This window comes from Aotus nancymaae, unplaced genomic scaffold, assembly GCF_030222135.1.
Source record: "Aotus nancymaae isolate 86718 unplaced genomic scaffold, 86718_ANA_hifiasm-v0.15.2.pri h1tg000161l, whole genome shotgun sequence".
Taxonomy (NCBI): domain Eukaryota; kingdom Metazoa; phylum Chordata; class Mammalia; order Primates; family Aotidae; genus Aotus; species Aotus nancymaae.
Window position 1 is genome coordinate 4,291,719 of NW_026988576.1, and position 72,089 is coordinate 4,363,807.

The window sequence follows — 72,089 nt, forward strand, 5'->3', positions numbered from 1 at the left end:
AATAATACAAATCTTGGACTGCAGCATTTCCTGCGGCTTAATAACCAGCTGGACCTCAAGCCATCACCTCCTCTCAGGCAACCATTAGTTCCCAGGAAACACTCTTTGCCTTGATCATTACTGCATAATTAAGACCATTTTGTGTTCCTTTAATGTAACATATCAATTATTGAGGAGAAATATAATACAGGGAAAAAAAGTAATGACATTGCTTTATATTTAAAAAGAAGACCAAAAAAAATGAGTAATCCTAGAAGCTTATTTCAATAACTGTTCCTCAAAAGGAAACCAACATTCAAAGTGAATTGCTAAAGACCTTATTATTGCGATATTTCTTCTTGCAGATAAATTGGCGAAATGGATAAATAACAAAGAATACAACAAACGGGACATTTCTCCTCAAGAAAATTTTACAAAATGTGCCCAAACCTTGGTGCATGTAAGCTGCGGTGTTGGGAATAATCTCCAAATTCAAGTAAGAAGGCAAGCTAAACAGCCAATGGAATATTCATATAAACTCCTGAGTTCTTTTGGCTTAAAAAATTCAAAATAGACCTCTTCCCCTCCGATTTCCCCTTCATTATAACCAATGTCTTTATTTTGCATAGAAAATATGAGTAGAGAAAAGGGACCCTATTGACCCACACATACTGTGCAACAGCTACTGATGATTCACCCCCTCCAAACCAGAGGAAGTCACAGAGCAAGTAGATACGACATAGGCAGTTAAATTACTCACATAATACTCATAAGCAAACAAGGGATATGAAAAAGTGCTTACAGTCTATTTTGTTGTCGTTGTTGTTTGTTGTTTGCATCTTTTTTTTTTTTTTTTTGAGACCGAATTTCGCTCTTTTCGTCCAGGCTGGAGTGCAGTAGGGGAATCTCGGCTCACTGCAACCTCCACCTCCTGGGTTCAAGTGATTCTCCTGCCTCTGACTCCCAAGTAGCCGGGATTACAGGTGCTCACCATCACACCTGGCTAATTTTTGTATTTTTAGTAGAGATGGAATTTCACCATGTTGGCTAGGCTGATCTCGAACTCCTGACTTCAGGTGATCCACCCTCCTCGGCCTCCAGATGTACTATGATGATGGGCATGAGCCACCGCACCCGGCCTTAATAGTCTGTTGCTGTAACAGGCTCTGCAGTAGTCACTATCTCCTTTCATAGTTCCCTGGAAATCCTCCTCTGCCAGATGTCTTCCTTCCCTCTATCTGAACAGGGAACAGGTTGGGGAATCGGAACTGTCCCTACAGCCCAGAAGAATGGGGAGCAGTTGTAGACTGAAATAAGAAAGGAAAAAAAGAGAGGAAGACAATCAAAATGATTCTTTCATTTATCAAAGTGGGCATAAACTTCAAATGAACAATCTTGTTAAACTATCATTTGGTGAGTCAATTCCAGCAAAATATAAAGTATACACTGTGTATGTTTATATTAAAAACTCACATTCATAAACGTAAAATTCTGGTATTTTTGCTTTGAGTCACTCTGGAAAACAAAAGGAATTATGGAATGGTGGTTTAGTGTGTTTCCACCAAACCATAGTGCTAGTGAAAGTTACATGAACTTTTTGCACTGGAATAACTTTCTCAGTATTGGCACAGGTAAGGTTACATCTTGGGGTCCTTGGGCCATTTCCAATTGCATACTTACTTTGTCTTGCAGCTTAAAATTATAAAAATATCTAGAGTTAGTTACTTCTTCAACAATGTTACACGTTTATCTAAGACAATCAAAAAATGTTTAAATGGGACTGCATTTTGAGTGAGGTCTGTTAGGTGAAACAGAGTTGCAGCTGCCAGAAAAGGGCTCCTTCCTTTTCTGTGGTCCATTCTGCATCCTGTTTTCTCTCTAGGGTCTTTCAGAAGGTCACATTTATCCATTTATATTAGAGCTTGGCCACTGTGCTTTTGTATTTAAAACTGTTGATATAGTGGTTAAAGCAGTTTTGTTAGAAATTAGTGCAGTAATACCCATTAAACAATGAATTCTTAGATGGATATTTACTTGTATTATTGTAGTACAACACATTACTTTGTGGATTATAGTCAATGTGTGTTAAGTAAAGACTATAATTAGTTTTTCAATATTTTTGTTGATAGCTCATCTAAAATTGCTTGGTGTTAATATATATGCTATGAAAAGTAGTAGATAGTTATGAATATTCTAATTCTTTACTTTCTAAACACACGTGTATCCCTCAAAACTTGTATGCTCAATGATTCAGCAAAACTGTCCACTGATTCAGCAAAACCCAGTTCCAGGAATGGTCGCCACACACCTTTCCTGCTGGATCTGATTCCATCAGATCAAATCAAGCCAGTCATAGATGATGATGCATTTTTACCTTTGCCTGTCAGTCTCTTTTAACCATGACTGTGAGTTCAGCAGGCAATTTACTTGGCCCTCTTAAACTCCAAAATCACAAGCTGAAGATCCACAGCCTATCTCTTAAGACAGCAGAATAATCTACAGCAATCACATGTCTCTCACGATATCTGATTGGATATACCATCTTGATAGCACTTACTATCTGACTGAAATGTAAATGCTTAAAATCACAGTATCTTCGTGCTTTCACATTTATCCAGAATAGATAATGTGAGATGTACCTTCCCAAAGGTCAATGCTATATTTTAAGCAAATGATATAAACAAATAAATATAAACAGATTAATATGGAGCTATCCATATTGATATGAATATAAATTATAGGCACCAAAATACATTGCCTATTATTAATGCTCCTCTTTTATTTCTTTCTTTTCTTTTTTATTTGTTTTTTTTGACCCGTTCTTGGAAACTTACTATGTCCTTCATCAGCGTCACAACTTATATCATGGTGTGCAATCTGGCTTGTCCTGTGAACATTTTTGGTACACTGTGTTGTCCTCTACTGGCGATTCCACTTTTTAAAGTCCAGCTCCTTCCTTGAATCTCAACCCAAACCAACCTCTTCCTTAGCTCATACACAAATCTCACCGCAGTTTTATACAGTCAGTTATGTTTAAGTAATAGAAAAATAGAATTATTGGGATCACTGCACGCTTCCAAAAGGGCAGCCTGCACATATCCTGACAAGCTCAACACGTCCAAATCATTTCATTATCATAATAGATGTGTTGGTCAAGATCCAAAACTTTTTAAGAACCAGTAAGCATCCAGGAAATAGTTTCCTTTGCTGTGCAGCTTTGTAGTCTAATATTGCCTCATCTGTCTATTTTTGTTTTTGTCCTCTTTGCATTTGAGGTCTTAGTCATAAAATGTTTGCTTAGAACAATGTCCTGATGTGTGATCCCTGTTCTCTTCTAGTGGTTTCATAGTTTTAGGTCTCACATTTAAGTCTGCAGTCCATCTTGAGTTGATTGTTGTATATGGTGAGAGGCATCTGTCATTCTACAGTCTACCTACATGAGATCAACATTTTTAGCTCCCACGTAAGAGTGAGAACACGTAGTGTTAGTCTTTCTGTGTCTGGCTTATTTCACTTAACATAGCAACCTCCAGTTCCATTTATGTTGCTGCAAATGACATAATTTCAATGTTTTAATGCCCAAATAGTATTTCATTTTGCATATATTTTATATTTTCCTTATCTGTTTGTTCATTGATGAACACATAGCTTGATTCTGTATCTTTGCAATGGTGAATTGTGCTACAGTAAACATGCAAATGCTAGTTTCTCTATGGAATCCTGATTTCTTTCCCTGTGGATAAATATCCAGTAGACAAATTTCTGGATCATATAATACCTCTATTTTTAGTTTTGTTCAGAAATACCCATATTATTTTTCATAATGGCTGTATTAATTTACATTTCCACTAACAGTGTATAAGAGTTCTCTTTTCCCCGTATCCTCGTATCTGTCATTTTTTTTTTTGTCTTTTTAGTAATAGCCATTCTACTTGAGTAAGGTGATATCACACAGTGGTTTTGATTCATGATTCCCTGATAATTAGTGACATTGAGCATTTTTTTGATATACCTGTTGGTCATGCCATTTGTATACCTTCTTTTGAGAAATGTCTACTCATGTCCTTCACCTACTTTTTAATAGGATTATTTGTGGTGTTTGGGAGAATTATTATTATTTTTTTTACTGTTGAGCTATTTGAGTTCTTTGGATATTCTGGATATTATTCACTTGTCAGATGAATAGTTTGCAAATATTTTCTCCCATTCAACAGGTTTTTGGAGATTCTATTTATGATGCTTACAAAAAACACCCTAGGAATAAATGTAACTAAAGAGGTAAAATATATCTACAAGGAACACTAAAATACACTGACAAAAGAAACTGAAGAGAGCACAAGCAAATGGAAAGATAGTCCACGCTCATGGATGAAAAGGCTTACTATTATTAAAATGGTCATACCACTCAAAGCAATCCACACATTCAATGTAATCCCTCTCAAAATAGCAACATAATTTTTTCAGAGAAAAAATATATTTAAAAAATCCTAAAGTTTGTATAGAACTAAAAAAGAGCCCAAATAGCCAAAACTATCCTGAGCAAAAAGAACAAAGCTTTAGGCATCACACTACCTAACTTCAAAATACAAGGCTATAGTAACAAAAATAGCATGGTGTTGGTGTAATAAGACACAGAGAGACTAATGGAATAAAATAGAGAATCTAGAAATAAACCCCCACATTCACAGCCAGCTGAGTTTTGACAAAAATTCCAAGAACCTACATTGCGGAAAGGATATCCTCTTCAAAAAATGTGTGCTGGGAAAATTGGATTTCCACATGCAGAAAAATGAAACTGGACTCATACCTTCCCGCCCGAGGCATGGTGGCTTACACCTGTAATCCCAGCACTTTGAGAGGCCGAGGTGGGAGGGTTATCTGAGGTCAGCAGTTGAAGACTAGTCTTGCCAACATGGTGAAATGTTTGTATTTGTAAAAACACAAAACTTAGCTTGGCGTGGTGGTGGGTGAGACTTAAAATTAACTCTTCAATTGCAGTCTTTAAAGACTTACTTGCAATATGCTTCCCAGTTGAATAACACAGAGAGTTTAAAACAAATTCCCACCAGTAAATGTTTTACTAATATAATAAATGTCATAGCATTTCTTAACTAAAACGTAAACAGATCCTATTTGAGCACAAAAGGAGAGAGCATATCATTCAGTATATTGATTAAATATTGCAGAGATTCTAGTAAAATTGAAGTGTATTAAAAATATATACAAAATATCAAGTTGAAATACATTTAAATGAGATGTACTTTCTCTTAGATAAAAATGATGTTTCATGCACCCCAAAGAGCATTTACTCTGTTTTCGTGGTTATTGATTTCATCCTTGGAGCTGGCCAGTTGCATTACAGCTGCCGCTGAGTTACGGTAACTCATAAAATAACCATAATTAGAGACAATGAACTTTCCAGATATTCAGTGAGATGTTTTCTCTTGGCAAAACAGACAATATTTTCTGGGTTTGGCTACGCTATTGACTTTCTGATAATCTTAACTTGGCCTTGCTTATTAACAAGGAAAAGGATCATTTGAGACTTTAATGTAATGGAGGTAGGGAGGAAAAGAAAACTACTATTAAAAGCAGACCTCCTCAAACTACAATAAAGTATAAACTACTGAAAGTCTGACTATCTGATGACCACTGGCATAAAATCATCTTTTAAGATTTTTACTTCGTTTACATAGATATGAAAGTGTGTTTTAAAAATCATACTAGCACGCAGAGCTGATGTTTATGCATGTACTGAGTATGTTCTGATTAGTCATCTCCCGTGATATTTAGTTGGTTCTTATTCCTGTTCCACTTGTTAAATGTTTGGAATAGTGTTCCTGCTTTGACATAGTTTTCAAAATGGAAGAAACAAAACAACAAATAGGGTGTTGTTACCCCACCTCTTCCCCCAACCCCCCCACACATGCACGCGCGCGCACACACACAGACACACACACACACACACAAACACACAGTTTATGCCCCATGCCACTCTCCTGGACTATGGAAAGTGCCTCGGACCTGCCTCCCCACCCCACTCTGGGCTCATCCTGTCATCCCCATGCTGTAACCTGAGAGAGAGAGAGTTGCAAGTTGCAAATCTGATCTTGTCACCACCACTCTCCACACGAAATCCCCATAACAGCTCCCCCATTCTTTTTGGATCAATTCCTTTTCTGCTTCCATAGCCACGTGCCTGGCTGCTTTAGCATGACATCACACTGTGGTCACCTGCTTCCTACTCACTGAGGAACTTCTCTCCATTGAACAAACGCTACTCCCTCTGGCTTCAGGGCTTTCCCACTGCTGTGGTATCTCCCCCATACCACGCCCAGGTGGTCATTTCATCACACAGATGACTGTCAGCTCAATCAACAGTTCTTTGGAAAGGCTTCCTTGATCCCCCAGTTTAAGCCAGTTCTCTTGATGTAGGTGTCTTTCCTTCAGAGTGATTATTTAAATCTGAATCAAGTATATATTAATTAATGTAATTACGTCACTAATATCATTTTCCCACTTAGGATTGTAAGCTCTATGTGAGCAGGGTTCTTGAAACCTGCAAATAGTTTTGATCATCACCAAAAACTCAAGCCTAGGATAGTGATTGCATGGGATAAATACTTAATAAATATGTTATATCAAATAACAAATACTTGCCCTTATAAATAAACAGAGTAACCTCTGCTTATAAGTTTTGTAACCTCTTAATGAATTACATTTTTCATTCTACGTGCTGACTTTTGTTACAAACACATTTCAAGTTGTGACACTGTTGGTTGATTTTAATTCTGAAATTTATTTAAAATCAGAAAAATGATGATAAGATTTATAAATAACCAATGAATCATAAAGAAAAACAGAGTGGTATCAAGGGAATATCCCTCCTTGCAAAACAAACAAACGAACAAATAAAACCACATTTATCAGGTTTTCTATAAAGAAGTTTTTATTTAAATCTAATTTTAAATTATGATAATAATGGATTCTGAAGTGTTAAACAGAAATCCAAATATAGGTGGTATTTTCAATGCTTTCCAATTACAAAATTTAATTTTAGAGATGGCTAACCATCTATGAAATGTTATTGGATTAGCGCAGTAACAATATTATGAAATAGGGTTTTTCTCATTCGAAATCCCAAAAGGAGTCCTGAACAAGTAATTTAAAAAAATTACTGAATAATATTTTACAAGAGTTAAATTAGGTATTAAGTATAAATGAAAATCTTCAAACATGTAATATATTAAAGTAACTTTTGTTATGCAAACACTACTAATAACATTTCATAATTATTCTTACTTTAGATTTCAGAAGAATTACGTAAAAGAAGTCAGTGAGGAATTCTGTGTAACTTTGTGTAAGTTAAATTTCATCTGTGGTTTCCATGTCCAAAATACAAATTCAAAAGATCCAATAGACCTGAAAACATGCATCCTTAAATGGAAAAACTGTTGTTATTTGTTTAATACTTGGTAAGATTTCAAAGTATTATTTTTTAATTATTTCTAAGTATGAAAGATTCCATCCAAACTTTGAAATGTCCTTTGCCCTCTACATGAAAATGTGTGCTTATGTGCATTCATGAAGGGAAGAGAAATGATAGATTCTCTAATAAGAGCTGGTACCAAACTCAGCCTACGCAGCTGCTGTGAACTGTCATTAAAATTTTGATGTGACGTAAGATTTGGGAATTGGTGGGAACATTAGAAGGCTGCCGCATCTAGGCCCCATCATGTTCAGCTCCAGACACTAGGCCCCATCATGCTCAGCTTCCCACCGAAAAAAATCACACAATACCACATAAAATTGTTCAGATATGTGCATTCTCTTCAATCACTTGATTACTCCATACAACCTCAATAGATTCTTCGGAGCCTCATCAATTTTGAGGCACTATTTGACAACATAGTGGTCAAGAACCTTCTGGCTACCACCCCTTGCTATTCAGTTACTTTTCTTATATCCAGACAATTTTTCCAAAGAACGAACTCTCTTCAAGTATTATATTTTATAAAAAGTCACTTGAAAGTGGAATAAAATTTCCTATATCAAAATGTTCCTCTGCAATTATAGGTAGCAAAACCTGCAGAGACACAGGTCTTTCTACTGACTTTGGACTCATTCTGTTTCCATAACTGTATCACAGTAGTATTAGATCAACGAAAGTTCCAATCATTTCTTCACTAACTTTCACCTTCCTGTCAAAATCCAATGCTCAGCTCTCAAAGACAGCAGGAGATTTCAGTGTAAGCCGAGCAATGATTTTTGTGCCTACAGGCTTTCTTTCCTAAGAGAAGAAAAAAATGGTACTGTTAATCAATAGAAAATCCAACACCAATGGAACAAATGCGTGCTTGCTAAAGCTGCATTTTCAGAACGCACATTGCATCTTCAGCATGGAAAGAAAGTGCCTGTGCCTAGAGGCTCCTCCAGACCTTTTGCATTCCTAGAATCTTATGGATCTATAATCTCTTTTCCATAAATCTCAATTCCAGAAGGTCTTTATTCCTGAAATTATGTTACAGTCTCTTTAAAACCAGATTTGGAGAGATGGTATGTGGAAATGTTTCAATGAATCCTTGGCTAGCTTTACATTTGTTATGAATGTTCCCTATCTTTGATATTTAATACACAAATAAAATTTATTTCCACACATTTGGCTGGCTGAATTCCGGGCAGAATTATTACAAGTGTGAGCTTAAGAGAACTATTGCGTTAAAAATGCTATTTATAACATTTTTGTGTAGACTCTTATGAAGAGGATGTGTAGTTTATTTGTGGATGTAGTTTATTTGCGGATCAGTAAGTAGGGAGATACAGAAATGGCTAGATGCTTACTAAGGCATTGTCCATTTTGGGGGGAAATAGCAACAAGTTAAATTACTAGTCACTTACCTGTGATTAATTTATACACTGAAATACTATATAGCCATTTAAAAGAATGAATGAATCTGTGTACACTGATATGAAACACATACATACAGGCACAGAGAGACACCTGCTCATCTGTTGCATAAGCATAGACCAGCATTTAACACACAATACACATCACTACTTAATTTCAAAGAGTAAGATAATATTAGAATTTATTAGTAATATTTGAATTTGTTTTTGAGAGTATATCATAACTATTTTAAAAAATGAAGGAAAAAAGAGGAACAGGCTATGTCAAGGACAGCTTGTATATTATACAGGGACAGGCCAGGAGAACAGGGTGTCTAAAACATAAAGGTGGCAGGTGGGAGGTAGAGTCCTAGGCACTAAGAAAAGAAAGAGACTCCTCCGCTGAAGCTTCACTTGATCTGGTCTTGCTGCATTTATAATGTACAATTGGACAATGTCAATAAAATATTCCCTTAAAATAAAAAGATAAAACCTTTATAATGAATAAAAGATCAAGTCTATTACCATGTGTTAGCTGATTGTCAAATAATGCTGCCAAAAGTAAAAATAAAAATAATGAATAATAATAGTAATAATAATAGTTTTCTTCTCACTTAAACTAGCTTCCAATCACTGAAAAATATTCTTCTTGGCTTTGGTGTCTGTAACTAAATACTAATATTTTCTGAATTATCACCTTTTTTGTAACATTTCATATGTTTTAACAGTTAATTTTTTTATTCTCTTCTTGAGGGAAAATGTCTATGGACTTTAGTCAAAAACTTCAGATAAATATATATATATATATATATATGTAAATCTGAATTTTAATCATATCTTTTCACAGGTTTTTTGACTGCTGGCATTTATATTTGCTTTTTGCCTGGAATAATTGCTTCTTATTTAAAACCCTCTGAATTTCTAAATTGAAATATTGGATTACTGCTCACCATGAAGGTTTGGAATTTTCTTCAAGATGCACATTTTTCTTTCTTTAACCTATAAGAAACTAGTTTAAGCATGTCATGGTATATATTTCTACAGCAACCACTTTGCTTCTGCAGTTTCAGACACTTTACACTGTCTTTCAAGAATAAATATCATTTGAGAAAGAGGGATGGGGGCAGCACGTCTCCCCAGCCTGGGATTATTTCTTCCTCGGGCAGGATTTCCCCATGACACTCTCTCATCATCATCACCTTCTTCTTGTCTCAACTCATCAACATGTCAGCCAAATTACTGTGCTGCAAAGTCACTGAGAAGATCGGGACCCCACACCAAGACGATCATCTTTGAAATGCACGCAACCCTAGAATGGGTAAAGAGAGATCGAATATTTCAGATCGAAAGTGGAATGTTTGTCTAGATAGGTGGCCTAAATGTCTACTCTGATTAGGAAAACTGTCTTAAGCAGAAGTTATAATTTATCTTAATAATGAATCAAAAAGTGAAGACCTAAGTATCTGCCTTTAGTCAAATTGAGTGTAGCAAATGAAATAGACTTAAAACAGAGTCAATCTTGAATACAAAATATCAGCTTTCTGAATACATACAAATGTTTCCATAAATATATAAAATGTATTTGTATTACATGGAAGACTAAGGTACAATTTAAACTACATTTGTTTTTGCAAACACCTGAATTTCATTATCTGCCATTCATTAAGAAAAGGTACAGTAAGGAAAAAAAAAAAACTTTAAACACAAATGTATAATTTCAATTTTGTTTTAGGCAACTGTGGAAATGGCATTTTTTTCATATTTGTATAACACAATAAATGTGTAGCCCACAGCCAAGGGGAATGCATAAATTTTCCCCTGGCATAGCTACTATTTCTAATCATGCTCAAGAGAATATTTTATCTGCTTTGTATATATATACATACACACACACATCTTCAACATTCATTAACATTAACATTTATTTTGTTTCCTGTTATGCATGTGTATATGTGTTTTTATTTAATAATGTTAGTTAACATTTCCTTTTTCTGTAAATAATGTTAGTATAATTTGAAAAGTCTGGCTCAATTCCCAGACTTAGGTCAAGCTAATATATGAATATATTTAGTCCAGTTTACTGTTTTATTGGACTTTGATGTTGAGTTACGTTTTTTCAAAGAGTATTTTTTACGTTGCAAGTTCCAAAAATGATCCTAAAAAAGACAAAGTCTTGTTTTCTTTTTATCTTTAACTGTAATAAGAAGTTGGATCTAATTTCAAAAATCCCACAATTTTGCAGCACATATATTTTGGATTATGTGGGAGGCTAAAATTATATTGGGCATGAAGAATTGTTCCTATCTTATTTTCTGGCATAGAATCCTGTTTTTCTTTATTGTTTTTGTGTGTCTCAGAACTTCAGAAAAAGGAAAAGCATGCATCCACAATTAAAGAAAAAGTAATTCTAAATTTACAACATCACAAATGAATCCAACCTATTTCTCCTAACATTTTCGGTTTGGATACCCGGCTAAATAGCATCATCATTCTCTTAGACATGAGACTAAAATGTCTGGGTTATTGTTGACTTCTTTCTTATCCCTATGTTTTAAGTCCTTTTGTTTATTTTTATTCTTTCTATTATCACAGATTCTACTCATTTTTGTCCTTCTGTAACTATTATCTAAATACATTTAAGAGTTTCCTAATTGTCTTTTATAATTTGCTTTCTTTTCTCTCCAATCTGTCATTCATTTTGAAGCCAAAACAACCTTGATCATAATATTTACTTCATTTTAATTATTTCTCCTTGTCTAGTGTGTTGAGTTTGGGATGAATTCAGGTGTCCTCTCTGTTCCAGTTACACCTTAAAATTACTTCAGTGATTTTTAAATACATCAGTCTCTGGACCATAACCTTGAGACTCTGATTCATCATGCAAGGAGTGGACATGGGTCTTTGAATTTCTAACAAATGTTGTTGTATTTTAATTGTGCTAATAAAACACTGCACTGGCAACCTAATAAAACAGCCCGCTAATAACAGGTGCTAAATAAATATTTGTGGAACAAATGAATGATTCTTTGTATGAATAGCTCATTCTCAAGTAAACACCTGAACATCAACCTCTCCCACCCCACACCCCTTTTGAAATATTCATAAAACTTACTACTGTGTGAAATTCCCTTCTGTGTTTGGATTTTTACTGTCTGCATCAGCACATGGAATGTGAGATCCATGAGAACAGAGACTTTATTTGATTTGTTCACCACAGTGTCTCAGTGCCTGCAACAGCACCTGGTAAAGCAAAGGGTCTTCTGAAATGTGTTCTGAATGGATAAATGAGTCCTAGGAAAAGCGTGAACATGGTAGAAAAATGAGAAGTCACCACTACAACACCAAGTTCCTGACACACAGTTTCAAGGTCCAGCAACATTGTTTCCATGAACTAGCTGCTTTTAAAGTCCTCTAAATCAACTATACAGATTAGCAAGCCTTTTAACTAAGCATTGAGCAGAGTACTGCTCTGAGATTTAGCACCTCAGTTTATTAGGTTCCCAAAGAACCTGGTTTGGTTGCAGAGATGGACTGTCAAATAGGACTTTATGCAGTAATGGAAATGGTCTATATCTGTGCTGTCCAATATGGTAGCCAAGTATGTGTGGTTATTGAGTACTTGATAATGGCTGGTGACACTGAGGAACTAAAGTTTTAATTTTAATTAATTTAAATAGCCTTAGGTTGCTAGGGATTACCATAGTGGACAGTGCAATTCTAGAGTTATTCTTCTCATATTCAAAATTATCTTATGATGCTATCATAAGCGAAAAATTAGCCAGGGTCCCTATAATGGGTATGGCAGTCATGTCCTGTGAAAAATTCCATTAATGACCTCCATGTTTTGTGATGTGTAGAGCAAAATCTTAGTCTCTGTGAGTAAGGCCTGCTTCATGTGGATACCTGGCTTTCCCCCTTGTCTGCCTCCCTTAGTGGAGAGTCTGTCCACTGACAGTGCTCTCCTTAGGTGTCAGTCTCTGACTGTGCCACGCCATCTGCACAGTCGTGCTTGAGCTCCACTGTGAGAAGTCTCTAGAGACGAGCTGAGCTTACCCCACATCAACTGAAGGAGTCTATCTGAGTCCTGAAGATCCCAAGTCATCCTCATAGCCCCATGAATGTGAGTGGAAGGTGGGCCTGTTCAGATAATCATCAGGGCTCTTTACTGTGGCCTGGAGCCAGCTGCCAATGAGTGCCTAGGAACGCACTTAGTAAGAGTGTTGCCATTGGGGCAGATGAGACTTGTACCCTGCAGAGAAATCCCCTAGATATGTCTGCAATTGCTTATTTGAGTGTTGTAAACTTGATGTTGTGAAAGCTATAGACTTACATCATCCAGTCTCTTCTGGCCAAACATGTAGGTTCAATCATTCCTGAATTTTCCTTAGTTCACATAGATTTATATCCTAAAAATTGGCATTGGTGGGTGTGTCAAGTTATCATTTTAAAAACATAGAAACCTGAACAAGATAAACCAGTCCAGTCTACAATGTCTATATGCAGAGTATCCACAAAAGAACCAAACTTCAACAGAGGAACCAAACTTCTTTAAATGAAAATGCCTAGCAATCATTTAATATTTTACCATTTACAAAGAGTTTAACTACAACAATATTGATCTTGAGTTAGTTTCCCCTGAATAACATTTTCATTTCTTAAAATTTGCTGGATGGAAAACCAGAAAGTAGAGTGAAGCAAGTACTGTGTGTGTGAGTAGTCATTGCGTGTACACATAACAGTGAGCAAATTTATCAACTCCTGCACGGGGTTGTATTCTAATTATCTTTTGCTGCATAAGAACTGCACCCCAAATTAGTGGCTTAAAGTAAAAACTTACTGTTGTACATGATGATCCTGTTGGTCCAGGATTTGGAAAGAGCATGGCAGGAGGTCTCATCTCTGCTTCACAATGTCTGTGATTTAGCTGGGAAAACCCAAAAGGCTGGAAATGCTGACGGGTGCTGATTATCTCCAGCCTCTCCAGGTATTCTTACAGCATGGCGGCCACAGTGCAATCAGACATTTGCATGGCAGCACAGAGCTCCCACACTGAATGCTCCTAAGGACAGGACATAGAACCTGTCAGAGTTGGAAGCCTGAGCCCAGTACTTGGTTTAGCCTTACTTCAGTCAAAGGAGAGTCAATCCAAGGATCACTCATGTTCATGAGGAGGAGACAGAGGCCCTCACCTCTCCCTGGGAGGAGAATCAGAGAGTTTGTATCTTTAACCCACAGAAGGCAGACAGCTTTCCATTGTTATAAACCACTCTCCTCACTCCATCTGCCTGTGCTAATGGTTTGCTCACAGGAATTCGTTCAGCACTTTGTAAATTGGGTTTAATTTGTGCTTATTTTGCAGTTAAAAGGGAGAGGCACTGAGTTGAAGATTTTTAAAAAGCAAAAGTTTGAGAGCCAGTAAAACCTGGAGTGAACTCTCCTGTCAGCCATTTACCAACTGTATGACCATGCCAGTTATAACAAAATGCAAACCTCAATTTCCTCATCTATACAAATAAAAAAAATTAATACTGATCTGGCTGAATTGTTAAGATTAAAAATATGTGACAAGTGCTAAACCAGATACATCTTATGTGCTCCATTGATGTTAATTATTCTTTCTCTTTTATGCAGGGTATAAAGGAATCTGAACATGAACTTTCTTTAGTTTTTGGATCCAGATATACACCGGGTAAAGCCTACTTCATAGGTTTTCAAAGGAAGAGTCTTCTGAGCAGATCTGAAAACTCTTTAAACACTATTGCTATGTTACTCCTTATCTTTATATGAATTTAAATTCTAGAAGTGAGATAAAACTGTGGTAAAGCTACATAATACTTCTGACATATTTTCAAGAGTAGACAAACTTCAATTAATTTGTAAGATATAGGAATGCAATTTTTCCAATTAAAATGTACCTCTTGGTTTCTGGAGTGTTAATAACCATTCACGCCTATAGTTCAAACAATGTAACCTTGTGAAACATACAGAAGGGTTTTCAAAATTCATATAGAGTTAGAGGTCTCTTTCTATAAAGCAAACAAGTAAATTATTTTCCTCAATCCCATGATCTATTTTTGTAAAGTGGGAATTTAAGGCAACATTTTGCTTTCAAGCGGAAACCTGAAATATACACCAACTTTTAGATGTCTGTAGGCACAAACTCAAGCCAGGTCTCACACAGCTTCTCACTTAATAATCTGTTAATGTTTGCTTCTTTTTTTTTTTCTTTTGAGACAGAGTCTCACTTTGTTGCCCAGGCTGGAGTGCAGTAGTGCCTCAGTCTCCCAAAGTGCTAGGTGTCAGCCACCGCACCCGGCCCCTTAATGTTTAATTCCCTAGAGGGTAATTTATAAAAAAGACAAATTGTAGCTCCTTCTCAGAGCTTTTCTAAACTACAGCAGATAACTTAAAATCTGACATGCCAAGATATAGCCAAGCCTTGTCTTAGTTTTCTATCACTGCCATAACAAATTAGCACAAATTTAGTGGTGAAAAAACACACACATTCATTATTTCATAGGTCTCACCAGGTGGACAGACATCTTACCTGGCTAAAAGCAAGGAATGGGCAGGGCTGCATATCTTCTGGAGGCTCCAGGACAGAGTCCATTCTCTTCCCTGTCCCAGCTTCTAGAGGTCACCTGCATACCTTGGTTCATGGCCTGTCCTCTGTCTTTAGAGCCAGCAATGTTGCTTCTCTGACCACTCTTCTTCCAGCACAGCCACTCTGAGCACAGCTGGGAGACCTCTGTTGATTATAAAGATGCCTGTGATTACCTCGGACCCACCAGGATAACATTGGTCACTCTCCACCTCCAGGTCCTTAACATCAATCACATCTATGAAGTCCTTTTGTTACATAAGATCACATATCCACAGATTTTCAGGATTAAGAACTGGACATCTCTGGAGACTAGAAAGAAAATTCTGCCTACCATAGCCCTTGATAGCATAGTTAACACATTGATTTTCATAAGGTTTCTCTAAAATGAATTTTATTTTGCCTCAAAGGTGCAGATGATCAATCTTTGAGTCCCAAGTTTCGATGCTCATCTTACTTTCCATTTCTGACCAAGACTGATGATTACTTGAATATGCTGGGTACCCAAGTAATTATATTTACTTTTATTAAATAGGATAATTGTATTTCAATTAATGGATTCTCCTTAACAACAATAAAAAATTACAAATGTTAGCTGAGAGTGACAGATATGAAATAAATTTTGAAAGTCTAATCAATCCCTGGTGGAATAATTTGAGAAGCAAAATAATTAGAAACAATTTTCACTGAAAGGCATGCAGTATGTTAATTTCTTCCACTTAGGCTTCAACAAAGCTAAGGATGTTGGAATGAAAACAAGCTTATTGTCTTCTAATGATGGCCATGACTTGGAACACTATTCCCTTCAGAGATTTGTCCCTGGTTTGTGGAATCACGTAAAATATTATCAAAATAATTGGATAAACAGAGAAGCCAGGCATGAAAAGGAAAGAGATCTTGGAGTACATATCTATTTGCGTGATAGTCTTGATAGCAGTAAATACACATGAACAAGAAATGTGGGAATAGAGGAATAACTTTTCTAAGTGCATATTTGTTTTTAATCAAATCAACCCTTACTTGAAAAATTAGTGTAAAATTAAGAAGGCAGCAGATATCAGTATGTTTCAGCATATATATATATATAAGCAGAAGTAGGCAAGTCGTCTACAATTTCTACAGGTAGGAGAGAGTTATCATCTCATTTAGAAAGTTAAATGCTGTACCATAAGGTTCAATCACATTAGTGCTAGTCAGAACACTAAATTCAAAGTAGCTGGAGGGCAGAATTTTCCTTATGTTCTCTTATTATCATCCACTCTTTCTTAACCACCTAGATGTGTACCTTTTTTTCCTGGCTGCATTTTCTCCTCTTCAACTTACAATTTTTTCCTGTATAAAAACTAATTCTGCTCTGTCATATTTTATTAGGGCCTTATTTTCTAATAGTGACAATGAGTGTAAAAGAAATTCACATTATCCAGTCTTATTTTATTTCTGTCAAGTATTCATTGAATCCACAAATATGTAAGGGCCACAAATAATGTACCAATGGTGAAAACTTTAAACATTTCTGACACATAGATGAAGGGGATATATATTTTATGAAGTAATGAGCTTACTATAGCGGACCGAGTTTGATACTTTCTCTGCCTTCACATCATTGTGAGAGTTTACAGATTTTACAAACTCAAGGTTATAAATTACTTTCCAATTACGGTTTCCCTATTCAGGAGTAATTAAAGTAGATTCAAATGGTCTTTTTGGTGGCATTCCTTCTTTCTGTCATAGCACTAATAAAAGACCTAAATTTGTTAAGAAGAAAAAAAATGGAGTATCAAGCTGAATTTTGTGATGTGCAGGTCAACCAACTGAAGAATATTTTTCTAGCAATTATCTAATTGACTTTCATCACATTTCTAAACATTCCCAAGCAGTATTTAATCTTCTGACAGTTGTGTTTTCTCAGTCTCTATTGAATGCAAAGAAAATGACTCTATGTCTTTTTTGATTCCATATTGACAGCTATTTTTAGTTTTTTATTTCTTGAATAATTTCTTATTGGCTTTTATGATAAATTCCAGCTACTGGATTTTCACTTGGCTAATCTTCCTAACCATAATTTGATCTTTTTTTTTTTTTTTTGTCCACAGGCTTGACATGTTTCTTTGCTGGAATCATCTTGCTAATTTGGAATTAATTTTTTGCAAGAAGAGACTAGAGTTAAATTCTTATTATATGTCCAATCAGAATAAACCTATCAAAATTTAAAATAATTGCTTAAGGATTCACAAACATAATTTCTAATATATAGCAGGAATGTTTGTTGTATGTTAGGCATACTGTCCTCATGTAAAATGCTAGGATTTTCCAGTTTTGGGGAAATTGAAATCTCTCTGTGTAGCCATGCTGGCAACTTGTCTTGGTTTCTTTCTTTTTTTTTTTTTTTAACCCCACTGGCTAACAATTTTAAAATGCCTTTGATACCATCCCTTTTTTATCATCCTCATTATTAAGTCAACTAACAAAATACCAAACAGCACATTCATTAATAGTATCTACTATTTATTGCATATTTATAAATTACAGAAGATAGATGGGTAAAAGCAAAATTATTTTAGAAATTCTACACATACAAATAAAATAGCTCATCAATGTACACTCGACCAAAATATTCTATATTTATTTATTTTAAATTATTTTGAGACAGAGTCTCACTCTGTTGCCCAGGCTGGAGCGCAGTGGTGCGATCTAGGCTCACTGCAACCTCTGCCTCCCAGGTTCAAGTAATTCTCCTGCCTCAGCCTCCCAAGTAGCTGAGACTACAGAGACACACTACCACATCTGTATAATTTTTTTGTATTCTTAGTAGAGATGGAGTTTCACTATGTTGGCCAGGCTGGTTTCCAACTTCTGACCTCGGGTGATCTGCCCGCCTTGACCTCTCAAAGTGCTGGGATTATAGGTGTGGGTCACTGCACCCAGCCATTCAAATTTTAAAATACTGTTTGATAATTGAGTTAAAGCAATTATACAGAGAATGATATTGATCAAACCAAATGTGTGGCAAATGCACTTTATATTGATGAAATGAAGGATATAGGAATGGAATAAATGGTATAGAATTTGGACTAAGAACCAGTTCTAGGACAAATAACATATTAGCACAGATTTGATAGGAAATTTACCTAGATGATACCAAGAGGACTTCTAGGAAATGTTCATGCTTTCACATATAAAATAAATCAATGGGCTCAGTATTTCAAATAAGTTTTTGTCACTTCCTTGAAAATAAGACAGGAGTGCTATTTGTCTAGAAGGTGGGTTTTATTACATGATAAGACATTCAAAAACATTTCATCATAAGCCCATCCAACTATATCATAAACAAAATTCAAAGATTTTACTTGATTAATAAGAGAAACAATAAGACATTAGAACCCATTCAAAGGCATATTTAAAATCATAAGTGTGTGAAACTGGTCTATTCACAGAGAAATAATCAATAGCATTTTCACTGGACACAATAACTGCATTTTTCTGGAAGAAAGTCAATTGCATTTATATCATACTTTAAAAATTTTACAAAGTAGCAAAATAGCTCAAAGATGATGAAAGGCAGAAAAATCTTGGAAGACTCTGCTAGTCAGGTGATTTAGTAATCTTTACAGCTCATTTCACAGTCTTTCACAACTTCTCCCTGCATTCACTATCACACTCCATTCTCTTTCCACATCAAAATCTAAGGAAAATTTAACCTTATCTAAGAGCTCATAAAATACTAATATAACTTAACAAGCCCTTGAAAAATTGCCTTGTGGTCAGCACAGGAGGAAAGGCCCTTTGATAGAGAACAGGAAACTTCCCAATACTCTCACAGGGAAGGGACAAATGGACCATTTTATCGTGAGGTTTGGAGCTTTAGAAAGGCGATGTATGTGTTATGTAACTACAGTATGGGCAATCTATTTCATGGGGAATAAAGAATGAGGCACCACAGTTAATTTTTTCTTGCCATCTTGATATTTTTGTCTTACTGTAATTAAATGACTCAAAGTATAGTCCGATCCAGAGAGAGAAGTCATCCTTCATTTGGGCTTAATCTCAAAACACAGATGTGTATATTTCAAGTAACAGATGACATGTGAGTCTCTGAGGGAATTTTGTTTTAACCATAAACCTGTGAAAAATTAAGTAAAATGGACAATTCCTGCAATTGCTATACAATCGTTAAATCGACATGTATGTTAAAAGATGTGATAGAGTTAATATATATTATATATCCATTTAAATACTGCTGCAGTGAAGCAGACAAAGAGAAGAAGGAAGAGAGAAGATAACAAAGAAAGAAGGATGGAAGAGAGGGCATGAGGACACCTGCTTGTAAGTGGCACAAAGGCATTTACAGAGATAATTATGTCCTTGGATCCCCTACCCTTCCTCAGCTCTACGCAGAGCATATATCTTCTTCATTTTTAACTTTTAACCATGAGAAAGCTACATGCTAATCTTGAAATGTATGAAAGCAACTTCTCTGGATTTCTTATATATTAAATTATACTTCATGTTGAACTTTTTTCTAGCTCAAAAATCCTTCATTTGTCTATAACATAGTAACCATTTTAGAACTTTTTTAAAAAAAGTATCCACTGGATTCTTTGTATTTTCTCATTTGGTAGATTTTCTTGAATTTTGTTTTTTATAAACATTACTAGGAAAGTTTGTTAAATGTTCAGATTTTCAGGCCCCATATCATCAGTAAATCTGGATCGCCCTCAAAATACCCATCTTTTTCAAGCATCTTGGGTGATAATTCTGTGTCTCTCTTTAAAACTACAGGCTACTAAGAGAGAAATATGTGAAAAATAAGCCTGTCCATACACAATAATAACATGTATATTTCACACAGCCTACCTGTGTGTGTGTAGGTGTTTTAAATATAAAACACTTAAAACTGCTTCCCAGATTATTTTCCACTGTTTGACCACCTAGTACTCAAGCTCTACCAGACTACAATATCTGATGCTGTCTGCCTTTCTTTTACCTCTTATGATAATTATTTATTTATGTATTCACTTAGGTAATCAGATTTTTCCCCTAATGTTTTTATTTTCTATATGTTAGGTTTTATGAGTATAAGTGAAATTCATTTTGTTAGCTTTTTAGAATAGCATAAACATTAAGTTAAAATCAATTTCAAAAGGATAATTTTTTAATTGTTCTGAAAATAATCAGTTTTTAACCATATAATTTAATTTTGACTTTCATGTTTTATCTGAGACTATTTCAATCTGTCATTTACCGTATTCCTAAAGCCCTTTAGTTTGTCACACAAAAAAAGTATAGCCAAGCAGCTAGAAAATGGAAGCCACTCAGTGAAATTATATTTATAGGCATAGCAACAGAACTATTACAGAGTAATTCCACAGTGATTTTTAGTCATACTGATGAGCTTTAATCTGTCTATAAAGTAGTAGAGGCTATAGTTTATTGGTGTGAAGCAAAGTTAAATTTAGATGTGTTCTGTAAGAGGTTATTTCTACTCATTTTCAATCTAGAGTTCCAATCAGAGCTGCCTAATCTTTGTACTACAGGAAAGCTACTTAAATAAGTTCTACTATCTCTATAAGGAAGCTAAATCATTCAATTTCCCTAACAAACTTTCCTTTGGAACAAGGAATTAGTCAAGAATACACTGTAGGTATAATCATGTGAAGTTTCATGTTAGAAACTTCCTGGCCAGAGAGTTCAAGTTAGACTGTACAATTCTACAACAGATGGTCTAATTTAAACTATGTATATATTTTATTTATCTTTGTTGAATATTTCTATGGCATTCTATTTATTGGGTTATAACATTTTCCATAACTTTGTTTATTATAAGTAATGAAATTATTTATTTATACTGAATGAATCTTTGATATGTTGAGAATAATCTCAATTGGGCTATGATGCTCCACAAGTCCTTCAATAAATATCTAAGCCATATAACTGCAGGCATAGCACAGGAAGACAAATTGTTTTGGTTTGCTAAACATCTTTCAAAAGATTTTACTCAAAACATGGTTTATTACTAGAAGCTGTGTGTGTGTGTGTGTGTGGTGTGTGGTGTGTGTGTGTATGGTGTGTGTGTGTGTATTTTAAGAGCATGGTCATTTGTAATACATGGATGTTGTTTTACTAATGGCACTATTCTGCTTCTTCAAGATTATCTCAAGGTGAAGGGCAATAGAATAATCAATAAATGGCAATGTTCTATCAACTTGAATTTTAAAATGAAATTAGATAATGCTACAAATTCGTAATCAGTTATTTCACAGCTAAATAAATCCATTTAAGGGTTTGGGGATTGACTGACTAAAGCCAGCAATCACGTATATCTGAAACAAAATCTGACATGCATACATTTACAATTATATGAAACAAATAAGCTGCAAGGAAATACTCCAGAATGGAAAAAGTTAACATTGCAATTACTCTTTTCAAGTTGGAATTGGGAATTGGGAAAGAGAGGAAGTTGGAGAAAAGCCAGAGTCAAAATTTTGGTGAGAAATAAAGAATAGTTGAAGGAGTGTTTTTCACAAGTGTCCTTACGGCTTTGAAAATGTCACTCCTCTTCTGGAAATCTCATGACTTTTAAAAAGTAAAAGATGAACTTTATGATAAATCTGAAATTAAGCAGAAGATTGTATTTCCCTTTTTGAACCCTCACCTCATTTTTTTCTAGACATTCCAAGGTGATTCTAAACGGCAATTTGCACTGTCATTTTAAAAGAATTTCTCGGCTATTTGCTGGGCACTTTATGGAAGGAGACACTGAGGTAAAGACGTTAAGCTGCATACTTACAGTGAGATAAGAAAGCAGAAGTTAAGTCAACCTTAGAAACCAGATCTCCAGACTCCTGGGCCTTCATTCTTAAGCCACGCTCTCATTTAATATATCCACTGTGGCTTTTACCATGACAAAAAAACGTAATTGGATCCATGAATGTAGAGCTTTGGAGGGCACTATCAGCATTACACGTTATCTTTCATCTTGAAATCTCACAAAGCTTTATTAAACTGTTCAAAAAGGAAGTGTTATTGTTCCCATGTACCTCTCTCTCCCCAAAAGATAGCTCAAGTGGATTTATCAGGTGGCTAAATGGGAGTACTAAAGCGGTTAAATTTAATTCAGGGGAGGATATTTCCCTATGAACACAGAAGCTTTTGTAGTGTTGGTGCTAAAATGGTCCCCTTGTCAGAGGAGTTAGGTCCTATGAGATCCTCTAAGCAAATTGAGAAAAGGAGAGGAGCTTGACCACAGAAACTGTGTTTGGTACATTTGAGCACCAAAGTAACTTTTTATTCCGTGGCGTGCTGTAATGTGGGAAGGCAAAAATATCTCAGATTGATCAATTACTAAATTATATTAATCAAAGTCTATATTTATGAAGGCAAAGTAAAAAAATTAGTTTAGAAATAATCTGGGTGATTTAGGGTGAAGAATATTACATTATGAATCTTTAAGGCAATTTGAAATCCAATCATTTTTCATTTAAAAAGTTTAATACGTAAGTACTCTCAATTATATTTAAGACAGAAAGTAAGATGTTGGAAGTGACTTTATTGGAATGCCTATTTACAGAATTTAGGAGGAAATTGTCTGTGTAATGGTTTCAATTATTCACATTTATTTTGTATGTTTTACATAAAGAAAAACTAAGAACTCCACACTAAATTTTTATAAATGGACACATATACACCCACATTTTTAAATGGGTTATGATAGGGAAGAGGACTATTAGATTAACTCTAAATAATATCTATTGGAGGGTCTCATTCTCATATTAATTTACTAAAATCTTATGTCAATAATTCTCCACATTAATATATATTTTTCTGGCTCTTTCAGAGACATTTTTACTCACCATTTGGAAAAACCAACAAGAGAAGAAAAAAAATTCTTATCTGAAACTTGAACTTATCAAAACTCACTTGTCTCGAAATTAGCCTGGGAATATCCAGGCACTGGAATTTCTCACTTTGTTTTCTTCTCCCTCCCAACTTCAGTACTGCGAGGAGAAAGTCATTTCCAAATGTCTATGTTTTGAATTTTTACATAGACGAAATTTAGAGTTAGGTAAAGACACAATAATTAGGTCTCTTAACAATTTTCACCCAGAGGTATTTTATAGAAAATGAAAAAAAAAAAAAAGTTCTTTATAAAACATTATAAAGAAATGTTTTATAAAACTTTTTTTTATAAAAATTTTCTTCATAAAACATTCACTTGTACCAAAAAACATGAGTCTTACAAAAATTACATATGAGGTACTACAAAAAGGGAGGTCCACAGGCCTAATTCTCCCTCTGGATGATTTATGATGTGGGTGTAAAAAATGAAGTGTGTATTTTAAAAAATAATAAAAAGAATCCTTCCTTTAACTCATTCTAAATCTGATGAATGGCTATAAATAGGGTATGAAATTTTTGGCCAGCCACAGTTCCAATTATTTGTAATTTCCTTATACCCAAGACATATTATTGAGTTAGATTACCGGGTAGTCCTCAAAATGTTTGAGTCTCAGCAGCTTCCAGTCCCTGCCTCAGTTTCTCCAGGCTTCCCTTGATTGGTGTCAAGCACAGTTCCCTCACGCCCTGCAGAGCTGTCCATGTTCTCAACCCACCACCTACCCCGGGTTCCTGTCAGCACCCATGAGCTTTGAATAGCCCTCTACTTCTTACAGTTATCTTTGTCAATTGTTCTGAGGAATCCTTAGCAACATTCTGATGAAATTTGTTAGTACCCACAAGTTAGCGGAAGAATAACATCACCCTTCTCTTACTGTCTCCTGTCTGCTTCCTCCAATTCTCCCTCCAACCTGGTATCTTACATCTTTCCAATAAGGCTTATTTTGTATAAAGCAAACCGTTATGTTAGAAGCTGAGACCTCCAACAGATGGAACTTAAAACCATACTGCTACCAGACCTGGGATCTGGAAGGACAGTCTTCGTCCCTGTTATTCCCAAACTCACTGAGGCTCTTCAAGCCTGTGACACTCTACTTTTGGTGCGGTCTATCAAATAGAATTTTTACTCTCTCAAAATTGTATTTCCTCCAGTGCAGATTCAGTAGTGATTTACTTCTGGGTTACATACCTAAAATATATTGGTTATAGAAATAATTCTACTCAAGTGCCAGTCATATAAAAATGAACTGAATGTAAAAATTATAAACTCACTAGCCATACTGGCTCATGCTTGTAATCCCACATTTTGGACAGCCAAAGTGGGAGATTGCTTGAGCCCAGGAGTTCAAGACCAACCAGAGAAATATGGACCCCATCTCTACAAAGAAGTAAAAAGTTAGCCAGGCATGTTGGTGCATGCTTGTAGTCCTAGCTACTTGGGAAGCTGAGGAGGGAGGATCCCTTGAAGCCACAAGGGAGAGTGCAGTAAGCAGAGATCACACCACTGCAATCCAGCCTGGGTGACAGAGACGGTCCCAAGTTCCTGTCTAAAACAAACAATCAAACACACACACAAACAAACAAAATTTGAAAACTCCATATACTATAACATTTACAAAATTTATGTATGATAGAAAAAGATGATTTGTGAGATAGGCATCTATCAGGTATCTACCAGGGCAATTTTAATTCCTAAAATAGTCACATAGTTTTAAAAATAATAGAATATCATCAGAGTCATTTCTAAAAGGCATGATTTTGTATCTTGAACATTAATTCTTTTGCTTGTAAAATTTCATTAAAAATTTATTTAACTTATTATGTTTAAGACTTTGCCTCAAACCAAAATAGAATCTATCATTTAAAATATTTTTCAAAAGATCTCTACTGTGCAGTATTATTTAACAGTCTGGAATGACAGTTAGGACTATGAAATATATTTGGTTTCTTGGTCGTTTCTGAGCATCCAGTGAGGCAATTATTTTAAGCCAAAGCAACCCATAAGAAATTTTAAGCTGAGCTTTCTTAGAACAACTTCTAACAATACAGCTGCACTTCAATGTAAAGAGATTATTTTTTACACAAATGTATCTTCACCAGGAAGATCACAGTGTGTTTCTTTAATTAGAGAATTTCTGCAATTGTGTGGTGTACTGGTCTGTACAGAAGCTTCCCTTAGTACATGTTCAATAATCAATTGGTATTGAGGAGTGCTGAAACCTGGGCTAATTTTCCAACTAAACAGAGTAGATGCATACTCACCCATTTAAACTTTTACAAACTAGGACAATGGCAGCTTTTCTTAGGGGCTCATATGAAATCCAAAAGAGAAAGGACATTGTTTTCTGTGCAATAATAGACTGATTACACCTTTTGGGGCACAGGGATTAAAGGGATATATGAAAAGGGAGTCTCAAGTCACCTACATTTAGAGACTAGACCCTTCTCTACACTTTCCATAAAGGGTAATGTGAAAGATATTTCAAACCAATTAATTTATCTTGCTTTATTTTTGAGCGACTTGACTCCAACTATATTCCATTTAAAAACAATTTTTAAAAATGGCAGAAACTCTGATTTTTCCTATGCCCCTGCTGCTAAACTCCAAGAGTCTATGCTCCTTGACAATAGGACTTTGCTTTGCTGTTCCATTATGCCAACAACCGTGCCTGGCAAATAGCAGATGCTCACATATTTGTTGGCTCAAAAAATGGGTGATCTTCAATTTTTAGTCAAACTAACCCACTGTTGTCTACTCATCTGTACTGCATCTTGTTTCACAGACTGATTATCTCATCAATTCATTTATTTGGTGACTCATCCATTCATTCAACAACTACGTACTGGGCACTAACATACACTTAGGTTTGTTTCAAAGTTCTCAGAATTCAGTGGTGTGCAGGACCATGGGGAGTCTATCATCGCTCTAAATTTCTCCTCACCTTTTAGAACACTGCCCCCATCTTTCCTTTCTAAGTTGCTTCCCAAAACAAGTACATAGCTTTGTTTCTGTTGGTATTATTTCTTCATTTTTTTTCCCAGTGGTTTTTTTGCTAATCAAAATAAAAACAAAATAGGAAAGACCAAAAGAGCAACAAACATTACGGAAGTGTCAGAATGCTACAAGGTCCTATCAGTATTGTCTGTAGTCCATAATTCCTGACACCTTTATTGAAATTCTTTAGGACTCTGTATTAGCTTTTTAGGGCTGACATAATACACTCTTGTAAACTGAGTGGCTTAAATTAGTTTCAGGCAATTTATTGTCTCACAGTTCTGGAGGGTAGAAGTCTGAAATTAACACACCAGCAGTCTGGTTCCCACTAGAAGAAGAATCTGCACCATGCTTCTCTCTGACCTCCTGGTGGTGGCTGGAAAGGCACCACCTTCCTTGGCTTGCAGGCACATCACTCAGTCTCTTCCTCTGTCTTCACATGTCCATCATTCCCTGTGGCTCTGCTCCTCTTCCTAAAAAGACATCAGCAATATCGGATGTAGGGCCTACTCGACTCTATTATTACCTCATCTTAACTAAGTACATCTGCAGTGACCTTGTTTCCAAATAAGGGCACATTCTGCGGTTCTGGAAGTGACATGACTTTTGAGGGGATACCACGTAAATCAGTACAGACTACTTTCATGAATTTTAAGAAACTCATAGAAAGAGTTTACCTCATCCTCTTTTTCTCTGATGTCTGCTTTAGCAGAAACCTTTATAAACTCCTATAAGTACCCCTGAAAATAAAGTACGTCAGAATAATAGGTCATTATGACAAAATATTTTATAACACATAGTATTTATCATCTCAGTACATAAGTCACATCTTATAAATTGAAATAGTAAGATTAAAATTGCCTGTCATTAAAATTTCTTTTTCTTCTAAATAAAAATCAATGATTTTAGTCTTTTGGAGGCTTTTATTTTTTTAATCAGTATTTGAATAATGGCAGATCGTGGTAGCGAAATGAGCTATGCGAGCTAGCAGGTGTAACATTTTCCCTTTTCTGGCTTGAGAATTACATGTAGTTTTACATGTGGTTGTGGTTCCTAAGAGTCATTAAGGAAGGAGAGGAATTTCAATGGTCAACATTTGCCACTTGATTTTGGTTTGCTGGCATCTGTATTATGGTTCTCCAGAGAGATAGAACCAATAGGATAGATACAAATGATGGATGGATGGATGGATGGATGGATGGATGGATGGATGGAGAGAGAGAGAGACATAAAGAGAGCACTTGTTATAAGAATTGGCTCATGTGATTATAGAGCCTGAAAAGCCTCCGGACAAGCCATCTGCCAGCTGGAGATCCTGGCATGGGGTAGTATGACCCTGGAAGCCAATGGTATAAATCTCAGACCAAGATCCAAGGAGTAACTACTCAGCTGTGGGAAGCAAGGTGCTGGTGTTAAGTCCTAGAATCCAAAAAGTAGAGTTCTGTTGTCCAAGAGCAAGGAACAAAGAGTAAGTTCCAGCCCTAAGAATGAGAGACACACACATTCTTTCCTCTACCTTATTGTTCCATCTGGGCCATCAGCTGATGAGATGACACCTTCCCATGGTGAGGAGGGATCTTCCTCTCAGTTCACTGACCCAGATGCCAAAGTCCTCTGGAATCATCACAGAAACACCAAAAATCGTGCTTTACCAGTTCTCTAGGTATTTCCTTAATCAAGTCCAGTTGATGTCTAAAATTATCACAGCATCTAAACCAGCTACCTCTTTGAACAAGATCTCTACATGTTAACCTAATGATGTGGATCTCCGTTTCAAACACTACTCTTCTTCTTAGTACTGAATTACTTGGAAACCTTTCTTTACAGGATGTAAAGGTGCATATTAATAGAGTCATTGTGTTTTTTCATTTTGCTTTATAATAGCAATAATCATGGGCACAATTTATTCAAAACCCATGTCAGGACCTGTGAAAAGAGTTGAAATAAAGTATTTTTCATTTATTACCCCCAAGTCTATGGTGAACATGCCATTATCATCCCACTTCAAAGAAGATTTGGAGTCTTAGCTTGGTTCTGTTCCTTGTTCACAGTACTATAGGTGAGTGGAGGAGCCAGGGTTTGAATTCAAACCCCTAGAACTCCAGGAACCCTGGTCTAAACCAAAACACATACTGTCTGTCCCACCCTCTGAAGTGGCTATTTCATATACGATTTTATTCATTAAAACTCTAATCCTCCTGTCCAAACCCTTAAGTCTCAGCAGACATCCTTTCCTTCAAGATCAAAGCAAAAATAAAACCATAAAAAGTAGACTCCCTTAATATCCCACCCTTAGGATCCAGCATTCAGCCCCATCTGCTCTTATCTCTCCCATGAGGAAAACTCATCTCTCTACAAAACCTCCGAATCTCATCCTTTTCTGTGGTAGTGGAAACAAACTATTGATTCAAATTTTCTCTCTCCATTGTATCCTTCTCATCAGTATTTAAATGTATTCTAGACTCTAACATCTTAATAACAAGAATCCTTTACCCTTCAGCTAACAATCTCTCTCCCCTCCCCTCCCCTCCCCTCTTCTCTCCTCTCTTCCTTTAAAAGACAAATCCTTAATACTTAACTGGTGTGTTAGTCTTTTCTCACACTGCTAATAAAGACATATCTGAGACTGGGTAATTTATAAAGGAAAAATGCTTAATTGACTCATATTTCCACATAGCTGGGAAGGCCTTACAATCATGGCAGAAGATAAAGAAAGAGCAAAGGGACTTCTTACATGGCAGTGGATAAGAGAAAGAGCTTGTGCAGCAGGAAAATTCCCCTTTATAAAACCATCGGATCTCATGAGACTATTCACTATCATGAGACCGGCCCCCATGACTCAATTGCCTCCACTGGGTCCCTCCTATGACAGGTGGGAATTGTGGAAGCTACAATTCGAGGTAAGATTTGGGTAGGGACACAGCCAGCCCATATTACTTGCAACTGGTATTTCATTATTTCTCAATCAATTTTCCTTTGTCTTGTGATTTATTTAATGAATTCTTTTTCATTAGTCCATTTTGTTATTTTTGAATCGAATGACATTTTTTAATTCTCATTTTTAACTTCTAAGCAGCATAAGGAAGGACTGTGTGGTTCCTACTCTTAGCTTCTGTGGGAGCTCTCATTCCTTGTTCCCTATCACTTTGCTCTTTTTCTCAGTCTCTTTTCCCAGCTCCTCAGCTTTGACCTTCGTGTAAGTCTTTAAGAGTTCAATATGAAATTGTGAACTTGGAGATAGAAACTTATTTTTATCAACTTTACGGAGGTATAATTGGCATACCAAACTGTACATATTTAAAATATATAACCGGATAAGTTTTTATATGTGAATATATCCTAAAAGCATTACCATAGTAATGTTTACCACAAACCTATCATTCTCTGAAGTTTTCTTATGCTCCTTTTAATCTCTCCTCCTTCTTTTCCTTATCTACCCCTTTCCCTCCTCTTTCCTCTCCCCAGTTCTCAAATAAGTAATTTCTTTCATTCTGTGTTAGTCTGCATTTACTGGGGTAAGGTATAAACAGAATGGCACAGTGTTTGCTCTATTTTGTTTGCATTCTTTCACTCAGTATGATTATTTTTAGGCTCATCTTTGTTGAGTCACATTTCATTGCATCACAATTTCTTTATCCATTCCTCTGTTGATGGGCATTAAAGTTGTTTCCAGGTTTCAGCTGCTGTAAGTAAAGATGTGATAATTTGTGTAGAAGTCTTATAATGAACATATGTTTTTATTTCTATGGGTAAATACCTAGATCATTTGAATAGATCAAATAGCAGTTGGATAGATTACCCTGTATTTAAGGAATCTGTTTCATTGCTTTTCAAAGTAATTGAACCATTCTGCATTTCTACCAACAGGCTATGAGTGTTCCAGTTTCTCCATATTCTCACCAACATTTGATATGGTCAGCATACCTCGTTTTAGACATTTAAAAAAGTGTGCAGTGCTCTCTTATTATGCTTTCATTTGCATTTTCCTAATGACGAATGATATTGAGCATCTTTTCATATGCATGCTCTCTACCAGTAGATTTTTCCAGTGGTCAGCTAAAGTTTTTGCTCATTTATTTATTTATTTATATTGAGTATTGAGGTTTCTTTATACTTTCTGGATACAAATCTTACATTAGATATATCACTTGTAAATATTTTCTTGTAGGCCATGGAGAATTGTCTTTTAATTTTCTTAACAATGACCTTTAAAGAGCAGATGTTCTTTTTCATTTGTTTGTCATTTTTTGTTGTTATGATTGCTTAATTTTGAAGTCCAATTTATCCAATTTATTCTTGCATGGATCATGTTTCTTTTCTGTGCATCTAAGACATCCTCCTAAAAGCTAACCCATGAAGAGTTTCGTATGTTTTCTTCCATGAGTTTTACGGTTTAAGATTTAAGGTCTATAATCCAACTCGAGTTAAATTTTAAATATAGATCAAAGATTAACTGTTTTGTAATGGACACCCAATTGTTCCAACATCATTTGTTGAAAATATGATATTACTATTCTCCCAAAAAGTTTCTTTTGCCTTTTGGCCAAAATCAGTTGTCCATATATGTATAGATCTATTTTTTTTTTAACTTTCTATTTCATCCTATTGATTTATTTGTCTATCTTAATGCTAATACCAGTCTTAAAATTATACTTATTCCCAGTTTTGTTCTTTTAGAAAAGTGTTACAGCTATAATAAATCCTTCGCATTTCCATAGGATTTTAAAATTCAACTTGTCAACTTCTACAGTGTAGCTTGCTGGGATTACATGGAAAATATAGATGGATTTGGGGACAACTGACATCTTAAGAATACTGTCTTCTGGCCCATTAAAAATGTATCTTTCTGCATTTGTTTAGGTAATCATTAATTTTTTCTTGGTGTTTTTCTATTTTTAACTGTACAGAACTCTCCTGTATTTTGTCAGATTTATCTGGAAGTATTTTGTATTTTTTTTTGCTCTTATAAGTACCATTTTTTAAAATTCAATTTCATATTGTTCTTTATTCTTGTATAAAATAATTTTAATGTTATATATTAAATTTGAATTCTGAAACCTCACTAAAATCATGTTTTAGTTCTAATAGCTTTTTGTATGTTTCATAGTTATTTGTATAGTTCATGATACTGTCTACAGATAAAAACAGTTTATTTCTTCCTATCCAGTTTGGATGCCTTTTATTTATTCCTGCCTTATACTATGAATGAAAACTGTAATATCAAAGAAATATTGAGAGCAGACAATCTTGTCTTTTACCTGAATTTAGGTAATCTAGGGCAATTGTTGGGCTCAACATATTTGCTCATTTTTCTCTCCTCGGTTGCCTGATGTTTTGTTTTAAAAACCATTGTTTCGAATGTTCTGTGTTTCTTGTTTGTTTGTTTTCTCTCATGGCAGGGTTAGCCTGGTCCCTTTTGTTCATATGAGTCTGAAATAGTCCGCACTGTCCTTCAAAATGTTTAGTGTTGATGTCAGGATTTCTTCTGCCCTGACTAAACATTATCTGGCTGAGGAAAGTTATCTACTTGCATAGCTTTGATTATAATTCAAATAGAAATGACTCCCACACTTCTCTTTCCAACTCAAATCTCTCATTTGAATTCCAAAGGCATTTTTTAACCACCAAATCTACAGCTCCACATAAAAATTTCACAGACAGATCAAACTTGGCATGTCAAAAAATGAACCCGTGCTCAACCCACCACTTACTTGATCTGTTGGATTTTGTGTCTCAATAAATGGCATCATCATCTGGAAGAAACCTGGAAGTCAACCACGACTCTGCTCCATCCCTAAACACTCACTTAATCAAGTCCTGTTGAGTCTACCACAAAAAATATATTTTAAAACCTTTACATGGTTCCTTTCCACTACCCATCATCTCACTTCCTTTCAATAATCCCCTGTTTGGGGTTAAACTATATCCCCAAGAAGATATATTGCAGTCCTAATCCACAATACCTATGAATATGACCTTACTTAGAAATAGGATATTTGCAGATGTAATCAGTTAAGATGAGGTCATCAGGGTGGGCTCTATTCCATTGTGACTGGGGTCTTTGTGGGAAGAGGAGAAGAGGCACTGAAGCAGACATACAGGGAGAAGGTAAGGTGAAGACACACAGGAAGAGCACCATGATGACAAAGTGATGTGTCCAACAAGCAGGGAGTTTCAAGGATTGCCAGCAACACTGGAAGCTAAGAAAAGGACATTGAACAGCTTTTTTCCTAAAGCCTTTAGAGAGAGCATGACCTACTGAAACCTCCATCTCAAAATGTGAGAGAATAGATTTCTGTTATTGTAAGCCACTCAGTTCACCGTATTCTGTTGTGGTAGCCTAGGAAACAAATGCACTCCCATCCCCATCACCTTATTTCAACAAGAGCCATTTAAGCTCCTATGTGCCACCTGGTATTGTGCTCAGCCCCTTTATATGCTGCTCCAGGCAGAAGTCAGAGTGATCTTGTAAAAAAGCTAATCTGAGCATGTCAATGCCCTTCTTCAAACTTTTAGAGGCTCCTTATTATTTTAAGGAGGCTGTCCAGGATCTAAAACATGGTCTAAATGGACCTCAATAATCTGCTCTCCACCCTTCTCTTTTATACGCTCTCTGAGTGTTTTCTGACTTCATCAAAGTATTCTAGTCTCCTTGCTCCTTAGTTGTCCTGCACGCTGTTCCCTCTCCTTGGAATGCTTTTTTCCCCAAACTCACCTACTTCACTTGGTTAACATCTGTATATTCTTCAGATGCCACTTTCCCAGAGAAACCTCTCCAGAGTATCTGATAATAAAATTGCATGTCTATTTCTGAGCATCTCTCTCACCCCATTGACCTATATAGTGGCATATGTGCACAACAGAGTGTGCTGATTTGCTTGATTTGTATAATGAATAAGATGTAGTACAAAATATTCTTTGGATGCAGTATTCATGAATGCTCTGTTTCCAGATCTTAGTATTGACTATTTTCTTTTTTGAGATGGAGTTTCACTCTTGTTGCCCTGGCTGAAGTACAATGGCATGATCTTGGCTCACTGCAAACTCTGCCTCCCAGGTTCAAGCGATTCTCCTGTCTCAGCCTCCTGAGTAGCTGGGATTACAGGCACCCACAACCAAGCCTGGATAATTTTTGTATTTTTAGTAAAGAAAAGGTTTCACCATGCTGGCCAGGCTGGTCTCGAACTCCTGACCTCCAGTGATCTGCCCTCCTTGGACTCCCATAGTGCTGGGAGATTACAGGCGTGAGCCACCACACCTGGCCTCAGTATTGACTATTTCTATACAGCTACTATTTCTTCATTCTCTCCCCTCTCCATTACAGGTCTACATTTCTAAACAATTCCATGGGTAACCTTAATCATCCAAACCCTAAAACCTCAGAGTGTTGGATTACAGTAGTCAGGAATTAGGGTAAGAGGAGAATGGAGGAAAAGGAGAGAGAGCAGAGATTCCATGAAAGCCAGCAGAGGGTAGGAAATAACACAATTTTGCCAGTTGATTTTGAAAATACTGAGAGTCTCACATATATGCAATTATTTATCAATTATTTTGCACATGAACCAAATCAGTAAAGGGGCTAACTTCCGCTCCCCATACGTTCCTCATTGTGCACTCCCTCTCCTTCCCCCAGCTTTTGCTGTTGTTCTGCATTAGGGCCATGTTCTTTTTTAAAAAAATGATAAAATTTATATAATAATATTCTGATGATGGAGCAGGAAATGATGTGATTTATCCTGTATCATTATAAAAGCATATGAGTTCTGTGCTCTGTAAGAGACAGGACTGGTAAACCCTTTTAATATTCACTGTCTTTGGAATTTACATTTTAGAAATCATTTCCCCTCCTTAATACCTTTTGCCTTTGTTCCTACAAAATGTGCCTGAATGTGTTAAGGCAGAAACTCCAAAACTATTACAGGAGAAAGAAAAAAAAAACAGCTTGCAAGAAAATAATCAAATGCTAGAGGGAATAAAATAAATAATCATTAGTAAACCTGAAGCGAAAGCTAGAAAACTATTTAACCAATTTTGAAAATACGCTATATACTATTTTTAGATAAAAGTCTTATATAAAATACTGAATTCCAAGTACCCTCTTTTGTTTGGGCTAAACACACAATGTTTTAGAAAATTGATCAAAATCCTGTTTCTATAATTGTCTGATATTTATTTCAACATTTCTGATACAGCAAATGGAGTGACCACTGTCAACAGGCAACATTTAAAAAGCCATTTCTTTGAGATTTAGAATACTTTTGCCACCCCTGGGGACATGCTTTGAATCTGGCAGGAACATTAGCTGATCATGCTACTTCAATCTGACAGCCTCAGATTTTTAACAGGGGAAAAAGGCAGAACTAATGGATGTGAATCAGCTTAAAAGCACGGGAACTTATCAATCACTGTAAACAGCTGTATTTTGGGAAGCTAAGAGAGGTACTTCTAAAAACATAAAAAGTCAATAGATATATTGCTGGCAACTAATAATTTCAATCTGGTCTTCTTCATTTGTCTCTCGTCCAACCCCCAACCTGCCTACCTTCTGTTTCTTTTATTTTTTTAAGTATAATATTCTTGTCAGCATTGATTACCACGAAAACATTCTCCTCACATGCACCAATCTACTTTCCAGAAGGAAATAACACAGTTTCTAATTTTATGAAAATATAACTCAAAAGATGAATGAAGCAAATCAAATTATTAATGTGATTATGATCTTTTTCATCCAGTTCTGATTTTATAATAGAGGACGTGTACACCCAATGCTATTTATAATTGGTACATTATTGGGTAATGACTATAACTATTTATCTTTTTGTTCAACCTCAGGCACATAAGATCTTACATATATATTTCAAAGAGCTTGAAAACACAATTATCTGTTTTGCTTCACAATTATTTCAAAATATTCCACTATTGTGTTCCTCCACAGAGGCCTCTAACCCATTATTTTCCAGAACAAATTCACTTTTGAAGAGATTACTAGTGTGACAATGATTCAAGAAGCACAATAAAACCCTGCTTACTCCACTGGAAAAGTGAAAAACATATGTAATTTTATTCTCTAGCTTTCTAAAGGATTAGGTTAGGATCAGGCCAAGTCATTAGACCTTAGAATCCTATGAAGAAAATGTCCTCAATACGGAGCCCCAAGGATACGAGCCTGTTTCAAATACTGTGATGGTAATCTCTCAAACTGAGAAGCTAGTTTTCAATCAACATGGCTTGACTGTTTGGGGTACAACTTGAAAGGCATCAAGATTAATTTCTTTCTATGCACAAGGCACTGCATCATTCACTAAGGATAATGGGACACACAGCACAGTCATGCTCCAATGAATTAACTATTCGCTAGGAGAGACAAGCAGTGTGAACACACCTATTGCACTACAATGCGATAGAGCTTGGGTACTGTGGGTGGTACTTACAGGATGGTGTGATTAACTCTATTGCTTAGTGTATCCAGGAAATTTTTTGGTGGGTTGGAAGTAATATCTGTGCTAGGCTTTTTAAACTTGTCATTTTCCTGGTAGAGAGAGTAACATTTGCATGTAAGATGGATGTCAAGTTTAATGTCAGGTTTAAGAGCATGAGGTCTGAAGCCAGCTGCCTGGATTTGAATTCCTGCTCCAAAATTCTCTAGCTGTGTGACTCTGGAAAAGGGACTTAACCCCCATGTTTCAGTTTCCTCATCTGAAAAATCAGATTTAAAATTTACTCATTTCAAAGCAGTCTGTGTTCACATCAGGTTTGAATCAGGTCTGCTGGGCTTTTCTGTTCAATAATATTCCAGAAATTGTTTTGGAGAAAGAGTATTTAATATCTGTATTTTTCATTACTTTCCCCCTCAAAGACAAGTCAGATAGCTTTTCTCAATAAGTGAAGTCATATAACCCATTTTAAAAAACTTTCTCAGTAAGCTAGACTTGTTTAATGTAAGCCTCACAGGCATGGTGGATAAGCATCCTCAATTATCAGGCAATTCCCACAATTCTTTATGCTTTTTCAGTCTTTGAAACTATATTCAAATATATAGTTGTGGCAAATAGACACAAAGGTGACCCACATAATCTTAACTTCTTAGTGGTCACACCTTTGTATAACCCCTTTCCCTTGAATGTGGGCAGGAACTTGGATTTCTAACCAATGGAACATTGGAGAGGTGATGAGACATCACTCCAGTGATGAGGTTACATTATAAAGACTTGGCCAACTGAGACCAGATTTCCTTACAGGCTTGAGGAAGTAAGCAGCCATGTTGGAAAAGTCCTCAGAGCAAGGGACTATGAGTGGCCTCTGAGGACTTCAGGAGCTTCTAGAACGAATGTGGACCTGCAACTACAAAGAGCAAAAGAACCACTCACGCAACCACAAGGAAATAACTTCTACCAAAGCTGAATGACTTCGGAAGCAGATTCTTCCCAGCCAATCCTTCTGATGACAATGTAGTCTGGCCAGCATCTTCCCTGGACTCTGACGGACTCTATGCCTGGGACCCAGCTGATATCATGTGGTAGTACATTTTATAAAATTACATGTTATAAAGATTTGCTACCCAGTGATAGAAACTAATATAATAGGTGATCCAAATCATCTCCTCTTGCTTGGTAATATTTCATCACTAAATTATTCTTGAAAGTTACACATATTACTTTATGAGCTATCATAATCAGTAAAACAAACAATGGAAATGTTAAAGTCCTGTAAAGTTTTTTGAATTGTTAGTGAAATTATGTGGGCAAATATTCAAATATATCAATTTATCTCAAATAGTAATGACGTCTCCCTTTGCCATTGTTATGGATTTATGCATCTGATACATGTGACATTACATTTTCAATCAATACTATTGATTGATCCTTCCCTACTTTTATAATTTCTAACTACAGTTTTAGGGAGAATACTAATAATTGAAGTATCATTTTTATTTTTTCTATAAATTACTCTGGAATTATTTGTTTTACATCCTTTCTAAGGTTATTAACAAAAATAGAAAGTTGTTTCTGAATTATAATTCACTTTCCTTTAAAAAACAGTAACTCAGTGTCTAGTAAGGTAAACAAAAAATGTTAAAGGAACTCATGATTTTATTTTAAAATACCTATTCAGAAGGAAAACTGACTTTCTAGTAAAAATAAAAAAAAATTGTGTTATTGTTGTTTTATTTGACTGTTTTTAGGTGACAGGATTGTATTTGCAACTATCTGATCAGTAAGTGATAAAATGCCTCTTCTATGCACCCAACTGGCCTGGGAGACTGGGAGAACCTCTCTTTTTTTAAAAAATGTGCTTCAAGTTTTAACAACTGACTTTTGTTAGTGATATGATTAATCTGCCTGTGACTGTCAAACAACACAGATGATTTGCATATCTCACCTCAGCAAAGATGCCTCATCCTGGGATAAATTTCAGTTAATTCTTCTAGAAAATACAAATAGAAAGGAATGAAATGTCATGTAGATGTAAAATGAAGTCTTCTGCCCTAATGGAACTGTAGCATTACAGATAGCTTACTTAGTACTGAGAATGTAATGTTACAAATGAGGCCATTTATTTTTATTTGGATGTATCTGAGACTCAAGTTAAATAAGTTACTTGAATTTCATTTAACCTGATAGGAATAAATTCACATGCAGATAGCTGGAAATCAGCACGTTAGAGACAGTGGTCAGATGTTGAGTCTTTAGAAGTGACTTCCTGTGATCAAGTTCCAGTTCTATCTCTTACTTTCTCATTGTGTAATCTTGGCCAACTGTCATGATCTCTCTAAGCTTTATAGAGTCTAGTGTGAGATTTAAATGAAACGAAGTATTCACAGTGCTTAACACAAAGCCCTCCACATATAAATCCTCAGAACATATTCATTATGATTAGTTTACATAGAACTCTCTCCTATGTCAATTAAAGCAGACTTACTGAGATACCTTTCTTCCTCATATTCGTTATTAAAATAATTAACCAAGAAAATACATTTTACAAGTTTGGGCCATTAGGGTTTTTTTTTTTTTTTTTTGGAGTTTTTGTTTGCTTGTTTTTTCTGTTGTTGTTAACCAGCTTAGCCAAAGCGAATATTCAATATGTTAGGTATATTCTTAGGAAATCTTTAGGTTGATCTGTGATTCCATTAAGGTTTGAGTCAACAAATTCACCTTTAACTTACAATTATGAAAGGAAAATATGAAATATGGATACAAGAATAATGGACTAAATGTTTCAGGGATGAAATAGGGTACCAAACTCAAGATTTTGTGTCAACACAAGGGGAATCAGAGAGCAGTTTTATGAGCTTTAGAAGAAGAGGCGTTCGGATACCATACTTGGTTATCTTGGCATATGACTTTGAAGTAAAAGAGTAGAATTCTGAGATGGTTCTTTATAATATCTTAAGATAATTTCTATCCATTCTCTTAGCGGTTTTTGTTTTCTAAAATTGGAACAATAATAGTTGATATCAGGTTTCAGAATAAACAATAATTCTATCAGAAAAATAATTATATATCTAAAAAATAAATTGGTAGTTCTTTTGTGTGCATTAGTGAAATTACAATATCACACACACAAATATATCAATACTTAAGTGCTATTCAACATTGCTTACATTTAAAATTATTCTATGCTGTCAGAGTCTATCTACATAGCTTTATGCAATATGGGTATGCATATGCCGTTTGTACAGTTCAAATGCATATATTATACTCAGACATGTATATTATACTTAAATATATGTACATACATGCTAGTATACAAGTATGTAAATCCATACAATCCAGAGATACAGAAAGAACATAACACACATACAGAGCCTTGCCTGTGCTGGAAGTGTTACTGGAACATAGATTTATTCACACACAAAAATAATGCTATCTTTTAGATAAATATGCATAAAGTTGCCATTAAATCAAAATGTAATATATTATTTGTCATATTATATGGTTGTAAAGAGAAGTAATCCCTCCTATAATAAATATAACATAAGCTAGTAACAGAAATAATAAATTTAAGTTCAGTCTAATGTGGCAACTTCTGGATTTTTAGCAAACTTTTAACTATTGACATTGTCTAGTCTATTAGGGAACAAAACAGTATCTTGAGATACTGCTTTTTAATTGCTTTTGTAAGTTGAAAACATTTGGGAAAAGGAACTATAACCATATCTGTTCTTTTTATTTCAGAAGTTGATTTTATTGTTTTTATATCTCTCCACTCTTAAAATTAAAAAAATACAGAATTAATTTAAACCAAAACTTTTGTATTTGACTTAATACATTTAGGATAAGAGGGTATGTATCAACTTTATAAGTCTGTGTGACTACTCAAAAAGAAAGACACCCAAAATATAAGAATAGGCCAAGTGCAGTGGCTCATGCCAGTAATCCTAGAACTTTGGAAGGCTGAGGAGGGCGGATCACCTGAGGTCAGGAGTTCAAGACCAGCCTGGCCAACATGGTGAAACCCATCTCTACTAAAAATACAAAAAAATTAGCCTGTAATCTCAGCTACTGAAAAGGCTGAGACAGGAGAATCTCTTGAACCTGGGAGGCGGAAGTTTCAGTGAGCCGAGATCATTTCACTGCACTCCAGACTGGGTGACAAAGCTAGGTCCTCTCTCTCTCTCTTTATCCTCTCTCTCTCTCTCTCTTTTTCTATATATATATATATATATATATATATATATATATATACACATACATGAATAATTTAATGAGTGGAGTACTTTCAAGGTGAGAGTTAGAATAGGTATATGAAGTAAACTAATGTTGCTACATGTTATGAATTTGCCTTTAGATTCAGTTTCCATATGATTAGCATTATTAGGCAATAGATGACATATAAGAGTGCTTTCCAAGATTTGCTGAAGTACAAATTATAACTACAAAGACGTCATCCTCAAGACACGTATACCCTATGTTTCTAATATTCTTTATGTAAGATTTTCACGTAAGTCCTCAGTCTCAAAGATATGACACTTTTTACTTCTAATAATGTATAAATTTAGCAGTCGAGTCTATTAGTATCATTATTCTTTATATACATGGATGTAATATAATCTAAATGACAAGACCAAGAACATTTTGAAAATAAGCTAATATACTCACAAATGTTATTCATAAAACTTAGATCTATCAATTGTAGACTTTACTCCAAGAATATCATTCCCTATTTCTGTTATTTCTAGAAATACACTAATGTTTATTGTAAGTCATTTATATACATAGAGAAATTACATCGATGGACATAAAAAATAAATGATTATATATACTCTTTCTTTTTCTCTCCACCTCTCCTTTATATACATTAGTTTTCTCTTTACGTATAACTTTTATTAATGCTCACTCCCACCTTATTTAAGGAAGTACAATGCGCTAGTCACAGATGTAAGGAGAAAGGAAAAGAAAGGATTGTTACGTAGGAAATAAACTATATAGTTATTTTCTGCTGCTGGATTTTGGTGTAACTACTAAACTTTTCTAAGCCAAAATTTACTTAGTTATTTAATCAAGATAGTAAAATTATTTATCTCATGAATCAGTAAATGAGATAAAAGTTGAAAAATCTTTTGACCCAGCCTAGTTCATAGAGAAACTCAATAAATGTTAGCAGCTGTGGCAGGATTGCTATACGCTATATGTTATGAGTTAAGAGGCACTGCACTTAATAGATTGGATATGCTACTTTGCCTTGTGCTTAGAAGGTTGAATTGTCCTGTGCAAAAATTTATATAAATGTAAACCAGGTGTCTCACACTTATTCAGCCCTCAGGGGTGGGTCATGCTTCCCTTTAATGCCTAAATACCAATAGCCAGTGTCCCTTTGTGTATTATGGCAGAAAATCTAGCCTTTTATGGGGTTTCTCTCCCTAGGTATTTCTGAGACTCCCTATAAAATGCTTATATGCCCAAGAACTTTGTCACAGTTGCTGCTTGATCTTCAGTGAGCCAACTGATTCCAGAAGCCTGTGGCACTTTTCCACACTCAAACTTTGCGGGTTATTTTGCTCTGACTTCTTTTGGGCACATGCTGTTCCTTCCCATGGCACAGTACCACTGCCAGGCTGGGTCCAGCCTTGGCCCTTACTTCCCCAAATTCAGCTAAAATCAGACTTTCACCGTACATCCCTTTAATAAAAGCTTGTAGGACACAGAATAGACATTCATGCAGAGCTTTGTATTTACAAAGTTTTTAGTGAATAATGCTGCTTTATGCATAACCAGGAAACTCAAAGGCTTGCAACAACAGTCATTCCGTGCTCATGAAACTGCTGAGAGGGTTTTGGCTCATTCTGGGTCTGTTGGGATGGGCTGAATGTGACTATAGGCTATGGCTTAGGTCTAGGTCAGTCATATGAATCTTCTCATTTGGGGACCTGTGGTGGCATGAAGAATGTTGTTCTGACAAATGGCAGACGCACAGGAGGCCAATCCAAATCACACATGTTTACTTAGAGCTTCTGCTCATACTTTGTCTGCAAAATTTCTGTTGACTGACACAAGTCAATGGCCAAGACCGGAGCCAATGGCCAAGAAAATGTGAAATCAACATACATTCCTGGAGGCTCTGCAAGGTCACATGGCAAAGTGTCAGTCATCCTGTCACAGGAGGAAGTAAAGACGAGAATAGTAAGCTGGTCATCTGGTAGGACTGCTCAAAATAAGCTAAGTCCTCTCCAAAGCAGTTTCAGTAATAGTCATTTCCCCATCACCTACAGTTTTGCTGCATTTTATCAGAGCCCGATTCCTGGTGGAAGTGCCTTTGACAGATTTCTTACTAGAAAGAGATGTGTAGGGCCCAGAGAAGGAGAGAAGGGTAAATGGTTTCCTAAAATAAATAGTCTGCCAAGATGGAATTCTACTAACAATAATGGAAATATTTTACAATATTTAACAAATTATAAGACATGTTTTCTTCCTGATTTTCTCAAACTGCCATGTTCCTGGGGGAATAAAAGAGTTTGCTTGCTCTCTTTCTTTCTTTCCTTTTTTTCCCATGTAACCAAATAACCCATTCCATTTTTTTCCCTCTGAACCAAAGTCATAGTAAATTCCTAATCATGTATTCAAGCTGCCTCTATAGAAAAAGGTAGCCTTTCCGTAGGTCTGAAGTATCAGTCTTTCTTTACTTCCAGTCCTCAACACATCCAAATATTGGGAGATCTAATCTCAGCCCAAGGCCCTCCAGTGCAAATAATAGAGCACAAAAGTGTTTGGCTAATCTAAGTAACCTCAGAGGTAAATAGATAGGCAGGATCTAGCAATGGTGGGTGAAACCTAATGATATGTGTATGACAACTGCAGAGATTTTCCTCTAGTAACTGGAAAGACTTTTGTTGCTTTTCTGGATTTCTTAAGAAATGAGTCCATCCTTAGTCCAGTTACTCTAATGAACAGGCTACCTGCACAAAAACACTTAATGGAGTCATCGGTGAAAGAATGAAGAAGGACTGCATTAGAATGGCGAATTCTGCAAAGATTAGGAGAGGCTGTATAAAGATGAGGTGGATGGGTACTTCAAGTAAAACCTTAAGACCAGTTTATGTCCCAAAAACAAGTTTGCAAGTCCCAGGTTATAATCCTGCAGCTTGGGGTTGTCGGATATGCCAATTTGCATTACCCGAGGGTTTGTCGCTGCTTACACTCTCAGTGATACCTCAACTACCTGACATAATCATCACGGGAGAGAGTTTGACAGTAACACACTGAGTCTTAAGGCAAATTTGCAGTGCAACACAGTGAAATGTATACTAAAAGAAGCTCAACCCAGGCAAGTGAATTAAAATCATACACAAGATTAGAATAAAATAGAGACATTTTATTTACATTTTACTAAACAGGAGTGGAAAGATTTGTGTTTATGCATATGCACACTGGGGAAAAAGTCAGGGATGAAAATAGCAATGACACAGATTTTTTTTTTTTTTTTTGAGCCAGAGTCTTGCTCTGTCACCCAGGCTAGAGTGCAGTGGTGTGATCTCAGCTCACTGCAACCTCCGACTCCCTGGTCAAATGATTCTCCTGCCTCAGCCTCCCAAGTTAACTGGGATTACAGGCAGGTGGCACCATGGTCAGCTAATTTTTTGTATTTTTAGTAGAGATGGGATTTCACCATGTTGGCCAGGGTGGTCTCGATCTCCTGATCTCGTGATCCGCCTACATCAGCTTTCCAAAGTGCTGGGATTACAGGTGTGAGCCACTGTGCCCAGCCTAAGATTTTTAAAAATCAAGGTCTAAGAATTAAAAAGTAATATAAAAGTTAAACATTTTATACAAATATGATTATTAGAATTACTTTTAGTAAAGATTAAATTATGTTAAGAAAAAAAGTGTATTGCTCATGCAGTTGCTTTTTCCCACTCATAGCAAAGAAATGGAAGGAGAAGAGTGAGTCCTGAGATCATTCAGTATCAGTAAACTCAGTAAACTCCAAACTAGTTTTGCCAGAATCTGACACACTTATGGGGGAACAAGAAAATCAATAGTTTTGGACCCAAAGGATAGGAAGTTTTACAAGACTTATTCTCAAAAATCTCCTCCATGTGTGGTTCAGATTCAGCTGAGACTGGGCTCTGGAGGAAGCTAGCAGGGTGGAAAAGGCAGAGGCTCAGCAGGAGGCACAGATGGTCTCTGAAGGATTCTGCATGTGGCAGTTAGAAGGGGAGACAGTGAAAGAAATCGCATACAATTTATTTCACAAAGATGGCACAGATCAAAGTTAGAGAAAGGTGCCGTTGAGGGAAAATAATGTCCTGAGTAAGCTAGGAAAAATAGAATGGGCAGTGAGGAAAAACCAAGTGTTCCTACGTAGGGAAAACAATCCATTTTGTTCTACTGTCTCCGAAGACATCTTCTTCAAAACTAATATTCACTTATATAATAGGCCAGACGTTCTCCTTTGACTATATGAGTGGAACACTCTAATGGCTGATGAGAGAAATAGGTACCTAACAGCTGAGTCCAGGTAGAAGAAATGCATGGTTTCTTCGAGAACCTTGATCAAGGGCTGCTTGCTGGAGTCAAGACGATGACAAGGTAAATTGATGAAAATCAACAGTTAGTTGTGCCTGACCTCGTGAAAAAATAAAATTGCATAAAACAGTGCAAAGGCATAAAACAGAAATTATAAAATACAGAAGTGAAGAAGCTGTTTTCCCATTAATTCGCCAAGGGAGTAAGCAAAGTGTATCTTTAGATGACAGAATCCAGACTTTTCCAGTTACCTGCAGAGAATGTGCTACATCCCTCTCCTTCCAGGGCAGTGCCAGCCCAGCTATGTGTGATCCAACAGCTGCACAGCAATGTACATGTAATTTGCATCAGACAGAACCGATGCGAGCTTTCACTTAGTGTGCAAAAGCAATCTTCTCCAAACTGTGGCGTTGCACTTTGAAGTATTCTCTCTTGTTTGTCAAAACATCCATGTTCGACAAATGGTCATTTTCACTTCTTGTTCCATACTCTTGCTTTTATACTTGTGGGCTCTCTCTAAGTTTCTTCAAGCATAACTTCTAATTGGGTTGGTGCAGAAGTACTTATTTGGTGCAATAACTGTTGCACCAACCTAATCGTCCTTAAGTGGACTTGTCAAGAGGTTTTCTGTATCTTTTTTTCTCATTTCTACATAATTTCACATTAAAGTTGGTCTCAAATGATCCTCCTTTTTGTAATCATGTTTTCTTCTCTCCTACTCCAGCTAATATTCCTAATAGGGAGTATCAGTTTTCACCACTGCTCACCCGTTGACTGTGGGCCGAAGGGCCCCTGCATTGTCCATCGTGGCATTCCATGGCATATTTTAAAAGTGCCAATTTTATTCAAAACCATGAGAATAATCTTTGTTTTTCACTTGTATAAAACATCATAAACGTAGGTGATGCTGTACTTCAGAAAGTCCTTCTTCACGGTTTTTTTTTTTCGTTTGTTTTTTCCATAGATGGAATGTGATAGCTCATCTCTGCATGGTGATTCATTTCTTATCTTTAAATTCCATATGACAGAAAATATTCCTGTTATAGATCAGCTAGGACCAGGGACATTCTCAAGTGTGACATTTAGTGCCCACAGTGTGTGGGCACACTTAACAGTTCCTTCCCAAAATTTCATACCATTTCTTATCATCATATTAAGCATGCTTTCTCGTATAAGTGTCTAAATTAAAATGAATCTACAATCAAACTCAATTACAAGGAAGAGGATTAGTATGGAGGATCACTATTTGACATTAGAAATGTGGTGGAGATATATATATATATATATATATATATATATATATTTTAAAACACATGTATGCTTTCTTCTCTGGACACTGACCCTCAATTTTTTTCTGGAGGAAAATATGACAATAAAAATATATATACATTACACTAATTATTTGTTTATTTGGCTGTGTACATATATGCATGTATAAATATATATATGTTCATATGCACATGCTATAGTATATAATACTTAAAAATTATTCTAGTTATCAAAGTAAGAATTTGTTAGCCCTAAAAAGCATTAAAGATATACAAAATTTCTTTTAAAATGCAAAAAGTGGTAAATCATACTTAAATGTCTTGAATATTTGAAGACAAAAATTGTCATATAAGGATCCTGCCTGTGCTCTAAAAATGTCTATGAAGGAGTTTAGTGCCTCTTGTGTAACACTGGATGCAATGCATTTTGTTATACTTATTATACAAATTGAAATGAATAATAATTTGCAGTTTTACATCCCATGAATATTTTTTGTATTCTCCAGCAGTAGTTAATATGCTAACCAACTTTACTGAAAGGCATACAGATGTGGAAGAAATCTATCTGGGGACTTTAATTATCACCTTGTCAAATTCAAATTATTATCTCGCGAGTTCATTTCCATAAAGTATCCCCTTTGCTGTTCCATGATTTAACATGTGTCTACTTTTAAAAAATCTTATTTGTATCTATCTGGAAGCTTTAATCCTTTCAAAGAAGATAGTTCCCTTTCAGATTGTGATGTTTACCATAAAATATTTGGTCAAATACATTTTTGTAAACATTTCATTTTGTCAGAAGAAAGGTCTGTGCAATGTATAAAGTAGACTTACTATCAATAAGGCCCCATAAATCAGACTGAAAACTACCTTTTTAATAAATAATGTCCACCTAAAGGGGATAGCAAAATGAAGATATTATGATCAACTATAAGCTCTAATTTGAAAGATCCTCAGTGCTGCATGGTAGGTTATTTTAGGAGTTAGAAGATTACTGACTCCAAGAGTAAGAAATGGGTAGGCCTGCTAATTTGTGCTGATATATATATTCCATATACATATGGGAAATGGGAGTAGAAGAAGAATAAATAACAAAGTCGGTGTTTCTCTTCTCAGGTCAAAGTCAATACATTTTTGCTTGGGGATGATTCGGGGAAAGGAAAAGTGAAGGCTAATAGAATAGAAACAATTTAAGTTCACTGCCTTCTTCATTTCTAAAGTGATAGAACTCAATACAGTGATTTACTCAAAGTTTATAAAGACTTAAAAATATTTACTTTGAATTGAAATTAAATGTTAGTACATATTTGAAATCACTGGACAGTTTTTATAAAAAGTCGAATAACAATGCTTTGTTTTGACTTACATGCAATTTTAAAAGCTCTCATTTAGAATAGTTACTGTTACTAGGGATACTCTCAATAATTATTAAAATGTGTTAAAGTGTATGGTCAAATATTTTAATAAGCATTATAGCTAATAACCTCTATCAGCACTGTCATGTGTCCCAACCAAAATTCACTGATGAAGGAATGAGCACATGGTATGTTTAGCTAACAAGGTGGTGGCAGAGACTTAGTAGCTGAACAAATGCTCAAACCCTCAACAGATCCTCATCCAGAAATGTATCTCACCTCCAGGAGTCCATTACAAGGCTGATGTTTTTAGGGAAGTAAATGTATCAGGACTAGAGTTTAATACGATTTATTAGAGGAGAGTAACTGTCAGGTAAATGCTGTTGTACAAAGGAAAGCAAAATGTTCCTTTGAACAGAGTCTCTTAGAACAAATGGAAGAAAAGGCCAAGGAGACCTAAGTTAGGAAAAGGCAAATCAGTCAACAATAGCATTACTGTAAAGCAGGCATAACCAATCTGATTATCTTCCTACAACAGAACATTGCTGTTAACACTTCCATTTCATTGACGCTTTTTAGTGACCATAACTCAATATACAATTCAGAAACATATCTTGATGTTACCCATGTCTCTCTATTGCCTTGACTGAGTAATGGAGTCAAAGTAATGGAGAAAATATTTTTTTAAATCGTAATTTTAAACCATGATAATTTTCAAAAATCATGATAATCAATTAAAAAACAAAGCTAGTATTTTAGAGCACGCTTATGTTAAAATTGTAATATTTCTCTTTCCATAGTCTTTATTAGGCAGAAAAAAATCAATTTCTATTATTTGTAACTTGCCTATTTGTGATTTTTACATTTTATAAGTTTGTTGACTTACATTTTCTTTCCTACATTCTTAAGAGTTTACCTAATTCTCTCAAATATTGGTGGATTAGTTGCTATGCATAGTTCTCCCCAGCATTAATGAACTTATGAAGATGTCAAGAGAAACCCAATGTTGTCACCATGATTGCAAAAGCCACGATTCTGACTAAAAGGTCAACCAACTCCCCTACAATATTGTATATAAGGTCTTATTTCAGATTTAAAAATAAAATTTTTTAAAAAATATGTTTTTCCAATTTAAAATCAAATCAACCCCAGACCACTCTGCAACCAAATTTGTTTTTTCCAAAAGAAATTTTTAAAGAAATGTTAAAGAAAAATATGTTTTTCTTATACTTTTGTGTGCAATGTATAATGTATTTGCAAATCAAATTCCCTTTTAAAAATCCTGCTAATGTTCTTGAACCCTCTCCTCATTAACTATATCTCTTTTCCTCTCTGCCAAATTTCCTAGACCTTTATTTATTTCCTCCATGTTTCTTCTCACATTCCTGGTGGGAAAGCCATTATTCCTCTGCTTTGCAACATACAAAATATAGTGAATGGACCACAGGTGAAACAACAAAAATAAGCAAAACGAAGTGAGGTCTACAATCCAAAATCGACACTGAGACAGAGTTGAAACGGATTAATGCCACAATTCTTCTGCACATAAATATTTTTTTTCATACTTCCTGAAATCAAAAATAACTTAAAAAATTTTATGTATATATAAGAAACTTGAAATTATTTTTATGTGAAAAAGCTGTATATGCATTTTTAAGGGCAAAAAGGCAATTTTTAGAAAGCAGAAGGCAGGTTGAATTCCAGTTGTTCATACTTCAAAGGCCAAACAATGTTTTATCAGTAGCAGGAACTCAACCAATAATTGTGGTATCTTTTTATTTTAAATTCGTAGTTGCCACATAGTAATTGCTTTTAGTGTGCTAAATATACAGGGAAAAATGTCAGTAACTATTAAATTGGAATAGATCAGGAACCCAGGACAACTTTGGAAATCACCTCGGTGGGAGGAGGTGAAATGAGGCTCAAACTTTCACGTTGTGGCAATTTCCTGCAGCAAAGCAGGACCAAAGGGGGTGAAGGTGAAAAGTGCCTTTCCTTAATTTAATTTAGCCTTGATAGGCATTTGAGATATGTATCTTCAGCTACATCAGAAACTAATAATTACAACAAATGGGTGTGTATACAGTTGAGGTAAATAAAAACAGCTGTGGCTGCATCTGAACGTGCAAAAATAATAGAGCTGTCACCTGTGACTATTTTAAATCAAAGCTTTGCTAAATGCAGCCCTTTGTAATTCCAAGCCAAGTGGTGCTTTGAGGGCACATGTTAGAGGACAACGGTGAAGTGTTGAATCCACATTCAGAGCAGTCTTCACTTGCAGTTCGCCCCCCATTTCCTCTGCTCTTGCGGTGTAAAGAGAACCACTGATTTCTGCCAAATGACAAGCAATCACGCATAAAGAAACTAGTAGCAGCCGCACCTTTTGAGTAATTCCTGCTAATTCTTTCCCCAGGCTTCTTTCTGTATGGAAACCATTGATTTTGACTTGTTTTGGCAGGTTTTCCAAACTGATCTCTTTAAAAAAGTTTATATTCTAGACTACCAAAGAGAAGGAACCCAAGTTAAAGTGCATGAAAGTAGGTGGAACTAATCAAACTTCAAGTTTTCCAGGCAAAATTTTGCCTTGGATTTTGTTTTGTTTAAGGGGATTTAGGGCAAATGGGGGATGGAAAAATACATTTTTTTTTATATTTAAGTTATGAACTAAGAATGATATTAAGTGAATGATGAAAATAAGCCTAAATATAACTCATTCTATTTTTATATGAGTTTAAGTTTATGGTGATAAAACCTCTAGGTAAATATAACTCATTGTAGTTTTACATTTGCTTTAAAGAAACAAATTCATTTAAAAGCAAACATTTTGGGGCAATTCAGTATTTGTGCAATTCTGAAGTAGCATGGTAAAGGACACTTAAAAAGAAAGCAAGGCTCTGGTGCAAAAGCAAATCTAAAATACTAACTGAGAAAAACAATATGTTCGTCCATGTGTGCCATGGCAGGTGAATACGTTTCAATTTTCAAAATTTAAAAGGAGATTTGAGTCTCGTAGTTTGTCAGAATTTCTTGAAATTTTTTCCTTGCACCTAACGTTAGAAGTGCCTATGAGTGCTATGGGTGAGGAGGGCGACCCCTTCCTCTTAAGCTTCTAAGACCACTTCCCCTTAGCCTTTTACATTACATTTCAAAAGGAGAAGTAAAAGTTGAAAATAGAAGGCACGAGCTCTGTGGAGGAGACAAAACAGGTGCCACTAGCTGGACCTGGAGGTTAAAGATGAAACCCCCCACTCTAGTTCTAGATCACAGGCTTGGCATGGAGGAATCTTCCCCGGAAGACATTGTTTTTGCTTAATCACGATTACACCCCACCTAAGTCACCTACGCCTCGCTTACCTCATCGATCACGACCCTCTCACATGTACCCTCTAAGATTGTGAGCCTTTAAAAGAGGCCAGGATTTTCTAGTCAGGGAGCTCGGTTCTGGAGACGCAAGTCTGCCGAGACTCCCGGCCGAATAAAAAGCCACTTCCTTTGCAAACCTGGTGTCCTGAGAGGTTTTGTTTGCAGCATGTCCTGTTCCATGGGCAGTAAATATGGCCGGGTTCACTCAGGAAAGGAAGAGCACAGGATAAACCAGTGTCAGGTGGAAACTGAGTAGTGACCGGTAGAGAGCACAGGCCACTACAATGCCGTACAATTTACAATATTTCTCTTTCATCTATCATTTAGACATTTGCTTTGACAATTGACATAATTTATTGAGTGATTGCCATGTACAAGGCATTATAAGAAATTCTTTATTAAACTCTCACAATAATCTTATTAAAAGGGGTATGATTACTTTCCTCATTTTACAAAGAAATCGAGCTACCGAGAAGTCACATAGCTTAATCATTATAATACAGCTGTTAAGTGGCAGAACTTGGAATTAAAAGCCCCAGGTAACACTAACTCCTGCTACCATATGCAAGCATTAAAACAGCAGTTTTCAAAGTGTAGTGCCTGGACCAGAAGCATCAGCATCATCTTGGAAAGTGTTAGAAATGGAAATTCTGGGACCCGCCCCCACAAATCTATAGAGTTAGAAACTCTGAGGGAGAACCTACGAAATCCTCAAAGGGATTATGTTTAAGACTTCACCCTAGACTGCACTGCCATCAATCGCAGTCCAAGAAAACTGTTTAATTGTATTCACTTGACCATGTAAATGGCTCCTTATTAAATGACATGCCAAGCAGATTGGGCCTTTGTGTCAATTAGTGTGACTCTTATTTCACTGAACTAATTGTCATTCCTTTGTAGGGACATAGAACATTAGAAAGAAAAGAAGGTGGCCCTTCAGAGAACACCAATAACTAATAACAAACAATTCAGAAATATACATTTGGAAATAAATTTATTTTCTGAGTTTCCATTTTAGTAGATTCGTCATATACTCGAGAATATTTATGGGTCCTCTCTGTCTTCCTCTCTCTCTCTCTCTTTCTCTCTCTCTTTTTTTCCCCTTTACTTTTCTTGCAACTTCTGGGACACAATCCATCAGTGAACGATGGATGCCATAATTTGCTGTAGTTCAATTGTGATTGGCCTTGAAAGGAGCAAATTGAGCAAAAGCAGGAAACCCTGAAGTTGGAAAAAGTCCCTATAAGTAGACAGACCTGGTTTTGAATCCAGAATTCACCTTAGCATCATAAGCCTCAATGAGTTGGAGTAGATGAACACAGATAACAGTGTACGGAACACTAGGGCTGCTAAGCAAATTTTAATTCTCGACACCAAGTTTACACATTGTCATATTAACCCTAAAAGCACCAAAGTACAGGAAACACATGCAAGACTCCTTCTGCACAGTGTTGTAAATCCTGCTAATGAGGGACCGTGTTAGAACTTCCTTGGGTTGGCCGGGGGCTGTGATATCAGCCGCAGGACTTCTTCAGTTTCGCCCTCTAGCCTGCTAGGGTCCTTGGTTTCCACTTTCCCGCCTCCGGCAGGCTAGGTAGAGACTTTATCTCAGGTTTTCCTGCCTCTGGCTCTTGGAGGTGGGGGCTCTGGGACTCAGGGTTATAAAACAGTAGCCAATCCAGTAAAGGATTAAAAGATCAATTAATCCAGAAGAAGAAGTTTGAAAGAACCCCTCTCATTGGATAAGAGTATGAATGGGGAGGGAATAACTCTGGTAAAGCTCTAGCCGCCCCAGCCTAGGGTGGCACCCTCTCCGGGTCCCCTTGTGTGGAAGCCGTCCTTTTGTTCTGCCTAATAAATCGCATTATTGCACACTCTTTGGGTCCACAAGTTCTATTTGAGCTGCAAAACTCACCGCAACATGGAGGCCGCTTTCCCATTCTTCCGGGTTAGGAAGGCCAAGAGCATGAGTTCTGGCTGCAGCTACTGCACTTCCTGTGGTTGCCTAGTGCTCAGGGCTCCTGGTTTTTCATCCAGGTGGCTGGGGTTCGACCCCTGGCGTGGGAAACAGAAAATCCAGCCGCAGCTACTCTGGTTACACCAACTACTTAATTCAGTATGTATATTATTCGTTACTAAATGACGCACAAATATTCAGCAAGATTAATATTCCTAAGTTTTCCCAGTTGTCCACTGGGATGAGATTTAAGTCCATTTCTGTTTAATTCCAAATATTCTGTTCTTGTGCCTCTAAGAGATAGGACCATCATTTTGCCTCCCCTTGGGCCCGTTTAGTGAGTAGCCATTCACAGACTGTCAAGCTGACTGGTTTAACCTATGAAATTATTTCAACTGCTAAGATTAGGAAGAGAGATGCATTTGAAATAATACCTAAGTTCTAATGATCATTGTGGCTAAGAGTTTGTCTTCTAATTAACCTCTCTAATATGGTTTATATGAGAAATTGGACTTCTAGAGATTAATTTTTAAAAATGTGTTTAAAATATATAAATGATCTTTCAAAGGCAAAATTCAAAATGGAAAAATAAATTATAACCTTCAGGATTGATTTTTAGATAATTTATACAGATCACTGCTGAAAAAGGCAAGAGTCAATATGACATTAAATGTAGGTACATGAATGAATAGGACACATCTGTGAACATGATTAACTTAAAAGCAATGTAAGCAAGGCATATAATTATATTGATGTTTTTAGAATAATAACAAAAGAATTCTCTACAGCATATGAGTTTCTTTGGTATTTTTCTTGAGGGGCTATGACTATATCAGTTTATTAATAGATTTTCTCTTCTTTTTATTTGAGACATTGTATTAGATACTTAATAAACTCCCATATATACATATATACATATACATACATACATATACACATATATACATGTACATATATATATATATGGGAGTTTATTAACTCACACCATCACAAGGTCCCACAACAGGCCATCTGCAAGCTGAGGAGCAAGAAAGCCAGTCTGAGCCCCAAAACTGAGGAACTTGGGCAGAAAGCCTCCAGCACAAAAGAAAGGTGTAGGCTGGAAGGCTAAGCCAGTCTAATCTTTTCACTGATAAAAGAAAAACTTCAGCTGAATTCATTTAAAGGCGTTTAACTGAGCAATTAACAATACATGAATTGGGCAGCCCCAGAATTACAGCAGATTCACAGAGACTCCAGGGGTGCCTCGTGGTCAGAACAATTTTATAGACAAAAAAGGTAAAGTGGCCTGGTGCCGTGGCTCATGCCGGTAATCCCAGCACGTTGGGAGGTCAAGAGGGGTGGATCACGAGGTCAGGAGTTGGAGACCAGCCTGGCCAACATGATGAAACCCCGTCTCTACTAAAAATACAAAAAGTAGCCAGATATGGTAGCAGGTTCCTGTAATCCCGGCTACTTGGAAGGCTTAGGCAGGAGAATTGCTTGAACCAAGAGGCAGAGTGCAGTGAGCCAAGATCGTACCACTGCATTCCAGCCTGGGTGACAGAGCAAGACTTTATCTCGGGAAAAATAAAATAAAATAAAATAAAATAAAATAAAATAAAATAAAATAAAATAAAATAAAGTGACATGCAGGAATCAGAAGTGAGATATAGAAACAGTGAGATTGGTTTCCAGCTCGGCATTTGCCTTTCCAGCTTGGCGTTTGCCGATGCAGTTTGAACATACAGCAGTCTATGCGTAGTTGAATCCTGCTGGAATTGGTCACGCTCAGCCATTGTTACAGGCGCATACTATTGCGTTAGGTTTTCGATTTTGTCTGACTATTGAGCTAGGTTACAGTCGGTTCACAAGGACTCAGAAACAGAAGTACAGAATCCTTCTCAGGCCATATTTAGTTTGCTTTACTATTAGGATTTTCTCTCTTCTTTATATCCTGGTTGAGCTGACAGCTGATATAGGTGGTGCCCACCCTGATGAAGGCTGGGTCTGCCTCTTCCAGCCTACTGACTCAAATGTCCTCCGGCAACACCCTCACAGACACACCAGGATGAATACTTCGTATCCTTCAATCCAATCAAGTGTCACTCAGTATTAACCATCACAGACATATTTTGGAAAATATATATTTAAATGATACTAATGTATCAAAAATAGTAATATAGGACTCTCCTGTAAAATGGTAAATAGCACAGACCACTTTTGAGAAGAAATGAGTTTAGGGTCTAAGCTTGGGTTAGCTCTACCGCTCACAAATTGGATTTCCTTATAACGTCTCAGTTCCCACATCTGTAAAATGGTGAAGAACAATTAGCTCATGGCTTAACTCAAAGCAGGTGTTCCCAAACCTTGCCATTCATAAAACTCACGTGGGGCAATTTTAAAATGTTAATGCCAGATTAAACCCCAAACCAATCAAAACAGAATCTCTATGGATGGGATCCAAACATCAGTATTTATTAAATCTCCTGTTACTCAAACTTGAGTACATGATAGAATATCCTGAGAATTTACTAAAGCCTATATCCCATAACAATAGTTTAATAACCCTAATTAGAACAGTGTTTCTAAAGCTTTAAGGTGCATGAGAATCACTCAGGAATTTTGGGAACAGCAGCTTTTGATTCAGCAGGTCTGGGTGGGCTTGAGAGGTGTATGTCTAACCAGCACCCAGGAGATGCTGATGCTGTGGATTCACAGATCACACAGCTAAGCACCCAGGGTGTGGACTTCCAGCACAGCTGTCCAACTGGTGGCAGGTGTGTGGAAACACGGACCCACTCATCCTTAACTGTCCCCTTCCGTCACACTCTCCACGTGTGCTCTGCCGGCATTATCACCTTCTATCTGTTTCATCATCAGAAGTCTGCAAAACCCTGGTTTGGGTGTTTAAGTGTACAAAATACCTAAGAGAGGTACTAGTATATAGTGGCTGTTCAATAAATTTCATTGACAGACATTGAAAAGTGTTTGTCTTCAAACTAGAACTGTTATAATCCCCTAATTCTTTTCAACCCTGGACCTGGTTGAGCCCCAGCTTGCCTTCCCCAACTCCAGTAACTTTCACACTTAGCATGTAGTTAGGATTTTTTTTTTTTTTAAGGAAAAATAGCACAGAACAGGAAGAGGGGAGGAGCTTTGTTTTTCTTTACTGTTCTTATAAGACGTGTGATGCTGGGAGGTCTGAGGATGAAGAAGTTGGTAATATCCCCTACTTATTTTGTTTATTAAAACCTCTCTTAACAAGAGATTTTCTGTAATCAGGTAAAACTCCCAAATAAAGCCTCAGAGTTCCAACTGCAATAGTACTTCCTAGTGGAGAGTGTAAATTCTGTCACAGTCCAGAGGATTTCAAAATTGGAAAGGGATCATTCAAATAATCAAGAGATTTCTGGCGACAGCTCTACCGTGAACCAGCCCTGTGTCCTGAGATAAATTATATAATTTATTGAGTTCTCAGTTATCCCATTTGGAAAGTGAAAGTAATAATATATTCCATGAATATTTTATAGGAATAGTATAGAGAAAAAATAGTTGTACAGTCTGAAATTTAACAATAAGTTGTCATTATTAATATTTTTACTGTTTATATTTGAATCAGCATGCTATTTAAATTGGTTTCTACTTGTTACTAAATATAGCACTAGGATTATTCTGCATTAAAATGAGTTCCAACATAAATAAACGTTGTATTTTAGGATATTCTCACCCATGACAGTAAGGAATATCTTTAAATCTAAGTTTTTGGGATTAATTTTTGCTCATTCTAAATAATAACCATTACTGAGTGATTAAACAGAATGCTAGTTTCTTGACATAAACTTCACTTGATTATTCCTGAGCATTTGAGTGCCTTACATTCAAACTGCAAGACAGAGGCAGCCATTCCTGTTTAAAACATAGATAAACATATTAAGTCCTTCACTGAAAGGATAAAAAGAATACAAGTTTTCAGAAAATTCCTAAACTAATTTTAATGTAGATGGTAAAAGTTAATTTTATAATAATTAACCTAATCAATTAAATTCTTACTCTTTTGAGAAGTAGCACAGATGCAATTTCTTTATTTTTTTATATTGAAAGCTTTTACATTAATACATCTTTCTGATTTGAAATAGCTTGGCCAAAGTATCTCACCCAAGATAAAGCATTTCTTTTAAGGTTGCAATAACGGCATTCTAGCACATTTCCTCATTTATATGCTGCATCTTACTCTTCTTATTTCTAAAGTACCTATTCAATACTTTTGCACACACCACGGTTTCCATAATATGCCATATTGGGGAGTTTCCAGGGGCTTATAATTTTGATCAACTAGAGCAAATCTCTTTCAGTTTTTTTTAAAAAGAGCAAATATTTTTACCAGTAAAAATCCTACTGTCTATTTCTGTGAGCATTATTATTTTAGATACGTCACATAGGTGGAATCATGCAGTATGCATCCTTCTGTAACTGGCTTATTTCATTTAGCATAATGTTCTCCAGGTTTATCATTCTGTTGCAGAGGTGAGGGGAGGGAGAAATGGAAAGCTGCCATTCAGCAGTAATGGTACAGTTTTACTATGGAAGTCAAGAAGCTCTCCAAGTCTGCTGTGCAACATTGCACCTGCAGTTAACAACACAACAGTGTGCATGTAAAAATGTGCTAACAGGACAGATCTCACATTAAGTGGTCTTAGCACAATAATATTAACAATGATCATCTTTCTTTTGAAACTTTTCTCTTTCAATAATGCCTCTCTGAAAGTTGGCTCAACTGGAAAATAAACACAACTGACAATTCTCAGGAGACCTGCCTCTGGAGACTCCATTAACATGGCTGGAAAATATTTGAATGATGTATCAGATGCACATCGTAAAATACAGTATAGAATCCATCTCTGAAGCAAGGCACGTCAGAGATAAGTGATGGCTCAAATTCCCAGGAATATGGAAGAGACAGGAGAATACATCTAATGTGTTTACCAAACTCACTTCTTTTCCTAAGAAATCCTCTCCTCTGGGATGGGTGATTACAGCGCTTCTCAGCTTTCAGCTATGGCTCTTCTTACTTTCATCTCAACCTGTACATACATTTGTTATATAAATTGAGAAAACCCCAGACCTTTCCCTCAATATACTATGTACAATGTAGTAGTTTCCTGCATCAGAATCCACTATCTCCTACTGTGGAATCCCCCACAGTCACAGCCCCGGATGCTCCCCTGGCTCTGTCAATTATCTGCCTCTGCAGCTGCCAATGCCAGGCTATAGGGACAATAAAACACCTGGTACCAGCAACTTCCAGGTGGGTGCGCCCCGCGTTGTTCCCTAGAAGCCGTTCTGGTACCCTCATTCTTATGAAGCTTGAATTGTGCCTGGTTCATGCCTTGGTTTTCTAGTCTCTCTGCCCATCTGCAAAATTCCTGAAGATTAACAAACTCCCAACATCCTTTCAATAAAATCCTCTCTCACTAGCCAGTGATAGTTCTTTATGTTTATAACTAAGAATCCACTTTCACGGGACTAAAGTCATTTCTTAACAAACTACACCAGGGCGGGGGGCAGGGGGTGCTACCCGCTTTCATCTTGGCGTCCTTAAGCAGGGGTACAATTCAAATCAAAGTATTACACTTCAAAGAATGTGAGAAACAAAATTTCTGCACCCCAGCAGGGTCCCACACAGGTGGCAATTCCATCTCTGATTCCTCTTCCCATGCTGTTTCAGACAGAATGCCTGGCACATAGTAATAGATCATTAAATGTGAGCTAGGCTTATTTGCAAAGCATCTGCAATTTTGCAGAGTTATACCTGATAGAGTACCTTCCAGTGAAGGGTGGAAATCCCGACACTCTAATTATACACCTTTTTATTGTTTCTCAACCTAATCTCTCACAATTACAATTCTTGGGTGTTAGATAAAGATTTGAATTTACATCTCAAATATCAATTTATTATTTTTTCCTTAATACTGGATGTGTTGATTGAAGAGCTAAAGTTGATCTACTTGGTCCTATTTTCTATTGACAATTGGTACCTGGCAGAGGTAACAGAGCACAATCTTTCCATCCCTACGGAAATAAATGTTTGTAATTACAGCAAAGCAAGAATGCTGTTCATAAAGCTAAATAGTAACTAAAACAATAAAAATGTTTGCCTTCCAGTTAGATGAGGGATGGATAACATAAGAAGTTATTGTAAAGCACTTTCTAAATATAAAGAGAAGGAAAATATTTAAATAATTTCATTTGCATTACTTAGATTCCAGGGGGAAATATTTTATTTTTGTTTCAAGAATTTCAGGAACTTCCTGCAGCTTCTTTTAACCACGTCAGGTTAACATAGGTAGCAAGTGGTTAATTCCTAACCCCATGATGCCATTTCTTTTTCTAGAATTCCGTATTTCCATTTCCAATAATAGAACTATTAGCATGTGATGTTTCAATGTGCAAACTTTCTTTTATTTTCAGCTTCTTAATATATTGGACTTCTCTTAAAAGGTAACCTGGAAGGTAGCAACTTTCAAAGAGATTTGCACAGAAAGGTCTAATCCTTTTCAAGTTTCTCTCTTTTAATAGCTTCCCAGTGGTCAGAGAGATAAGTACTCTGTCAGAAGCAAAGTTGTGGGAGCACAAGGCTGGGGCAAAGGGCAACCAGGTATTTTATCTTATGCTCCGAGCTCTGCTTATGTGGGAGGAGAGGATGCTGACCCGCTAAGCTGGCAGTATTTGACTTCCTGTATCCAGTTCTTTCTCATAGAAGCTGCTAGAAAATAAAGACATAGTGCAATCGGTTAATGCATGTTAAAGAATTATCCATTTATGTTACAGTGCAAAGTTTTTTCCCCCTCATTTTATAGTTCATTTATTTAGCTTAATGTCCTCATTTGCAGAAAAATGTAGAGATGTGTATTTAATCATGGAGAAGATTAAAGTCAAAACTTAAATTAAAAATGTAATTTTTTGATAATCTGTTTTATTGTTAAAAGTACCCTCAGTGTTCCTTTATGTGTAGGGATAATTATGTATGGTACTATGCTGTGTGCAGACACCCTGTAGTCTCAATTAAATATTTTAACTACTTAATGAAAGGCAACAGGATTTTTGCAGTGAGTAATTATAACCATAACCTGGAATCGAAACTCTCTATTGACCCCCAGACTGCTTAGTAAGTCAGAAGATAAAATAGTTGTGGCTATGATGTCTTTGAAAGAATTTTTCATGGCCAAAGAGTAATTGTAGCATGACAAAAATTTCCTACGATTGTTTCAGTAAGAGCATGGAAAGCTGTTTTTCTTCTTCCTTTGTCCATTTCCCTAGTACTGCAGCAAGATATTAGTAGAGAGTTTGGAATTAGCAATAGAATAAATTATTTTATTACTTTATATAAAATTAAAAGCTCTTATTTTTCAGTTATCCACTGGCTTTTAACATTTTTAAAGTAACATATTAATAGAGAGGTTGAATTATTTTCTTCAAAGAAAATAAAACAATAAAGATAATGTTTAAGTTTGAGCTTAAATTCAAAATTGAGGTTCTTGGAAATTAAGGAGAAATAAGTGAACAGTAAATTTTTTTAATCTTTTGTTTTCATAGGTAATGATATTATAAATCCATAGTATATCATCCTTATATTTGAGAAAACTCAAAGTAACTTCTTTAAAATAGGGTTTAAACAGCAATTCTTTTTATTAATAAGATGCAGTTGCTCCCAAAATCTCATAGAATTCTATGGTTTGAAGCACACTTCAAGTACACATGGTCCAGTCCCATAACCCATGCCTGAAACTCTTTGAAGCTAATCACAGAATAAAACGTTGTTTCCCAAAACTTCCACAAACGGAAGAGAAACTCAAAATTAGTAGAAGTTTGAAGAAACAGATCTTCTAATATCCAATTCGCTGTTAAATTAGTGTAGCCTTTAAACTCTTCCTTGATTTACAGCTATCTTTTTCAGCATAGGCAGGAGTCTCTGAACTCATCCAAATGGCTCTACCATTCTGATAACTGAGTAAAGAATGGCTCTGGCCAAACACCTGACTTGATCATAATCATGATGTGAATTGGTAAGTTCATACTTGAACTTTATATTTCTTACTTAGAAAACAAAGTTTCCTTTTAATTTTTTCAAGGACCCTAGCTATCTTTGTGTATTTCTAATCAACTCAGAATATTTGCACATGTGTTTATTCTACCAGTCTTGAACTTGCGGCCATGCACAACCTTTTGTTTTGTGTGTGTTATTTTCTCCGTTAATCTACTGGATTCTGTTAGCAAGATTTTCCTACCAACAATGTTTATTATACATTTTCTGCAAGCGCTTAAATACACAACAACAAAAATTTAACTGATTATATTGTGATCCAGAAGATTAAAAATAAATAAGTAAAACCAAAAAGCAAAGAAACAAATTAAAATAGGAGACCAGGTAGTATAGCAGGAAAACCCTAAACTAGATGTTGGAGCATGACTCCTCTTCAGGAATCAAGCTCCTGGAGCCAAAAGGAGGGGAGAAGGAACCCTGGCCATCCAGGAGAAATGTGGTCTGGAGTGACCTGTTTTCCTTAGGATGATGTGAAATGACCTCTCCTTGCCCCATGCAGCTTTTGAATATTCTTTTTTGTTTTTGTTTTGAGCCAGAGTCTGTCACCCAGGCTGAAGTGCAGTGATGCATGTCGGCTCACCACAACCTCCACCTCCCGGGTTCAAGCGATTCTCCTGCCTCAGCCTCCTGAGTAGCTGGGGTTACAGGAGCCTGCCACAACTCCAAGCTAATGTTTTTGTATTTTTAATAGAGATGAGGTCTCACCATGTTGGCCAGGCTGGTCTTGAATTCCTGACCTCAGGTGATCTGCCAGCCTTGGTCTCCCAAAGTGCTGGGATTATAGGTGTGATCCACTGTGCCTGGTACCTTTTGAATATTCTTAAGGGTAATAGTATAAAGCTGGTAATATTATAAAGCTGGCTTTACCACGGACTGATTAATTTGGGGCAAATTCCTTAAATGAGACAGAAGAATCTCTCTCCAATTCTGATGCCAGAATGCTAATGCTACCTCTTAGGATTATTACAAAAAATATATAAGATGACATTGGTGAAATTTTCTGGTGACCTATCCATGCACTCTATGTGCAAAGAATCATTAATAATAAGTGTTCAATAATTGAGCTTTAGAGCTAACCTTCCACTAATTTAATAGAAATATGGGATATTAAAACATAAGTGAAAGATGACTTATTTCCTTCAAGTTTCAGATGAATGTGGATGCATTCCAGATTGAATGGTTTATTTCACAAAGAGAAGAAGTCTCATGTCAAGCTTTGTGTGCAATCAAATTTCAATGGACCCTACTTCTCTACAGTGGAGGAATACCTTTTTAAATCTCGGTGAGATGTCATTAACAATAACTACAACTTTTTATTATAGAAACAGCCAAAACACAATAATAAATATTTATTTATTTAGTACAAACATCATAGTAACTTAAAAATAAATTCAGGGAATAGACCGATCCAGCATGGCAAATGTAGATACAGGAATAGAATTACCTGCAAATGAAACAAGCATGGAGGATAAATAAAAGATTTCAGCCAAAGCAGACAGGACAATAAGAGCCCTGTCCAGTTTCCAGCCAAGGAAATGACCTTCTCTAATAGGATTTGATATACCTCCGTGAGACGCCCTTGCCTTTGATTTCTTCATTTCCTGGCCTCTCCCCATCCCCAAGTTACAGAGTGTGTTTAGTCACTTAAAGCGGCTGGCGCTGGCTTATTTTTATTTAGCTTTCATTATTTGCAAAGCATTATTTTTACAGTGAGGCTAGAAAGTGTTTAGTAAAATTAATGTATTTCCAAAAGTATCATTGAATCAACTTTTAATATTGGACTATTTATAAACTTCTTTATTAAAGTAAATTCACAATTTTCTTAATATTTATGTAACCTGGAATATGAGCAAAGATAGAATCAGAAACAACTTTCTTACCTTCTCCCCACCCCGGCTGCCTACTTAGGACCACCCCCGCTTTGAGGGGCAAACCCCTGTTACTTAATGAAATATACAGCAGTTCTCATAATATATCTATTTACTCCTAGTAACAAAACATCCTCCAATCACCTTTCTTCTCAAGAATTGTCTTGTGTATTAGTTACAATTCTGCATACTCCGTAAGAATCAAGATGCCACCCCTTGATCCAAGTTATCTTCATAGGTATGGGCTCACTTTAATGAGCAGACCACTTGTAGTGAACTTTCTTCCTATTTCCAGGTCTGAGGCTTCCATGGCTTCATCACACACCCTCGAAACACTATGGCTCACGGAGGACTGAAGTGAGAGGTGTTACAGGGACAGGGAGAGCTGGGTACTAATAAGGTTACTGATATGCCCCCTTGGAAACTATTATTTGATTCCTTTGAAAGTAATAGGAGGTTGGATGCTGAATTCTTCAGGGCATACCTGGGGGTTCTTTCAGATCCCTGTCCATGGCTGGTTATCCCTCATGTGCAGTTTTTCCAGGTAGAATGAATCCTTCAACCTCAGCTGTTCTCCAGAGACCGGTCTCTCAACCTGGGATCTGGGATGATGCCCTTCCGTTAGCTTCCTGCAGAGATCGCCTCATTGGCCAGGGCCTTCTTGGACAAGATCTAAGACAATCCCAGGCTAAACTGTCTCACAATGTCCACCAGAAAGTGATAAGAAAGATGCAATATGGCCTGCTATTAGGGGAATATGATTATTTCCAGGCTGTAGCCTTCTTTGGTTTTGCATGGCCTCTTTACAAGCCTCTCATCCTTTAAAGATTTTCTGGAGTAAACTGGACAAGATGCACATCGAGTTGTCTGACAGGGAAGGGGAGGAGGAGGAGCACTCAGCATCCATCCGATCTCTCCAAGGGGAGACCGCAGCTCTTCCTTCAGAACCTTCAGGGGGATGCTGAGCTTAAGGCCAGAAAATCATTTTGAACACCTCTTTGCAAGTACTGCAAAGCAAATCCCTTTGGAATGTTGAGAGATTGGCACCTGATGTATATCCCCATGAAGTTACTCAGAAGAAGCCCTGTTGTAGACACTTCATCTAGTTATAAAGAATATAAGCAAGTCTTGGGATTCACTTTAATTTTTTATTTTTATTTTTTTGGAGATGGAGTCTTGTTTTGTTGTCCAGGCTGGAGTGCAGAGGTGTGATCTTGGCTCACTGCAACCTCCACTTCCCAGGTTCAAGTGATTCTCCCACCTCAACCTCCCAAATAGCTAGAATTACAGGTGCCCACTGCCACCCCTGGCTAATTTTTGTATTTTTAGTAGAGACAGAGTTTCACCATGTTGGCCAGGCTGGTCTCGAACTCCTGACCTCAGATGATCTGCCCACCTCAGCCTTCCAAAGTGCTGGGATTACAGGTGTGAGCCACTATGCCCAGCCTTAACATTAAAACTTTTAATGTTTTACTTTTTCGTAGTCATTATCTAAAGTTATCAAATTTTCTGATAAGATGAGCAAAAAACACAATAGAAAAAATGGAGACTACCATTTAAAAATCTACATGATCAAGCTGATCTTACCACAGTGGCATTTATATTTAGTTGGTGTTATGAATTAAATTGTGCCCACTTCCGTCCTTCCTCCCTCCACCAAAAAAAAAGGTTGAAGTCCTAACCCTAGGAATGTGACCTTATTTGAAAATAGGGTGTTTGCAGATACAATCAAGTTATGGTGAGCTCATACTTGATTAGGGTGAGTCCATATGACTGGTGTCTTTGTTAGAAGAGAAAGCAGACACTGGATGAAGACAAAGACACAGCAAACAATACCCTGTGGGGCAGGCAGAGATGGAAGTGACGCATCTACAAGTCAAGAGTTGTGAGCAATGCCCAAAAGCTAAGGCAGGAGCACAGAACAGAGGGAAACAACCCCACCAACACATTGATTCCAGACTTCCAGTTTCCAAAACTGTGAGAGAACAAATTTCTGTAATATTTTACCAAATTCATGCACTTAAGAGGGAGGGATAGGCTGGGCACAGTGGTTCACACCTGTAATCCCAGCACTTTGGGAGGCCAAGGCAGGTGGATCACAAGGTCAGGAGTTCAAGACCAGCCTAGCCAAGATGGTGAAACCCCGTCTCTACTAAAAATACAAAAATTAGCCAGGCACAGTGGCTGGGGTCCTGTAATCCCAGCTACTCGGGAGGCTGAGACAGGGAATTGCTTGAACCTGGGAGGCAGAGTTTTCGGTAAGATGAGATTGTGCCACTGTACTTCAGCCTGCGTAACAGAGCAAGAGTTGTCTCAAAAAAAAAAAAAAAAAAAAAAAAAAAAAAAAAAAAAAAGAGGGAGATATAATGGGGAAAATGTTTTGCTTGAGATCAAAACGCAGGGGTTTACACATATTCCTGCATAGTATCATTCTGGTAAAAATATATCATAGAGACACAATTCATTATTTAGGAAAAATCTTTATCTACTTATTGATATAATATATTGCCTCCACCCCATCCCAATAGCTCACTGAAATATTATGAAGCCAACAAGCCTGTCTGCCTGAAGATCTACAGAGAAGCCTTTTATGCTTCTCCCATCTTTCACCTGCTGGTTCAGAAATTAAGGGTTGCACCATCCAAAACTGTGAGCAATCATACACAAACTGCAAGTAACTTGCTGGAACTTCTTAGCAATACTTTTGTAATCCTACATCGTTGCCCTTTTTTCTACAACCAGCAAGTCATTGTTTCTACCAAAATCACTGATAAAAATATAAAAAGAACTGACTATGGTACACTGCATGCAGAAGGTGAAGGTGCAAACCCCACAAAGCCCCACAGCTGAGGCAAAAAAAAAAAAAAAAAAAAAGCTGTGTTCACTGGAAATTACAGGTGTTTCTATACACCATTGACTCAGAGCATTGGACAGCTAAGAAGTATGGGTGTATAAATATATGCTGCTCAATTTTGCAGAGCAACAGTTTACAGCCTAGTAATGACTTTGTCTTAAACCAATTCAGGCAGCAGAGTGGAAAGAATGTAGTATCAAGAACCATCTCACACCCTGACAGCTGACAATAACATCCATAGAAGAAAAGCTTGTGAAAATATAGATATAAAAATATCATCTTGAAAATTCAGCTTTAAAAACACATCATAGAAAATAATTTAGGGGGCAACTAGGAGAAATCATTAGAATAAAGTTTGACATCCTAAAAATGTATGCAGGAAGAGGCGATTTCTGTGAGTCAGGAAAACAAGTTAACATGAAGAAAATGGTGGGGGGTGGGGCGGATGAAAATGGGGATGACAAAGATGTCTGGGAATTCAACGGCAGAATTGAAATCTGCATTGTTGTAGTCAAGAGAAAAAAATGACCTTGAGGAAAAGTAAAATAATGATGTGAAATAAATCTAGAAGACATGGGAAACTGCAACAGAAGAAAAATATGAAAGTTATTTACATTTATCTGATAAAAACGGGGACAAAAATTGAGAACTCATGAAATAATTTTTGTTTTATATTATTTTTCCAGATAAAAAGCATGAGAATAGCATTCAAGTACATACAGAAATTTTACATTTTAATTTTGACATCACAAATACATATTTTTATTATATTTGTCTCCACCTTTCACTTTCATGTTTCGTAGGACATTTCACATGTGAACCACTACACCCTAGCATGTTTATCTATCTTTCAAAGGTTCTGGTCTCAGTGAATGGCAATAGCCTCACCCCATCATCACTTAAACCTTCTGAAACACGGCCTCATCAATGACTCCATTCTTTTTTCTTATCCCAACACTAATCCATCCACTTGTCTTTTTGCTCTAACTCCCAACAGCCTCTTCAGTCTTTACACATTTCTCCATCTCTACCTTTATTCAAGCGTGGGTTATTTTGATATTCCTAAAATTGTTTCCTCTCCATCATTACCCACTGTATCAAATTCCTTCTCTATTACATTTAACCAGAAAGAACTTTATAAACAAATTCAATCACATCACCTCCCTAATTAAAATATTCCACACTCTTCTTATTGCCAGGAAGACAAAGTTCAACAGGACCTTCAAGGTATCCCTTACTTTAGAAAGTGCCCCTAGTTTTCATTTTCAGTCTCATCTCAAATGCTGGTGCCACTCCTTGTCTCTTGCATCTTACACACAGAGGCTCCATTCTGAGGTAAGTTTATGTCAAAGCATGGTGTTCTTTCTTAAGTCCAGGGCCTGGCAGGCCAACATAAGAACAATGACTTGCATTCTCAGTGGGAGGAAAAGCTAAGGCTGGTTTCTAGCTGAGTAAGTGGCACATTTTCATTTTGTAGGGTCACTCTTGTGACTGTTCTAGAACAAAGGGTAATTTGTAAACCAAAAGTATCTGAGACAGGTGTCAATCAATTTAGAAAGTTTATTTTGTGAAAGTTAAGGATGTACCCATGACACAGCCTCAGGAGGTCCTGATGACATGTACCCAAGGTAGTCAGGGAACAGCCTGGTTTTATATATTTTAGGGAGATATGAGACATATTAGTCCATTCTCATGCTGCTAATAAAGGCATACCTGAGACTGAGGTTTATTGACTCACAGTTCGGCATGACTGGGGAGGCCTTAGGAAACTTACAATCATGGAGGAAGGGGAAACAAATATGTCCTTCTTCACATGGCAGAAGCAAGGAGAAGTACAGAGCAAAGGTGGGGGAAAAGCCCCTTATAAAACCGTCCGATCTCATGAGAACTCACTATCATGAGATCAGCATGGAGGTAACCACTCCCGTGATTTGATTACCTCCCACTGGGTCCCTCCCACTACATGTGGGGATTATGGGAACTATAGTTCAAGATAAGATTTACTTCTGTCTTTGGGTTTTCTTCATTGTCTTGTTATAACTTCTTCAATACATAGCAAGCTTATTTATTTCAGTTATTTTCTTTTCTAATATCTGCATTAAATCCATTTCTGTCTGACTGTAAGTTACTAGACTTGATATATATTTTCATTATCTATTTTAAAAGATACTTTCTAATATCTATTTGGGGTTCTTCTTTGACCAAAGAGTTTTTTAAGAGCACATTTATTGCCATGTGAACTAGTTGTCCTTTTGTTATTTATTTGCAAATTGATGTTTTTGCTTTCAGAGACAGTTATCTGCTTAACATAAATCTTTTAAATTCCATGGAAACACATTTTATATCTGTCGATTTTATGGATATCCTATGGTTTTGTAAAAGGATTCTATATTCTGCAACTGTGGAGTATGTACATTAACATATATCATGTACATATATAATATATACATATATATACAGGATTATATATATATATATATATACACACACACACACATATAAAATAATGAGTGCCTTGAAAAACATACTGAACCTTACTATATGTATATAATCCTGCTGATATAGGTTGGATATTTGTCTACTCCAAATCTCATGTTGAAATGTGACCCCCAATATTGGAAGTGGAGCCTAGGGGGAGGTATTTGGATCAGAGGATGGATTCCTCATTGATGGCTTGTTGGCCTTCCTGTGGTAATGGCTGTGATGAATGGGTTCCCCTTCTCTTAGTTCACGTGAGAGCTGGCTGTTTCATAAAGCATCTTACCTCCCCCTTCTTTCTCTTTTGCTTCCTCTCTCACCATATGACATGCTGGCTTCTTTGTCCTGCAGCATGAGTGGAAGATAGATGAACGGAAGACCAGAATCAGATGTTGGCACCATGCTTATTTTACAGCCTGCAGAATCGTGAGTCAAATAAACCCCATTTCATGATAAATTACCAGACCTCAGGTATTCATTTATGGCAACACAAAATGGATGAATACACCTGCTAATACAGTCTGCTAGTTGTTATGCTGTAACTTCAATCATTATATTCTTGATATTTAAATTACCAAAAAAAGTTAAAATTATTTCAATATAGTCATTAATTTTGTCAACTTCTGCATTCTACATTTTGAAGCTATATAATAAGGTAGACATAGGCTTAAAGTTTACGTTTTGTATCTTGGTTTATCTCCTTTATGGTCTATTATGTAATATATGTCTTTATTAATATTAAATTTTGCCTTATGTTTGATTTTGTCTAATTTAAATATAATACAATTAAAGAAATATATTAAATATAACAATTTGCCTTCATTAGAGTTTATGTAATTTATCTCTTTATTCTTTTTAATTTAACTTAGTATCTTTATATTTCATCTCTGTCCCTCATAAATGGCTTAGATATTATTAAATCCAATGGGGTGACTTGTGGATCACGTCTCCTATTTGGTTTCCAGAGTCCTACTTTTCCCTGTTCTGACCTCATGAAGCTGACTATATGGCCACGTGAACAGTTTTCACTCCCACGATAGGAGCAGATGTCGAGATGAGGTACTTATTCCTATACTTTCCTCCATTAACAGCTCTCCTTCAGTGTCAGATAAAGACGAAGAAAGGTAAAGAGGCATGCTCCAGGGTATCTCATTGCCCTTCTTGGTTTTCCTGTTTTTCTTCAATCAACCTGTACTCAATCAGCCCATATTTTTTTCTCTTTAACATCAGACATCTTGAGATAAAACAAGATCATCCAAACTTGTGATAGCATGTAAACAATTCTGCTTCCTGTTTTCTCACCTGTAACCCAAAACAACATCTGGGAAGTATCTCAATCAATTTAGAGGTTTACTTTGCCAAGGTTAAGTACCATGGCCCACGATGAAGCCTCAGAAAGTCCTGAGAACCTGTGTCCAAGGTGGCTGGGTTACAGCTTAGTTTCATATATTTTAGGGAGACAGAAGTGACAGGCAAATACACAAATAAATACATGGAAGGTATACATTGGTTCAACCTGGAAAGGTGAGACATCCCAAACACCTTCTGAAGGGGAAAGGGAAGAGTTCCAGGTCATGGGTGGATCTAAGGATTTCCTGATTAGCAACTCAGTGAAAGAGTCAAACTTTACCATAAGGTGTGCTAAGGTATGAATGGTTTTTTAAATTTAACTATCCTGCTTAGTATTCATATGTTTTCATGAATGTATTGATTGTTATCATTCATCAGTTCTCAATATTCCTCAGTTATAATCTTTATACTTTGCTACCGCTTCTGTTTTCAGAGCTCCAGTGAGAGCTATGTTTGTCCTTCACAGTCTTTCCTCTACCTGTGCTAGGTTGTCCTTCATTGCTCTTACTTGCTTGCTTGTCTGCACTGCCTTCTGGGTAATTTCTTCCAGTCCCTCAGTTCACTAAGGCACTCAGCTGTGTCCTCCCTGGGGTCACACCCAAGGCCATTGGTTCTTTTATATCTAAAAGTTTTACTTGGTTCTTCTTTTAAAAATCAGCTTGCCTATTCTTATGTTTTCTTTTTCCATGATCATATTTTAGAACTAGTCTTTCATTTCTTTAAAGTTTTTAAATATGGATTTTATATCCCATGTATGATTACATTCATATCAGATCCTTATTAAACAGTATTCTTTCTGATGCCTCTATTTTTGGCAGGTTCTCCCTCATGGTTCTTTCCTTCTAGATTCTTTAGTGAAATCTGCTGGTGAGTGCTCATTTTTCTAGTAACATTCTCTAGAGATATTATTTGAGTTTAGTAATGAAGCTGAAATTCTGCAAAAAGATTTGTATTTTTTTGCCATATGTAAATTGCCTATAAAATAAACTATGGGTTTGTTGTAATATATATTCATGTCCATGTATCTATCATGCAAAAGTGTAAATTTGAGGGAGGCCTAGCTTTTTCCTTTCTTCTTAAAGGGCTGATGGTAGGTTTGTGTGTATATTTGTATCTCTGTGTGCTTATGTGTTTACCTTCCATTCAGGGTCAAGTTTATCGACAATTCACTTTGTATCAGCTAGAGAAATGAGTCGTCTTTGGTTTTGGCTCACAGATCTACTAAGAGTGTAGCCTTCTCATCATTGCAGCTCATCAAGAGAACATATGATTGTTTCCCATCTTTTTAGGGATCTGGATGTCCTCCTGCTTCCTGCACTCTGAGAGTCTGTGCAAACCAATTTGAAAGTCAACATTTTTGGGTAATATCCTCAAAGTCAAACCTGTTTTAGAGTTCTCTTTTCTTCTCTAGGTTTATTTCTCTATTTAGTTTTCAAATGAGAATGCTTTCTTTCTGGTGCATTGATTCATAAAACACATTTCCTAAGACTTTTAGGTGCTTTTAATTAGCAGAAAGACCAATTAGAATATCTAGTCTCCCATATTACTAGAAGAGGAAAATTGTGTTGAGAAAATTGAACAAAAGCTTGCCAATGTGCAAATGCTTCACAAAATTTAGCCTTTGTCTGCTCAATGCCTTTCACCTGCTTTAAGTTTGTTATTTTCGTTATTAAAATAAATCACTTGTTTCTATTCCCTAATCTACTTAATTAAATTGTGACTTGCAATTTAACTCATGTTTGGAAATAATTCATGTATTTATGTGCTGCTTTAAAAATGTTCTGTAAGTATCCTGTATGAGTGACACATGCAGCTTTTAACAGAAATGGTACTATAGTGAGAAGAATCTGTGTATAATAATGAAGTACACTGCATAATTCCTAACAAATAAGTACCAGATTTCCATTAATTTAAGGTTTTTTTTTTAAGTGATTAGCTGCTTGTGGTTTCTTTTATTGAGTTTATGTGGTAGATTGTAAATTAGAATATACTAATTGCATTCAACTTAAGTATTTTGAACATATTTGGTATGGACCCCACTATGCAGAATCTATTCTTTACAGGTTCTTGTATTTATAGCTTTATGAAATATTGCCTATCCATAGGAATGGTAGTACTCTGCTATTGCACTTGGTAAATTCCCTTAACATGGTCATTCATACCATCATGGTAGCTAAATGTTTACAGACCCAGTAATCTATGTAATTAATCTTAATTTGTGGTTGATGAGTGTAATTGGAGAAACAAAAAAAAATCCTTATCTGGATCAGGTAATTTATTATGAGCTTATGCCTGTCAAACAAAGCTTGCCTTGAGATGATAAGTATCAGTGTGAAATTATGGATGGCTCTACATATATTCACGATAACTATTAAGAAAGTAACTCAGGATGAAGGCTAGAAACCCTTGGGATATCTTTGCAGTAGAAAGAAGTAAACAAGGTTGTCTACTGAAGTTATTTACTAATGCCTTAATCAAAAATCTTTACAAAAATGCATTTATTCTAGCCCCTTACATTCAAAGCATGTGCTCACTATACAGACAAAACTGCGACATGGGGTCACTGCAAATGCCCAGTGTTCAAGTCTGGCTGAACCCTCACCATTGGCCTGGAAATACGAGCTCTCTTTTGCAATCCTACCCCTAGCATGCTTTCTCTTCCAGTACTCACAGTTCCTGTTCTCCATGAGCTCCTCTGCTTTTGGGGTATCCCATTCTCCACCTCCACTCCTGCACACTAAGGAGGTCAGCAGATCCATTTCCACCTACCTTATTGAGGAAATTGAATTTTTTGTTTGTTTGTTTTTTGGAATAGACTCTCACTCTGTCTCCCAAGCTTGAATGCAGTGGCACAATCATGGCTCATTGCAACCTCTGTTTCCCAGGTCCAAATGATTCTCCTGCCTAGCCTCCCAAGAGCTTGGGATTACAGGCGCCCACCACCATGCTTGGCTAATTTTTGTATGTTTGGTTGAGATGGGGTTTCACCATGTCAGACAAGGCTGGTCTTGAACTCCTGACCTCAGGCGATCCACCCACCTTGGCCTCCCGAGGGGAGTGCTGGGATTACAGGCATGATCTACTGTGCGTGGCCAAGGAAATTGAAATCTATCTCACCTTCATGGTCCCCACTAACAAACATGATTATTTGTAGCTTTCCTCATTTTCTTTCTTCTACGCCTACCTTCTCCTCACA

General features: G+C 36.3%; 1 protein-coding gene across 1 annotated transcript; it reads left to right on the forward strand.

The window, feature by feature from the left end:
• The first annotated feature begins 12,391 nt into the window (after positions 1-12,391).
• Positions 12,392-36,759, forward strand: DAOA (D-amino acid oxidase activator). The gene is given in 6 exon segments (XM_064371777.1): positions 12,392-12,463; positions 14,497-14,554; positions 16,190-16,288; positions 22,152-22,227; positions 36,593-36,655; positions 36,657-36,759. Coding segments are annotated over 6 exon segments (471 nt in total).
• The last annotated feature ends 35,330 nt before the right edge of the window (positions 36,760-72,089 follow it).